This window comes from Pituophis catenifer, unplaced genomic scaffold (genome assembly GCF_029215685.1).
Source record: "Pituophis catenifer annectens isolate HBS135680 unplaced genomic scaffold, rPitCat1.0.hap2 SCAF_14, whole genome shotgun sequence".
In the NCBI taxonomy this organism is placed as follows: domain Eukaryota; kingdom Metazoa; phylum Chordata; class Lepidosauria; order Squamata; family Colubridae; genus Pituophis; species Pituophis catenifer.
This window is the reverse complement of record NW_027256894.1, coordinates 6,067,897-6,138,947: the sequence shown is the minus strand read 5'-3', so window position 1 is coordinate 6,138,947 and position 71,051 is coordinate 6,067,897. Positions and strand designations below refer to the sequence as shown.

The following is a 71,051-nucleotide window of genomic DNA, read 5'->3' as shown; positions in this document are numbered from 1 at the left end:
TCCTGAATATTGAATTTATTTGTCTCTTTCTTCCCCCTGTTGCATGCAAATACATTTCATCTTGCTGTATTTTCTTTCATCTTGTACAAGAATTGTTTTGGCTTCTGACACGCTTTCTCAGCTTTTCGACCAACCGGTCTTGGGTTTACTTTCCATTTCTTTTCTTATGGCAAGCTGCTGGGTTTCATTTACACACACACACACACACCCAAAAAATCTGAAAAGGATTAGAAATATGAGCTTTTTATATATCATTTCTGCCAGGAGGCGCATGTTTGAAGTCGCTAGGATGGGAATTCCACTTGATGATGGAAAACATGGTTTTGTCTTATGAATCGCAGGTTGGACATTTCTCAACCTGTAGGGTCTCAAATGTCCTTAGAATAGAATTACAGAGTTGGAAGGGACTTTGGAGGTCTTCTAGTCCAACCCCCTGCTTAGGCAGGAAACCCTACACCACTTCAGACAAATGGTTATCCAGTATCTTCTTTAAAAATTCCAACATTCACAACATTCTGGAGGCAAGTTGTTCCACTGTTCTTAGCCAACACTGAGCTTGCTTGTTTTCTTGCAGATGTTTCATTAGTCAAACTAGATGTCATCAGTGCTAGAAGGGAATGGGGATTGTGGGGGGGGGGAGGAGGAGGAGGAGGAGGAGGAGGAGGAGGAGGAGGAGGAGGAGGAGGAGGAGGAGGAGGAGGAAGAGGAGGAGGAGGAGGAGGAGGAGGAGGAGGAAGAAGAAGAGGAGGAGGAGGAGGAGGAGGAGGAGGAGGAGGAGGAGGAGGAGGAGGAAGAAGAAGAAGAAGAAGAAGAGGAAGAGGAAGAGGAAGAGGAAGAGGAAGAGGAAGAGGAAGAGGAAGAGGAAGAAGAAGAAGAGGAGGAGGAGGAGGAGGAGGAAGAAGAAGAAGAAGAAGAAGAAGAAGAAGAAGAAGAAGAAGAAGAAGAAGAAGAAGAAGAAGAAGAAGAAGAAGAAGAGGAAGAGGAAGAAGGGGAGGAGGAGGAAGAATAAGAATAAGAATAAGAATGAGAAGGAGAAGGAGAAGGAGAAGGAGAAGGAGAAGGAGAAGGAGAAGGAGAAGAAGAAGAAGAAGAAGAAGAAGAAGAAGAAGAAGAAGAAGAAGAAGAAGAAGAAGAAGAAGAAGAAGAAGAAGAAGAAGAAGAAGAAGAAGAAGAGGTGCTAGTGAGGAGTGTGGTTTGGTGTCAGTTTATTTTCGAGTGGCTTGCCTCTCGGTGTTGGTGGAGGTGGTCTTAGAGACTCTTTGGTTGGGCTATTGGCTGTTGGCTTCTTTGGCAGTTTCTTGACTGGGGGATTCTTTCCTTGCACACAGAGATGGAACCTAGCCCAGCATTGGGCACCTGGCCATTAAACAATCTTTCTTGAAACTGGCAACTTCCTGTGCCCTTCATCCATGTTCCTTGCAGTGCTTGGGGGTGGGGGGGAGGTCTGCATCTTTAAAAGACCCCGCATTACCATGCCATCACTCTCCCCAGTGGCTATAGATGGAGATTTATCCCTGACTTAGCGAGGGTGAATGTCGACTGTGCTGTTTTAAGCTGTAATGGTGATTAAATCATAGAACATTCGCTATTCTATGTCCCTCTGATTTTTATCTCCATCCTTTTCCCATTTCTATTCACTAAGCGAAGGCATGAGGCATAATGCTGTATTTCTGAAAGGTCCCTGGACAGATTTAGTGCTGGAAAGGAATATATATAGACAGCTGGAATGAGGTACCCTGTTTTTTTACTACAGCAAATGACTTGTATTTTAATATGCTCTTCCAGCCAACGCTAAAATGACTTCATGACATGTTCCTTGGTAAGGTCATTGGTGTTATTCGGAGATTTCAGGCTCCTTCAATTGGGCAGATAATTTTTTTTTTTCAGGATTGGGTAGGGGAGCCCCAGAAAGCACAATGTTGAATTTGCAGCTGATTCCGCCGTGGAGCTTGCGGTGCGTTTGTGAATCTGCATGCCCAACTTTCCTGCAAAAAAAAATCAGGAGGAAAATTGCATCTCCCAACTTCCTCCACGCGCAAAAACAATAGTCAAGTTCTTGTTGTGGAAAATAATGGGCTGAAAGGAATAGGCTGCCTCCTTTAAATCAGGTCTAGGCGCACCAATGGACCCAAGAGGTGGAGAAGGAAAGATCTCTCTTGTCAGACATGTTTTTCCTTTTCCTTTGAGGAAATGGGCGATAGAGACAGAAGGATGTCCTGGATCCAGGAAGTAAGCAGGATGTGGCCAGAAGGGTTATATGGAAAGTCAGCTAAAATATCTGTGAAATGTAATACTTCTCAAGTATCACATTTTTAAGTCCCTAGAATTCCTAAAGGTGCTTTTTCAAGAGGCAACTGGATTTTCTTGTATTTCTTGGAAGACGTTTCACTTCTCATCCAAGAAGCTTCTTCAGCTCTGATTGGATGGTGGGGAATGGGAGGATTGATATTCCTTGCAGACAGCTGATCATTTGCATCCTTTTAGAGGGTCCTTGAAGCCCTTGGAGGTTTATCTGTGTCCTCGGGGTCACCTGTGTAGTGCAAATGGTTCCTGTAGTCTGCAATTTTTCAGGAAATCCATTCCTACTCTCATACCATTCAAAGGGTCTTCATCCCAAAGTGCATAGCTAAAAGTCTGTAGAGATTCTCAGCTATCTAGGTCACGGTTGTCCCAAAGGTGTTTTTTTTTCAAGAGGCAACTTTCTTGTTTTTCCTTGAAGATGTTTCGTTTCTCATCCAAGAAGCTTCTTCAACTCTGACGGGAGGGTGGGGAATGGAAGGATTTATATTCCTTGCAGACAGCTGGTCATTTGCATCCTTTTAGAGGGTCATTGAGGCCACTCGGAGGTTTCTCTGTGTCCTCAGGGTCACCTGAGTAACCGTGAGGTGACAAGGGCATGAGTGACTGTGAGGAGAGCCTCCCGATCCAAGTAGGGTCGCAATTGGTGCACCAGGCGAACCTGTGCAAAGGTCCCCCTAGCCACAGCTGTCAGATGTTGCTCTAATCTTAGCTGTGAGTCTAGAAGGACACCCAAATTGTGAGCCCGTTCTGAGGGGGACAATTTCTCCCCCCCCCCCCAGAACCAAGGATGGACAGTCAACATAGTCTTTAGGAGGCAATACCCACAGCCATTCAGTCTTGTCTGGGTTAAGTCTGAGCCTGTTGACTCCCATCCAGACCCTCACAGCCTCCAGGCACCAGCACATCACATCCACCGCATCACTGAATTGACACGGGGTAAAGATATACAGCTGGGTATCATCAGCGTATTGCTGATACCTCACCCCGTATTGTCAGATGATCTCACCCAGCAGCTTCATGTAGATGTTAAATAGGAGGGGAGAGAGGACCGAGCCCTGAGGCACCCCGCAAACGAGGGGCCTAGGGGTCGACCTCTGTCCTCCTACCAACACCGACTGTAACCGACCAGAGAGATAGTAGGAGAACCACCATAACAAGGTGCCTCCCACTCCCACTCCCAGCTCCCTTAATCGTCCCAGAAGGATACCATGTTCAATGGTATCGAAAGCCGCTGAGAGGTCAAGTAGCACCAAGATGGAGGAATTTCACCCCCTGCACCCAGCCAGAGGGTACACACTTACACGTGATTGCAAATTTCTGAGATTGCAAGTAGACAAATATATTTCAGTTGTTTTTAACCACCTTAATTTTCATATACCTTAGTCCACTGGGATCAGATGCATATGTTATCCAAGTATATTGCTGTCAAGACTTGGTCACTATCTTGGATTCCCTATCCACTAACACACATATCAATTGTTCGTGGGAGAACAATGAAACAATGAAATATTCTAAACTTGAAGTTCTCTCTATCAAATCAACGTTACAGGCCGATAATGCACTCCTTAATTAGACATTGCTATTAACTGGACTGCTATGCGATTTAAATCTTGCTGTTAATCTTTGTCATTCTATCCAGACATAGTTTTTATGACATCCAGCGAGTGATTCCTTTATGCAGTAATCTATCTAAAAACCACCTTTTTCGTCTTTCCCTTTTTTTTTTAGAAGAATAAAGGACATGAGATTGAAATAAAAGCTTTTTTTCCCCTTTTTTTCGGTCTGTCCATTAGTAATTTTCTGCTTAGTATTTGAAAAATGGTCCGTTTTAATTGCTTTACAGAGGAGAAAGCTATCAAAGCTAATGCTCCCTTTTTTTTCTCCTCCCCCCCCCCCCAAACTTTTGTAATTATTTCTCGTGGACTCTTATTTGAAATGGCTTGAAAATATGTTCATTAAAATGTAGATTTCCCTCTCTCTTTTTTCCCCCCTTTTTCTGCAGCTCTCTTTCAAATGGATTTCCATTTCCCAGTGTTTAGCCTCCCCCCCCCCACCACCATATTTTCTTTTCTTTGTTTGGCCACTAGCTTTATGCCATAAAACATTTAAAAATAAAAGTAAGTCAGACTAGCATTACCATTGCTAATCTTCAGCGGGATTTTATTGTGTAATCAAACCATAAACCTCCAAGGGAAATATGTCTTTATGAGAATACTTGCACAAAACTCATGCCCCACCCTCCCCAAGATTTTGAAGGCTCGGTGAAATAGCTTGACCCCACTTTTGTCCTTCTTTGGATACCCGGCGTAAGCACCTCACACAGAAGGATTGCAACAGCCCTTAGCACTTAGAATGATCTATCGCTCCGTAGAGCTTTACAGCATTCTCTGAGCAGTTTAAAATGTCAGCGTATTGCCCCCCCCCCCCAGCAATCTGGGTCCTCATTTTACGCAGCTCGGAAGGATGGAAGGGCTGAGTCAATCTTGAGCCCGTCAGGATCGAACTCCTGGCGGTAGGCAGAGTTAGCCTGCGATGCTGCATTCTAACCACTGCGCCGCACAGGGCCCCTGGGACAGGGATGGGGATGAAATAGAGAAAGATCTGAATACAAACCATCTTGAATTCCCAGAGGGAAGGCAGGATAGAAATCTAAGAATAAAGAAATAAATAAATTTTAAAAAAATCCCAGGCTTTTGTTGTCATTGTTCAATCGCTAAATCGTATTCAACTCTTTTTTTTTTTTAATTTGATTTATACGCCACCCTTCTCCAGAGACTCAGGGCGGCTTACAATGCGTTAAGCAATAGCCTTCATTCTTTTGTATATTTTATACAAAGTCAGCTTATTGCCCCCACAAACTGGGTCCTCATTTCACCTACCTTAGAAAGGATGGAAGGCTGAGTCAACCTTGAGCCTTGGAGAGATTCGAACCAGCAGAAATTGCAGGCAGCTGTGTTAATGACAGGGTGCACTAAACCACTGTACTATCAAGGCTCTTTGTGAACCCATGGACCATAGCATACCAAACCCCCGGTCCTCCCTTGTCTGTCCTATCTGTCCAAACTCCTGTGTTGATGACACTATCTAACCATCTCATCTTCTGCAGTCCCCTTCTCCCTTTAGCCTTGTGTGGCCTAGAATCTTGGAATATTTATTTATTTATTTATTTATTTATTTATTTATTTATTTATTTATTTATTTATTTATTTATTTATTTATCCATTCATTCATTCATTCATTCATTCATTCATTCATTCATTTGTTATATTTCTATGCCGCCCACTCTCTGAGGACTCTGGGTGGCTTACACCAAAGACAGTATACTAAATAGCATTTTACCCACCTCAGAAGGATGGAAGGCTGAGTCAACCTTGAGCCGGTGAGATTTGATCCGCTGATCTGCTGAACTAGCAGTCAGCTGAAGTAGCTGCAGTACTGCACTCTAAGCACTGCACCAGGATGTTGAGGGGACTGGAGGCCAAAACATACGATGAACAGTTGCAGGAACTGGGCATGGCTAGTCTAGTGAAGAGAAGGACCAGGGGAGACATGAGAGCAGTCTTCCAATACTTGAGGGGCTGCCCCAGAGAGGAGAAAGGGGGTCAAGCTATTCTCCAAAGCACCTCAAGGCCAGACAAGGAAAAATGGATGAAAACTGACCAAGGAGAGATTCAACCTAGAAATGAGGAGGAACTTTCTGACAATGAGAACAATCAACCCATGGAACAGAAGTTGCCTATGGAAGTTGTGGGAGCTTCATCACTGGAGGCTTTCAAGAAGAGACTGGACTGCCACTTGTCTGAAATGGTATAGGGTCCATCAATCAGAATAGAGCTGGAAGGGACCTTGGAGAGCTTCTAGTCCAGGGGTGTCAAACTCGCGGCCCGCAAGCCAGATGCATCACATGCTGGCCACGCTCACCTGTTTTAGCAAAGGGGGGGAAAGTTGCAATACGTCATGTGATGACAACGTGTCATCGTGAGTTTGACCTCCCCGTTCTAGTCCAATCCCCTGCTCAAGCAGGAAACCCTATACCCAGGGGTGGGTTCTAAATTTTTTTACTACCGGTTCTGTGGGTGTGGCTTATTTTGTGGGTGTGGCTTGGAGGACATGTGACTAGGTGGGCGTGGCTAGCTGGTCAGAGTCATTTCTGGAAGGTCCTCGCACTTACGAACAGTCCTCGCACTTACGACCCGACTCATTTGTTTGCTTTTAACACCGATCAGCTGTAGGGCGGCCCTTTGAAGCCCCGCGGCAAGAGTTTAAACAGTTTTTTTCCCTCTAGTCATCGGCTGGGACTCAGAAGGAAGCAATAGATTGGGGGTGAGACCAAATAAAAGGTAAGAATAACATGGGGGGTGGGGGGGGTGGGAGGGCGGGGGGGGAGAACCGGTTCAGTGACGTCATATCGTCACCGCTACCGGCTCGGCCGAACCGGACTGAACCGGGAGGAACCCACCACTGCCTATACCATTTCAGACAGGCAACTATCCAATCCAAGGTGTGAAACAAAAACCAAAAACAACAAAACCAGAAGTTATGAAAGGGATACATGGAGTCAAATCCTTCATGGTAGAGCCCAATTAGCAGGGGTGGGCTGGTGGGGGTTCGCAGGGGTTCGGGAGAACCTCTAGCTAAGATTCTGTGCAGTTCGGAGAACCCCCAAATCCCACTCCTGGCTGGCCCCACCCACCCTGCTCCGCCCCTCCCAGGAGTCTCCATGCAGCCCATTTTGGATGCAGGTAAATGCAGGGCACACACAGTGGCTCAGGGAGGGTGAAAAACGGGCCTACCAGAAGTTCAGGAAGTCCAGAAACGGGCCCGTTTCTGGCCTCCAGAAGGCCTCTGGAACCTGGGGAGGCCATTTTCACCCTCCCGGAGGCTCAACAAAAGCCTCTGGAGCCCAAGGAGAGCACCTGGTGGTGCAGTGGACTAAACTACTGTTAAAGTAGTATTTAGCTGCCAGCTGCCTGCAATTACTGCGAGTTCAAATCTCACCAGGCTCAAGGTTGACTCAGCCTTCCATCCTTTCGAGGTAGGTAAAATGAGGACCCGGATTGTGGGGGCAATAAGCTGACTTTGTATAAAAAAAGAACACCGCTTGGGGGGGGGCGAAAGCCCTACTAAGCAGGTATATACAAAAGTATGAAGGCTATTGCTTAATGCAGTGTAAGCCGCCCTGAGTCTCCAGAGAAGGGCGGCATATATAAATCGAACTAATAAATAAATAAATAAAATAAAATGCCCCCCTGCCAGGGTGCAGGAGGCCGACTAGGCCACGCCCATCATGGCCACGCCCACCCAGCAACCGGGCAGGGAACCCCTTGCTAAAATTTTTGAAGCCCGCCCCTGCCTATTAGGCTTTAGTTTTTGTGTTTTAAATCTATCGGTAAGATTGAGATTAGGATTAGATTGTCCGCTCCATATTGAAAAGTTACGATGGTTTGCAGGTTTGACAGGTTTTTAAAAAGAAACCAAAATAAACTCCTCTTCCCAATTCAGAGCATTAATTAGCTGTTCACCTCGTCTGGCAAGCAAACTTTTCCAGACCCGCAAAACTAAAAAAAAAAAAAAAGAAAGAAAGAAAAAGAAAAGGTGCCTCTAACTGAATAAAAGAGCTGTGTTTCCTGGCTAATATTTGTACAAGCTGGTTCTTGCCCTCCAAAGACATAGTCATTCGAATGGTTTTTTTCCAGTTATTCTTTGACACCCTTCTGGCAACATTTCTTTTGTCAATCTCGAGTTGCTGTTTAAGTTGTCGTTGGCAACTTAATAATTGGAATTCAATTAGGATACCTGGTTAATTAAACGAAAAATAGCACGGACAGTTTCCCTCCTTCGCCGATTTCTTTCAAAAGCATCATTGTTGGTGGCTGGTGTTCTCCTCGTAATCATCATCAACGAAATGGGCAAAACAACAAACAAAGAATGGAGCAAGCAAGGAAGAATCAGAGGGTTTTATGAGTTTAAAGGAAAAATCAGGTCTGGTTAATAATGCAATCAAATAAAGTTTTCAAAGATTCCACATCTCTGAATTTATGCAGAAGCTGTATTTTTCTTGCATTTACAAGTCAACATTACTTTTCCAGCTCCACGATAGTATTAACAGAATAACAGAGATGGAAGGGACCTTGGAAATCTTCTAGTCCAACCCCCTGTTTCAAGAAGGAGACCCTAGACGGAATGGACAAATGGTTTTCCATTCTTTCCTTCAAAATCTCCAGTGATGGAGCACCCACAACTTCTGAAGGCAAGCCGTTCCATGGTTTAATAGTTCTCACTGTTGTGAGAAAATTGCCTGTGAAAATATTCACTTTGCTTTTCCAGGTGGGGTTGAAACACAGGAAGCTCCATGCGCTCTCTAAGCGGTTTACAGAGTCAGCCTATTGCCCCCAACAATCTGGGTCCTCATTTTATCGACCTCGGAAGGATGGAAGGCTTGAGCCGATCAGGATCGAACTCCTGGCAGTTGGCAGAATTGGCCTGCAATACTGCAATCTCACCACTGCATCACCACAGTCCTTCCTTCCTTCCTTCCTTCCTTCCTTCCTTCCTTCCTTCCTTCCTTCCTTCCTTCCTTCCTTCTTTCCCACTTAGCAATAGCACTTAGACTTATATACCACTTTATAGTGCTTTACAGCCCTCCCTAAGCAGTTTACAGAGTCAGCATCTTCCCCCCAACAATCTGGGTCCTCATTATACCGACCTCGGAAGGATGGAAGGTTGAGTCAACCTTGAGCCGGTGAGATTTGAACTGCTGAACTGCAGCTAGTAGTCAGCTGATGTAGCCTGCAGTGCTGCACTCTAACCACGGCGCCACTTCGGCTCAAGTAACGAAAGATTTGTGAAATGAAGACCCAACGTGTCATGGATTGTCTACTATATACTATTTTTATTAGTCCCAGACTTGTGGCAACTCATGGCATGTCCGCAGCACAATGATTTTGGTTCTTTTTCCCCATTCCACATTTTCCATTGGCCCTTGCAGGATTAGGAAGTGAAAAAAGGTGATGAAAGGGTCTTTAGTTTTCTGCTTGTAAGAAGTTTCTTTTGCTTTTAAGATGGGAAATCATTCAAATTATCCAATCATCAGTCTGAAGCCAAAAAAAAATGGTTTAACCCAGTGGTGAAATCCAAATTTTTTTACTACTGGTTCCGTGGGCGTGGCTTGGTGGGCATGGCTTGGTGGGCATGGCAGGGGAAGGATACTACAAAATCTCCATTCCCACCCCACTCCAGGGGAAGGATACTGCAAAATCTCCATTCCCACCCCACTCCAGGGGAAGGATACTGCAAAATCTCCATTCCCACCCCACTCTGGGACCAGCTAGAGGTGGCATTTGCCAGTTCTCCGAACTGCTCAAAATTTCCGCTACCAGTTCTCCAGAACCTGTCAGAACCTGCTGGATTTCACCCCTGATTTTACCCATTCCACCACGTCATCTTTCAAAAATAGCACAGTCCATTCCACTTATACCTGTTAGACCAGACCACTAAATCAATAAAGGGAGATCCGGGTTAGCATTCCTTGCAACTTTCTCTCTGTTCCTCTCTTGCTGCAGCCCCAGATATTTCAGTTTCTGTAGGTTTAGATGGCCACATGTTCAACTTCCTAGAAGTCTTTCCAGCCTTTCACACACACTGTTACTATTCTTCTTTATGGCTTTGTTGTTCTTTGCCTCATTTTTATAAGTTGACAAATACCCTCACTACTTCCAAAAGAGGTATAAAGATATACATCCTTCTTCCCAAGGTTTGATTTGTTGCTAATTTTGACACATCTGGTCAACAGGTCTGGAAAATTCAACCAAGAGAGTTTTAAAATTAGGGAAGGATCCCGGGATATTTGGAGAACTATCATGTGAAGCAGTGGTGGGTTCCAATTTTTTTTTTACCAGTTCTGTGGGTGTGGCTTGGTGGGCGTGGCATGGCTTGGTGGGCGTGGCTTGGTGGGCATGGCAGGGGAAAGATACTGTAAATTCTCCATTCCCACCCCACTCCAGGGGAAGGATACTGCAAAATCCCCATTTCCTCCCCATCAGCTGGGACTCAGGAGGCAGAGAATAGTTGGGTCCAGAGCCAATCAGAGGTGGTATTTACTGGTTCTCCAAACAACTCAAAATTTCCGCTACCAGTTCTCCGAACTACACATAATTTCCGCTACCGGTTCTCCAGAACTGGTCAGAACCTGCTGAAACCCACCTCTGATGTGAAGTTTTCCCACTGGTCATCTTTAAAAGCACAGTTCCTTTCTTCATAGTCTTCTTCTTCTTTTCCTTTCTCTCTCTTTCTCTCTCTCTTTTTTTTAACCTCCAGTTGGAATGAATGAGGCTAATTAATTTCAGACCATACTTGATGAAGTCAGCACCATACGAGGGGCTGCGTGCGAGACATGGCTGATTTCTTTCAGCTGAGGGTGATGAATTAAAGATGAAGCTTTGCTTTCACAACTCTAATTTAAAATGTATATGTATATATATTTTTTTTAAAAAAGCTATAGCAAATAACGCTTATATCCTCCATAGCACAAAAAAAAAACACTTGTTCTGGCATGCTCCCATCATTTGTTGAGCTTTGATGAAATCTTTGATTCTTGTTCGCAACTCATTTGTGAATGGGTATGATCTGTTTTTTTTTTTCCCCTGCCTGTTTTGCTTAAGAGTGTGTTTGTATGCATTCATGTTTGATTGCATACTGCTTTAACTCAGGGCCCCTTGCTAAGGCCTATTAAATATTGTTTAAGGGTGCAGATGAGGCAATTTAAAGATGGTGTCTTAAAAATGTAAATTGCTGATAAATATCTGGTGAAGGGGGGCAGGGAGACAGGATTGGCCAATCCCTAAACAAAACTAGCTGAAGTTAAAAAAAAAAACTACCATATTTCCCCGAAAATAAGACCCGGTCTTATATATTTTTTGAACCCCGAAATAAGCGCTTGGCCTTATTTTCGGGGAGATCTTATTATTTTGGGGCGTGTGGAGCAAGACGGTGTGGAGCTGATTTCCAGCTCTGTCTCCCTAACCCTAACCAGAAGAAATGGCAGGGACCAGCTGCGCATGTGTTTAAATATTTTCAGGGAGGGGTTATTTTAGCGCATGTGCTCAAAAGCCCAATTGGACTTATTATCCGGGGAGGTCTTATTTTCGGGAAAACACGGTAGCAAACTGAGATTTGTACATTGATTGTGCATTTCTTCAACCAACTTTCAGAAGATAGGAGGAAGGTTGGAGAAACAGTAATTCGTTCTATAACAGCGATGTATTTTTTGGGTGGAATTTTATGTGACATCAAAATGTCCAAAATTCCTCAGCCTGGATTTTCACATTTCCTAATTCCATCTTGATGTCTCACCTTGAGGAACTCACCAAGAACAATTTTTAAATATGTCTCGTTATACCTGGAGACAACCCAGAAGAATATCTAGTCTTGCCGACCATGTGATAGACTCTTTCTCACATCAATGAATCCCAGGTGCTTTTTCTGGACTGCAAAAACCATGATCCAGAGCTGAGGTGATTTATGATGCTAGAATAAATAGTCCAACGATATCTGGAGAACTGAAGTTGCATCTGGAGAGTGAGGAAGTACATGGAAAGTAGTAGATGAATGCTGGCCTTTAAAATACAGGTCATTCTGAAATTACAAACATTCATTCAGTAACCATTTGAAGTTACAAAGGCACTGACTTAAAACTGGTCCTCATATTTACAACCATTGCAGAATTCCTAAGGTCATGTGATCAAAATTTGGGCATGTAGTGTCCAACATGTATTTAAAATGGATGCAGCATGCCAGGGTCACGTAATTGCCACTCAGCGTCCAACCAGCAAAGTCAATGGAAAATCCAGATGGGTTTTACAATTGCATAATGCATTTAACTGCAGTGATTCAATAACAACCACGGGGGGGGGGGATAAGGGCATAAAATCAGGCATAATTCATTTAACAACTGCCTTGCTTAGGAATAAACATTCTGGCCCCAAATGAGGTCATAAATCAAGGACTACCTGTAATTCAACCTTCTTTGGAAGTATTTTTTTTCTCAGTGTATTTCTTTACCTTTATATCCACTATGCTTGTAATGGTGAACCTATGGCATGCGTGCCACAGGTGGCACATGGAGCCATATCTGTGGGCATGCAAGCGTTGCCCTAGCTCAGCTCCAGCGTGCAGGCACATGCCAGCCAGCTGACTTTGGGGCCTTCTGGTCCCACCGGAAATCAGGAAATGGGCCGTTTCCAGCCACCAGGGGGGTAGGGAAGGCTGTTTTTGCCCTCCCCAGGCTCCAAGAAAGCCTCTGGAGCCTGGGGAGGGCGAAAAACGAGCCTACCGGGCATACTGGTAGCCTTTTTGAGCGCAGAGGGGTCACACATGCATGTGTGGGGGGAGGGATGGGTGGGCATTGAATTGTGGGTGTGGGCACCACATGCGCGAACCCCCCTCCTGCATTCCCCCCGCTTTTGGCAAGCGACAGCAAAAAGGTTAGCCATCACTGCACTATGCGCTTACTGAAAGCAGTTAGATTTTTTTTAGTAGATATGGACGTATAGGATTGTTCTTTTTAAATGGCCATCAAAGCCCCATAAAAGATATCTCACACAAAGGTTTTAGAAATGTGCAATTTTATTTCAGAATATTCAGTCAATTAAAAGGCTGAAATATAAACAACTAACAGGTCTTCGGATCAAGCGAACCCCAGAAAAAACCTTCAATACATTTTGGACGTCACCAGATGAACTGTATCTATTTTGTACCTTGTTTTCAGGTAGATTTCTACTGCCCTCATCCCAGTGGTGAAATGTAAAATTTGTTACTACTGGTTCTGTGGGCGTGGCTTGCTGGGGGGTAATGTGACTGAGTGGGCGTAGCCAACTTTTTTTAAAAAAACTTGTAAAACCATTTTTTCTACAACCTCCTCAGCCGAAGAGGTTGTAAAAAAATGCTTTTAAAAGCCTCTGACAATCAGGCAACTCAGCTGGGATCGTCAGAGGCTTTTAAAAGCATTTTTTCTACAACCTCCTCAGCCAAAGAGGTTGTAGAAAAAATGCTTTTAAAAGCCTCTGACGATCCCAGCTGAGCTGCGCGATCATCAGAGGCTTTTTTTTTTTTTTTTACTTTTAAAAGCATTTTTTCGGACGAAGAGGTTGTAGAAAAAATGCTTTTAAAATTTTTTTAAAAGCCTCTGATGATCGCGCAGCTCAGCTGGGCATGGGGGGAGAAACAGGGATTTTTGCTACCAGTTCTCCGAACCACCCACCGCCATCGCTACCAGTTCAGGTGATCTGGTCCAAACAAGGAGCATTTCACTCCTGCCTCATCCCAAACTTGGAAAAAGCCAACTACAAGTAGAAGCCTTCTTAATTCCTTTGTTTATTAATATCATGTGTAGATCCATGGGCTAAGTCTTCCATAGAATCCTAGCAGGTATCCATGGTGTAAATAATACGATAGCTTTTATCATCTCTGTTGATAATAAAAGACCATCTAAGATCTGGCAGATAAAATGAAGCATGAGGAGCTCACATTTATTTTCACCTGAGATGTAAAAAGAGTCATTCTTGAGCTTTTCTTGGGACATCTTATGCTAACCTGCTGAAACGGAATGATGGATAAGAAAGTGAATTATATTATAAGCAATGCGCATAATGTGAACGCAGCATTCGTTTCATATATAAAACTGCTTCAACATAGACACATGGCTACTACCGTGAGATTTGGGGATTTAATCCCCTCACCAACGAAGCCTGCTGAATGTCTGGAGGCATCTCACTAGCTTTCAACCCAGCTTTGCTCACAAGTTTTATTATTCTCAGCATAAGAGAAGAGAAAGGAATATAGCATACACCATGTTGAGCTCCCGGAAGTGAGACATGACAGAAATGGAATAAATGAATAAAACATTGGTTTTGATTTAGAAGATCTTAAGCAATATGGGTCCCCGACTATGTCTTAGTATGCTTTGTGATCTGTAATTGTAGTAACAAGGGTCAGCAATATGTCTGATTGTGGTTCCTTATGTCATAGCTTTCTCAGAGGTTTGTACGTGTTTGAAACTGTGGTCTGAGCTATGCTAGTCATCTATCAACAGTTCTTTGAGCCTGGTTCAAAAAAGACCCTATATATTTCCATAAACAAAGACATTTACTAAATAAATAAACCTTTTAAAAGTCTCAGGACCTTGATTCTGGAGTGAAGAACATCATCACTTCTTCACTACCCTAGTTAATGGAGATTTGAACACAATCTACTGTACTTTGCCTGAAGATGGTTATAATTCTTCAGGCAACCAGAAGCGGGACAACTCAGGTCTCCAAACTGGGGAAAAGACCATAAAGTCAAGATTTTACTTTTCACACTTAGATAAGTGTGTTCACTCCAGGTGTCCTACTTTAAGATCAGAATGGAAACTTGTATTGTATGTTGAAAGAAATAACTTTTCAATACATTTATATATTAAGGCAGAATTGATAGACCCATGTGATTCAATCAATGTTTACCAAAATCTGCCTTGTGATTGTCTGAATTTTCATATCTTGAAAAAGCAGCTCCTGTTTTTTCAGTCATCTTCTCAGAATGCCGGAGAAATTCTTTTCAATTCTTGGTAGTGTTATCGTAGATTTATCGTATTCTCAGTTGTGATAAAATTGTCTATGGAGATTCTCAATCATCCAGGTCATCGTTGTTCCAAAGATGTTTGTTTTCCAAAAGGCAACTAGACATTCTTGGGGGTTTTTTTTTTCTTCTTTGATAAGGTTTTGCTTCTCATCCAAGAAGTTTCTTCAGGTCTGACAGAATTATTACTGGTGGAATTTTATGTGACATCACTGTCCAAAATTCTACAGCCTGGCTTTTCACATTTCCTAATTCCATCCTGATGTCTCACTTTGAGGAACTCACCAAGAACATTTTTTTTAAAAAAATGTCTCCTTATATCTGGAGACAACCCAGATGAATATCTAACCTTACGGACCATGTGACAGACTTTGAATCTTTCTCACATCAATGAAACCCAGGTGCTTTTTTGGACGGCAAAGACTATGATCCAGAGCTGAGGTGATTTATGATGCTAGAATAAATAGTCCAACGATATCTGGAGAAGTGAAGTTGTATCTGGAGAGTGAGAAAGTACACAGAAAGTAAATGAATGCTGGCCTGTAAAATAGCAAATTTTAGAGATATTGGCTCTTGTTCTATAAATCTAATCTGAGATACCCCAAAACATATACAATGGTTGAGTTTGCATATATACTAAGGCCTATTTTAGTCAATCATGATTTATCTTTGATGGCTTTCCTCACACACTAAATGATAAAACATGATTTCATGCCAGTGAATTCTGCTGTGAAGTTGGGGGGGCGGGGGTGAAAGAAGGAAATACTATTAAATACTATTCCATTATTCCACAAACCATTCTGAGTTATAATCATAATTGTTCTGACATTTTCAACTGGTGCTTCTACGCAGCTGCCTAGCTTTGTATCTCAGTAGTCCTCATTTGAAGAAACCTGTTTTGCATTATGGCTGATTTACACACTGAATCAATCATCTGATCCATTGATTGCTTCTGAAATTATTTTGATTCTTTAATAATACACTTTTCCTCCCCTACCTTCAGACTCTGATTAAAACCAGGCAAAGCCCATCATTGTCTGACAAATATGTTGGGGGGGGGGGGTTTCCTTGGGACAGGAAAGGACAAATAAGATCCCAGCTTTTTCTTATTGTGGAACCATTAGAGCATATAAATCTAGTCAGGGTTGTGATAAATGCAGATTGATGCATTATGCTAGCCAAATGGAGTTTATGGATTGTGTCTTGTGGTTCGCAGTTCTCTGAAGTTGGGCTTCTGAACCAGATTCTTGCTATAGTTTAGAAGACAACATTCTGAAGGAACTGTTATTATTCCTCTTCCAGAATGTAATCCTTGACCCTATCAAGGGACAATTCTTTGAGGCAAGGTGGGCAGTCGATAAATTTTTTAAATCAATAAAATGATTTGGGGTTCCCTTTTTTTTTTTTGAATCAAGTTTTATTGATTTTTTTTCCCCCACATTCACTTGCATATTTTATGAACAGATTATTGGTCATATCATATCTTCTACAACTTATCATATCTAAATACATTTTACTTAGTTACAGTTTCTGCCAAAATCTTCTTTTTCCATGTTTTTTAATCATATCTTCATATTTCTATCCTTATTTATATAAACAACATCTTCATTCGCCCTCAAGTTCTAATTTCTCTATTTTTACTCATATTTATTCTCTTTTATTTTTTTTAATAATTCATTCTTTATCCTGATACATTTACACATGTTCGGGGTTGCCTTTCTTCCATTTCATCTTTTTTATTATACAGCAATCTTTCTTCTCATTGTCTTCCGTCTCCCTCCCTTCTTTTATCCTTCCTACTTTCTTCCTTCCTCCTCTCCTACTCACATTTCTCTTGAGGCTGGGCTTCTGAACCAGAATCTTGCTATAGTTTAGAAGACAACATTCTGAAGGAACTGTTATTATTCCTCTTCCAGAAAGTAATCCTTGACCCTATCAAGGGACAATTCTTTGAGGCAAGGTGGGCAGTCTATAAATTTTATAAATCAATAAATAAAATGATTTGGGGCTTCCCTTTTAAGGGGATGCAAAATCTTATCGGCGAGTTCATTCCATCACACAAAAACAGTGAGGATTGACTTCTGACTGTAGGTCCTGATATGTGGTATAGTTTGGAAGGATCATCCATAAACAAAGAAAAACAAACCAGGTACAGATGGATACGTTTAGCTGAAGAAATTCAGGGCCAAATGTCAAGCTATTAGGGGCATTAAACCAGCCAGATGTCTCGAGAAATACTAGCCAATTTTCGGTGCATTTGCTAGACCTGGTCCCTGAAGCACTTAGTTGTTTGTTTTGAACATTGGATCCCAACATCTTGATTCAATATGAATACATTCACCAATTTAGCATTTTAAAGAAAGTTTAGAACCAGTCAAGGGTAGGCCACCTGGTGTCCTCCAGATGCTGCAGATTTCAACTTACGGCCATAGCAAACAATGGGGAAGGGCTGTATCTAATCCAAACATCTGAAAAACACCAGGATATCTGAAGGATAACTCTGTGGGCATAAGAAACTGGCCTCTATTCAAGTATGCCTTTCAATTTATCTAGTTAAGGTATGGACCGGCCATAGTTCTACCACAAGGACTGGAAATCTGCAGCCACAGGTCATCATTCCATTTCTAAACTCACATTCTGCAGCCTTCAGGGTCCCTTTAACCATAAGAGCTGAACACATGCCATGTTGACATGAGAAACAAATGAAAATTGTAATATAAGCAGTAAAATAAGCGAAGCACGGGTAAATAACGAAGGAACACCTTAACATAACCTGAAGAACCTGATCCACTACCTATGTGATGTGATTCCATCGCTACAAAATATTCAGTGCTTCACTATTGAAACTTGTTGTCCACAACCTTTTTCTTACGCTAACTGGAGATTCTGAAGATTGAATCTGAGACTTGGAGCATAAGAAGTACTGTGTTTCCCGGAAAATAAGACCCTGTCTTAAATTTTTTTGAACCCTGAAATAAGCACTTGGCCTTATTTTCAGGGAGGTCTTATTATTTTGGGGTCCATGGAGGAAACCAAAGGAAATGGCAGGGACCAGCTGCGCATGTGTTTAAATATTTTCAGGGAGGGCTTATTTTCAGAGGAGGGCTTATTTTAGTGCATGCACTCAAAAGCCCGATTGGGCTTATAATCAGGAGATGTCTTATTTTAGGGGAAACTAGGTATGTAGTCTTCTATTGAATTGCAGCTCCGTGACCAGGTTTTCCCAGTCTGATGCCTTCTAGATATACAATTGGGAGGTTGGAAAGTTTGGAGAAGACTAATGTAGTCTATACAGTAGTGGGCAAAATTGTGGAAACTTTTTGGGGAAAGTGTATTTTTGAGGTTTGATGGCTAATAACACTACTTTTATTTTCTTTCTTTCTTTCTTTCTTTTTTTTTTTTTTTGGAGTTTCAAGATAATCCTATTCCACTCCTGGAATGGCCTGGAAATAGCCCAGACCTTAACCCAATTGAAAATCTATGGAGCCGACTAAAGAAACTTGCTAGTCAGAAGCGACCCAGCAATAAAACCCAGTTAATAGAAGCCATCATTCAATCTTGGTTTCACATGATAACAGCTGCAGAACTAAAAGACTTGGTTCACTCCATGGAAAGATGTTGTAAGGCCGTCATTCATGCTAAAGGTTACTCAACTAAGTATTAAATGACATGGGGATCATTTTTGTATATCTCGTTTTTTCTATGGTGATAATTTTTGTATATCTCATTTTTTCTATGTGTTTCACTTTTCTTCTTTATGCTGTAGCTGCTATTCTAATAGCAAATCCTTCATAAAAGTTATTGCATTACATTCTTGCTTAAATTATCTTTCCATTGATATATAATTTTATGGTACTACTCCCAAAAAAGTGATGTTATTAGCTAGTTTTAGAAAATACACTTTTCCCAAAAGGTTTCCACAATTTTGGCCACTACTGTAGACATTCAAAGAAGGTCATACTGGAGATCCAGCATGGCATAATGTTGAAAATATTGGACTAGGCAAAAGAAGAATCAAGTTCTAAGTCCTCCTTTGACCCGGTTGTCCTGGATGACTTGAGGGGCTAGTCTCTTCTTCTCAGCCCAATAGTTAATGGAGAGTAGTTGAAAAGGTGCTTGAACAGAAATGGGAGACTTGGGTTCTAATCCACCCTCATTTTGGAAGTTCACTGATTGACTTTAGCCTCATCTTTCTGTCTTAGCCCCATCTACTCTCTTCAGATGTTGGGGAGAAAAGTATAAAAGGGAATGCTTTACCCATGTTTCCCTGAAAATAAGACCCTGTCTTATATTTTTTTGAACCCTGAAATAAGTGCTTGGCCTTATTGCCATGCGCTCAAAAGCCCGATTGGGCTTATTATCAGGGGATGTCTTATTTTTGGAGAAACAGGGTAGTGTTTTGGCCAGTCAATGGCCTGTGCAGATTGTAGCTGACTCTAACAGTGAGGAGGCTGGTGTGGTGTTGCGCCAGCAGCCTGTGCAGCTGGCACTCGAGTCGGACAATGAGGAGACTGGAGAAGATGTGGTGCCAGAGGTGGGGATTCAGCCAGGGCCTTCAGAACCTCCAGAAGCTCCTTTAAGTGAAGAGGACGGAGCCTCTTCTCGATGCACGGGCATGCAGAGCGGCCAAAAGGCAGGAGTGGCTCCTCAGGAGGAGGTCTCCTCGAGAGTAAGGCTTGGGGCTAATTGGCCACTCCCTTAGCCTATTTAAGGAGGAACGCCGACTGAAGCAATTTGTAGGGAACAACTTTAGTTCACTCTACTTCACGTCTGGATTGCAAATTGCTTCTGGGCTTTCTGCCAACCTTAGTAAGATTGTGACTTTATCTTTGGTTTCTTGTAGGCTGTTAAGAAAGTTTCTTAACAGCCTTTGCTTTGAAAAAGACTGAGTTATTTTAGTAAATTAAGTTTTGTACAAACTTTGTGTATGCTGTATTCTTTGGGGTCCGTAGCTGGGGCAGAACAGGTAGGTATAAATTTAATAAATAAATATTTGGCCACGGTGATCATGTCCATATCTTCACTAATGCTAGTATGAGAAACCATTTTCAAAGGGGAGACACCAGTGGTGGGTTGCCCCCGGTTCGGACCGGTTCTATAGAACCGGTAGTAAAACCGTCGGGAGGCTCCGCCCACTGACCCTGACCATGAGAAGCGATCTGCGCATGCGCAGAAGCAAGGCGTGTGTGCAAGCAAAGTGAGCGTGTGTGCACAATTCAGTTGAGAACCGGTAGTAAAGGTAAGTAGAACCCACCCCTGGGAGACACTGATTTTCATAACTTCTTTCCAGGCAAAGAGGCCATCAGATCTTCTGGTCCCGCATTGTGAGAAAAATTGAAAAGGGAGAAAAAAGGGAACAGCCAGATGAAACAAGAGAGAAAAGGTATGATGGTTTGTTGCACAGTCAATCAGATGTTTAGACTGGATCTGGCATTTTTAATCTACCTATTGAGTCCATAGCAAGGACCTGGGAGAGGCAGATATGGTTGTTCGATGGTGTTAAAGGTTTTGTTGCAGGATGTAAGCTGTTCCAAGCAAAATTGCCCTTTGAAATTGACTGATGGTGATTTTGTCAATGCCGATGGGTGTTCAAATGGTGCTCCAGAAGGTTTGTCAGTTATTATTATTACACACAACAATGTGAAATCGCAGCTACTAGTTCTTTAGCTGGTATTAGTTTTCAAACATGTTGAATTCTTCCAAGAACCTAAGATGTTGTATTGTATCGACATTGTATATTTGCATATCCAAGCCTTTTGTAATTGACAGATGGAAATTGACAGATGGCAAAGGTTTTCTAAGTGCCATCCAAAAATTTTAGATATGGCAACCCAAAGTGTAGATACGGTAACCCCTGAGATCACCACAGATGACTTATGTTATAATATTATTTTATAATATTTTAATTCCCACTAGTTACTATGCATATCTCCCACTAATGGCTAGAAAAGGCATGGAAGATGGTAGAAAAAATAAATAAATTAAGCAAAATACTACTCTCTTCTTGCTTTGACCCTTCCTTGTTCTCCACCGTAGTTGCCTCTGGATGGCAACCTGCCAAATTTTATCTATTTGGGAACACTTTCAAAGCCAACCGGCAAACATGTGAATGTTTAAAAGTACACAAAATCAACGGCATGGATTGTTTTATTATTAAAAAGAAATTAAATAAATTATCTCCACTGTTATACAGCCTCAGCCTCACTTGGAATTAAGCCTAATTTGAATCCACCACAGGCAAATTCAAAGCACTGCTCCTGTTCAAATAAGCAGATGATTCTGCTTGGAGGTTTTGAAGGAAAATTTGAAGCTGGTTGACTCACTTGATCGAAGCTGGTTGGCCACCATTTCTACATGATTGTGTGCACCCAAGATTGTTTGTTGCTGGATCAAAGTGGCACGGTTTCTCCAGTCCTTCAATCAGGGAGGAGAGGGAGAGGGGGGAGGGAGAGAGAGTGGGGGAGAGAGTGGAAGGGGGATGGGGAGAGAGAGGGGAGAGGGAGAGGGAAAGGGAGAGAGACCTTCAGGAACTCAAGGTGAGGAACAGAATTTCCTGCTACCATTTACACTCATAACAGTAACCCTTGGTGAGAGAGAAAGAGAGAGAGAGGGAGGGAAGGAAGGAAGGAGGGAGGGAGGGAGGGAGGGAGAGAGAGAGAGAGAGAGAGAGAGAGAGAGAGAGAGAGAGAAGAGAAACTGACTCTCTTTCTCAAAGTCATTCAGTGAGCCTTCAAGATGACGTTCCCCAGTTCTAGTCCAACATCTAAACTACAATGCCATGCTGGAAAACTCTCTTTCTCTCTTCTGCATGCTAAACGTTGAAATAAGGAACCAGAAATTCCACAACACTTCAGAAGTTAATGTTACGCAAAATTAACTCCTAATTCTTACATGTACGCCATCGTGGATCATCCTCCTTCGTCAACTTCTTTGTTTGTGACCTTCTTTTCTTTTCAAATAACCAGCCCTAGCGTCATGCAGCGGCTTCCATCTGAAGGTTCATTTTTTAAGACCATTTGATGGAATCGCCCATTTGAATCCCAGGCGTTCGCTGATTGAGTTGACTTGCTGAGTTAGATCAAGGAGCCTTCGAATCCCTCTGCTGATTTCAGTAGCCCTTTTTAAACATAGGCATCCACAAATGGTTGTGAATCAATTTATTCAGATGAAGCCTGATCTGATTATCGTATCTGTTCTGCAGATTTCTTTTGTGAGGCAAAGGAAGTTCCAGAATTCCAATGAAGTATTGAAAGAAGTCAAAAGCATCTCATGCGTACAGTTTGCCCACTCCTGATCTGGATTTTGGAGTTAAAATTAATTGGCGGTAGAGACAGGGTAGAGAAGATGATTCTTTCTTCTGGCTAATTGTCACTTCTTTAGGTATTTTAGGATATTTAGATAAATTAACAGAGATTAGGCATATTAACAACTAATGGCCATGTCAGTTAAACCTTCAGAGTTAGAAATTATATACCGTTTGATTGACTTGTGCTGATGGACAAGTCAATGTGTAAATTTTCATTCCCACCAATAGTCTTCTGAAACCTGGTGGCTCAGCAGACTAAAAGCATTGTGATTAACACCAGCTGTCTGCAATTACTGTAAGTTCGAATCTCACCAGGCTCAAGGTTGACTCAGCCTTCCATCCTTTCTAAGGTAGGTAAAATGGGGACTCAGTTTGTGGGGGCAATAAGCTGACTTTGTATAAAATATACAAAAGTATTAAGGCTATTGCTTAACGCATTGTAAGCCGCCCTGAGTCTCCGGAGAAGGGCAGCATATAAATCAAATTTTAAAAAAACCACATCTGGGTTAGACGCTGAAGGTTGGTCTTGGTGAATTTTTATTTCTTTTCCCAAAGAACATTATCTTAGCCAGTTCTCTGAAAAGGAAGGAAAGGCCATCAGAAAACAGGGAGAGATTTCTCACCGTTGTGCTGTGAGACAAATATTGCCCGGGGTACGTCATCTCCCAGAGCAGGGGTCTGCAACCTTAAACACTCAAAGAGCCATTTGGACCCGTTTCCCACAGAAAAGAAAACACCGGAAGCCACAAAACCTGGATGGGCGTGGCCAACTTGACATCACTCACTTCCACCAGTCACATAACCCCCTAGCCATGCCTACCCATTAGGGCAGAAAACCGATTGTTAAAAAACACCAGGAACCACAAAATCCTTTTAATCTCTCTCCCTCCCTCCCTCCCCTTCTCTCTGTATCTCTCTGTCTCTGCCCCACCCATCCCCTTCTCCATCCCCCATCATCGACCTTACCTTCTCAGGCCAGGCGAAGAGTGACTGGGAGGGGAGGGCGAGAGGCTGGGCCAGCCAGTGGTGGGATCACCCAACAGGGAGCTGTCAGATTTCGATGTCATCTCAAATAAATTGCACTCCCAAACAATTAATCTTTGCTGAAATATTCCATTTATTGAGTACGACAGATCTGGCCCCGATTTCATCGTAGCCGATACTAACCCTCTGACCCCCAAACCTTTCCCTTTCCGTTCCCCAATTCTCATCTTCTCATTGGCCATCTTCCAAGTCAGTCTCCCCAGCTTCTGACCTCACCCCACAAGAATGTTCCTCCTCCCATCCCATCTCCTAGGGGATATTATCTACAGAGAAAATAAGTAGGTGAAAAGTCAAGCCTCATCTTTTTATGGCAGCATCAGAATGCTGACAGGAGCCACAGCAGAGGTCCCAAAGAGCCACATGCGGCTCCGGAGCCACAGGTTGCTGACACCCATCCCAGAGACTCTCTTTCAGAATAACAGAGTTGGAAGGGACCTTAGAAGTCTTCTAATCCAACCCTCTATTCAAACAGGAGACCCTATATCCATGTTGACGAACCTATGGCATGCGTGCCGCAAGTGGCACACAGAGCCATCTCTCCGGGCATGCCAGCCATCACCTGTTGCTCTTCTGGGTTCCAGCGTGCACATGCCCACTGGCCAACTGGACTTCATGCATGTGGGAGTGCCGGAAACTGGAAGAGCAGCTCCCTGGCATGCATGCACGTGCCAGGAAGCTGAGTTTCCGGTTTCCAGTGTGCGCATGCGTGCCGGCCAGCTAGTCTTTGTGCACAATGCGTACCAGAAACTGGAAGACCAGGTGACTGGTGCACCAGGAAACTGCTCTTCTGGTTTCTGGCGCTCCACCCCGTGCATGCTCCCGTTTCGGCACTTGGTGCCAAAAAGGTTTGCCAACACTGCCCTATATCATTTAAAACAAATGGCTGTCAATCTCTTCTTAAAAACCTCCAGTGATGGAGCATTGGAGCACCCACAACTTCTGAAGACAAGCTGTTCCACTGGTTAATTGTTCTCACTGTCAGGATATTTCTCCCTTATTTCTAGGATGGTTGTTTTTCCCCTTGATTAGCTCCCATCCTTCTGCTTCTTAAAATAGGCCATGGAAAAGAATGATTCTGCCCTCCGCTTAAAATCAGTCCCCTTTCGCTCATGCTTAAGGCAGAGAAAGCATGGTCGCCTGCCATGTTTTTATAGATTAAAAAAAAAAAAAAGACTTAAGCCAAAACATGCACATTACCTTTCTTTTTTTAAAAAAAAAAAAAGAAGAAGAAGAAGAAGAAAAAGAAAAAGGAGGAGGAGGAGGATTTCTGATTGCAGATAACCGCTCAATTTGATTTAGTGTCGAATGATTGTGATGGGGTTGATAACTCGGCATTCATCTGTAATTCATCTTCTCTTGGTAGAAATTTACCGCAAAGCCAGAGCTTTCCCATCCCTGACAAGTCCTATTAATCTTCTTCAGACACATTTCAATAGGTGTCTCCATCTCAGCCCTTCATCTAAAGACTCTGAGTGTTGCCAGAGACTGAGAGATGCCTTTATTTCAGATTCCACAAGGAGAGAAGGAGGGAAGAGGGGACTTTCTTAGGATGGAGGGTTTTTTAATCCTCCCTGTCCGTTTAGTCTTTTGTCACTCCTGGATAACTCTCTTCAACCCAACCTGGAAAGGAAAATATTCCTTTTTCTGAAGGGGCAACCCATTGAGTTATATCAGCCCTTTTGTAAACTGCCACCCATAAATGCTTGGGATTCTATCCCTTGCCATACCCAGCTTACACATATTAAATGGCCATGGAGTAATACATGTTTTTTATTTACCCTAACGTTACCCTAAAGTTGCCAAGGTTGGAGACCCCAGTTTAGATTGTCCTACGGTCCTGACTGTAAAGCAAAGCTGGCTGTGGAATTCGGGGAGTCAAAGTCCGCCAGGCTTAAAGTTGCCAAGGTTGGAGACCCCTGATCTAAACCTAGTCATTCAATCCATTTTTCCTATTTAGTCATCCCAGAAGAAGATCTAGGGAAATGAAGACTCAGCCTTTCCTTCTTCCGAGGTCAGTAAAATTAGGAGCCAGATTGTTGGGAGCAAGACGCTGACTCTGTAAACCGCTTAGAGAGGGCTGCAAAGCACTGTGAAGCAGTTTATAAGTCCAAGTGCTATATCCCCATGACTTGAGTTGGAGACATCTCCAGTAGAGGTAGGATTCACTTACCTTCCCTACCGGTTTGCAAATGTGAGCATACATCCCAACAATCTGGCTCCTCAGCTTTGCGCATGCGCACGGCCTTCTGGGTATGTGCAGTAGTCGCGCATTACGTCCGGTCGGGTGGGCGGAGACTCCCACAATCGCCACTACCAGTTCGTGCGAACCGGACAGAACCAGCTGAATCCCACCACTGATCTCTAGGATCAACTTTTTCAACCATTCCAACTGAGATATGTGGAAAACCTGCTAGTGATCTTCTTTTGCAAGGAAAGGGGGAATGCGGTTCACATCGTGTTTTAGTATTGTTACACATGCTCTTCAGAACACCCTCCCTGTGAGAAATTTGACCATCTCTCTCTCTTGATCTCTGGAGGGCTCGGGACAGAGGTTGTTCCTCTGTTCTGGTCCTATTAGATCGCTCAGCGGCTTTTGATACTATCGACCATGGTATCATGCTGCAGCGGTTGAGGGGGTTAGGAATAGGAGGCACCGTGTTGCAGTGGTTCTCCTCCTTCCTCTCCGACCGCTGGCACTTTGTGTTGGCAGGGGGGCAGAGGTCGACCTCGAGGCGCCTTGCTTGGGGGGGTGCCACAAGGGTCGGTCCTCTCGCCCCTTCTGTTCAACATTTATGTGAAGCCATTGGGTGAGATCATCCGTGGTTTTGGGGTGAGGGTACATCAGTACGCTGATGACACTCAACTGTACATCTCTACCCCAGACCACACCAATGATGCCCTTGACGTGATGTCCCACTGCCTGGAGGCCATACAGGTCTGGATGGGGAGAAATAGGCTCAGACTCAGCCCTTCCAAGACCAAGTGGCTGTGGTTACTGGCATCCCGGTATAGTTCAGCTGATGCCATTGCTGTCTATAGGGGGTGAATCTCTACCCCCCACAGAGAGGGCTCGCAATCTGGGCGTCCTCCTGGATGCACGGCTGTCTTAGAAGAGCATATGACAGCCGTGGCCAGGGGGACTTTCTATCAGGTTTGCCTGATTCGCCAGTTGCGTCCCTTTCTGGACCGGGACGCCTTGCGCACAGTCACTCATGCCCTTGTTACCTCCCGGCTGGACTACTGTTATGCTCTATACATGGGGCTCCCCTTGAAGAGCACTTGGAGGCTCCAACTGGTCCAGAATGCAGCCGTGTGGGTAATTATGGGTGCAACTCATTGCGCCCAGGTAACACCTCTCCTGTGCGAGCTGCACTGGCTCCCAGTATTCTTCCGGGTGCGATTCAAGGTGTTGGTTACCACCTTTAAAGCGCTCCATGGCTCAGGACCTGGGTACTTACGAGACCGCCTTCTACCACCGATAGCCTCCCATCGACCAGTTCGCTCCCACAGAGAGGGACTCCTCAGGATGCCATCAGCCAAATTATGTTGGCTGGCGACACCCAGGGGGAGAGCCTTCTCTGTGGGAGCCCCTGCCCTTTGGAATGAACTGCCCCCGGACATACGCAAGATCTCTGATCTCCGAGTTTTCCGCTGTGCTCTTAAAACCCTGCTCTTCTGACAGGCAGGGCTAGCTTCATAATTGAGTTTTAAATTCGGAGTTCTTAAATTTTTTGGGTTTTTTAGCTAATTTTGGCCTTAAATGTAATATTTTTAAGAATTTTTAAATTTAAATTATGATATTTGTATTGTGTTTTACCTGGCTGTACACCACCCCGAGTCCCTCGGGAGAGGGGCGGTATAGAAATAAAATTATCCTTATCCTTATTTTCACTGGATTTTCATTTGAAAATGGGGTGGGGGATGGCCTTTTTTTTTTTTTTTAAATAAGCTGGAATCATGATCAGGGAGACATTAAGCAGGAAGACAGCAATGCTAATGTGCAAACACCATTTAATATCTTGTGAGTGACCTCCTCTACTACCATGGTGTTTGATGGCGCAGTGGTTAGAATGTAGTATTGCAGTCTAACTCTGCCCACTGCCAGCATTTCAATCCTGACCAGCTCAGGGTTGATCCAGCTTTCTATTCTTCTGAGGCTGGTAAAATGAGGACCTTGATTGTTAGGGGGCACTATGCTGACCCTGTAAACTGTTTAGAGAGGGCTGTAAAGCATTGTGAAGCGGTATATAAGTCTATTGCTATAAATAGCAAGCCACTCTATTATAAGAACTCACTGCCAAAACTGCAGTGCTCTCTCTCTCACACACACACAAGCACACACACACACAAAATACACATACACATTATATATATAACGGACTGGACTGGATATATAATTCTGAACCATTCAATTAAACTGTAGGTTTCAACTTTTAACTTGCAAAATTTGCAAACAGGATGACTCCAAAATAAACTTAATCTATCCAGATTTGGCCCAATTCTCCTGCCCAAATCCAGGTTCCCTCCCTTAGGTAATTCTTCATGTAGCTTTGGTGGGGGAGGTATGGGAGAAGATCGGGCACACGCCATGATTGTGTGTCATTGTGCAATGGCAACGACAGCGTGGAGCAATCAAAACCTTCTCTTCCAGCTTGATCCATCTTGAATACACATCACCCAAACGGCATTTGAGACCCAAGGACCATGATATACCTCCTGGGACCCTCTTTGTCCCCCTATCACACATTAGCTACCAAAGCGTGAACAAATATTGCTCTGTCAAATTAGTTCTATGTAATATTTAAAGATGGATTAACTCTGGGATCCCTTGCAGCAGGCAAAGGAGATGGATGCAGTCTCTCTCTCTCTCTCTCTCTCTCTCTCTCTCTCTCTCTCTCTCTCTCTCTCTCTCTCTCTCTCTCTCTGTGTGTGTGTGTGTGTGTGTGTGTGTGTGTGTGTGTGTGTGTGTGTGTGGTGTGCCAAAGGGCTGCTTGGAATTTAAAAGCGATCATGAGTAGCTGAAGTACTTGGCTGGCAGAAGAGAAATATGGTATTATCCTGTTGAATGAAAATCCTCAGATTGGTTTTAATGCATCAGAATTGGCGCCTTTGAGTCAATTCACAGATTCGATGCGTTATTAGCATAAATCCTTTTTTTTTCCCCTGAATTGTTGCAACTCATGCAATCAGGTATTTGAATCTGCTAGACTTACCATATGGTAAATCCAAAGTGGATTTGGGGAGATTCACAGTGTTTCAGGCTAATTTCAATTTGTTATAGAATTTTATAGAACTAAGGAGAAAAGTTAGAACAATTTATCAGTGGAACAGCTTGCCTCCAGGAGTTGCTCCATCATTGTAATTTTTTTAAAGAAGAGACTGGACAGCCACTTGTCCAGAACAGATAGGGTTTCCTGACTGAAAAGGGGGTTAGACTAGAAGACCAAAGGTCCCTGCCTGCTCTGTTATTATGCTATTATGTTCTGTTATTCTAATGATCACTCAAACATAGACAGGAAAAAATACACAGGGAGCAGTGGCAACATTTTAAGCCACCCAGAATCGCTTGAAAGTGAGTTGGGCAGCACATAAATTTAATAAATATAGTAATGATTTTATGTCCGATCCTATAACTGTGCATGCATGATCATATTTTTTGTGGTTTTACCTCCATCTAGAAATTGAAACAAGTAATATCTAAATATCAGCTGATAAAATGCCACTTATCCAGGGGTGGGATTCAGACGGTTCAGACCGGTTCAGGCAAGCCGGATGTTAATTTTAATCTGGTTCGCCGAACCGGTTCTTCCAAAGACTGGCTGACCCCGCCAACCCCACCCCTCCCAGGAGTCTCCACGCGGCCTGTTTTGGATGCTAGGTAAGTGCAGGGCACACGCAGAGGCTCTGGGAGGGCGAAAAATGGGCCTACCAGAAGTAGGCCCATTTCCGGCCTCCAGAGGATTTCCGGAGCCCTGGGGGAGGCCATTTTCACCCTCCTGGGGGCTCAAGGGAAACCTCTGGAGCCTGGGGAGGATGAAAAATGGGCCTACAGGAAGTAGGCCCATTTCCGGCCTCCGGACGATTTCCGGAGCCCCGGGGGAGGCCATTTTCGCTCTCCTGGGGGCTCAAGGAAAGCCTCTGGAGCCTGGGGAGGGTGAAAAATGGGCCTACCAGAAGTACCAGAAGTCCAGAAATGGACCCATTTCCGGCCTCTGGATGGCCTGCGGAGCCCAGGAGAGGCCATTTTCGCCCTCCTGGAGGCTCCAGGAAAGCCTCCAGAGCGCCTACCCAGCAACTGGGCAGCGAACCAGTTGCTGAAATTTTTCAATCCCACCCCTGCACTTATCTAGTTCCCTATGGTGAGTCAAACTCACATCCAGGTATCTAAGCAGATTGGCTATTATTAATAGATGCAGAGATATTTTTATTCTCCCCATGATTACATTTTTTCCCCCTTTCCAGAATCTGCATTCCATAAATCGCAGATATAGGAATGTGTTCGCCCTGGTCTTCATTGCACAAGTGATGAAGTTGTTGTTTTTTGTATTTTTGCACTTCTTAGGCATTTCTGACTGGAACGCATGTGGCATTTCATGCTTTAGTAATGACATTCGCAGGTGCCTGAGAAAGAGGGAGACAGGGAGAGTTCAAAAGTCCATTTTATAGGCCACATGGCAATGTCCTTTAAGGACCACCCAGGTTCTCACGAGTAGCAGGCAACTCATTGTGGGTGGGTCAGTGGAATGAATATGTGGAAATCATATGTGCCCTGCCTAATCCTAGATGACATTTAGCCCTTGATTCATGGAAACAATTGCAAGACTTACCTTTTATTTATGGAGCTGGCCAGTGTTCCACCATCATCTTGAGAAGTTTTTCAGCTGTTCTTTATCCTGTTTCCAGAATGTAGGTGTGTTCATCACTGAGTACTTCCATCCAAACCACTATGAGGAATTCCTACAATAAAAAGACAGGGCTTCAGTAGCATCCCTCTTGTCTCAATGCATTAAATCTAAGAAGGAATGGACAAACTTCAGATTTATTGTAATTTCTTCTTGTTTTGAGTGGAAAATTTCACCTGCACTTTTTTTTCCTCTTGTCATTCTATTGGATCAAAGGGAAATTGTTTCTGAAATTTCTTTCAAAGAACATAAAACCAGAGAAAATATTTACAGATGAAATGTGATCTACCTAGTTATATTCCAAATGCAGATTAAAAATAAATAGGAAAGGAAGGAAGGAAGGAAGGAAGGAAGGAAGGAAGGAAGGAAGGAAGGAAGGAAGGAAGGAAGGAAGAAAGAAAGAAAGAAAGAAAGAAAGAAAGAAAGAAAGAAAGAAAGAAAGAAAGAAAGAAAGAAAGAAAGAAAGAAAGAAAGAAAGAAAGAAAGAATATTCTCCAAAGCATCAGAGGCCAGGACAAGAAATAATGATTGGAAACTAATCAAAGAGAGAAGCAACATGGAATTAAGGAGAAACTTCCTAACAGTGAGGACAATTAACCAGTGGAACAGCTTGCCTCCAGAAATTGTGGGCAATTGCTCCATCACTGGAGGTTTTTAAGAAGAGACTGGACAGTCACTTGTCTGAGATGGTATAGGTCAGTGATGACTAAAAGCAGGGGGAGTTTCCTTCCTTCCTTCCTTCCTTCCTTCCTTCCTTCCTTCCTTCCTTCTTTCCTTAAATGAATTCAATGCTACTTTTTTCCTATGGTAATGTTGCATCTTTCAATACTTTGAATGGCCATGTTCACAAAATACCTTGAAACGGACTATGCCAAACCCTAGCAGATATATCTACAAGCTTTATTAGCCTAGACATTGATCAAATCCAGCCTTCTGAGTTTGTTTATGGTTCAATGTATCACACACACCCCAAAAGAGGTTAATTCAGTAATCAGGTGAAGTGTGCTGTTGAAGGCAGTTACAAAGAACTCTGCCTGAGTGAACTCAGCAGGATTGCCTTCCCACTGTGCATGAGATAGAAGGGTGAACCAAGAAGGTATTTTTCATGCCTGACCTCTAGTACGAATTCAGAAATTTATCTCTGAAGCAGGTCTACCGTTCTTCAACCCCTCTGACCAACATACAGTAGCCCCAGAAACACTCGCTAATCTTACGGGGCCATGGTCAAAATATCCGAGCATGAATATTAAGGGTTTCAGCCAGTGGTGGAATTCCATTTTTTTTACTACCAGTTCTGTGAGTGTGGCTTGGTGGGCATGGCTTGGTGGGCATGGCAGGGGAAGGATACTGCAAAATCTCCATTCCCTTCCCACTACAGGGGAAGGATACTGCAAAATCCCCATTCCCTTCCCACTACAGGGGAAGGATACTGCAAAATCCCCATTCCCTTCCCACTACAGGGGAAGGATACTGCAAAATCCCCATTCCCTCCCCACTCTGGGGCCAGTCAGAGGTGGTATTTGCTGGTTCGTTGAACTACTCAAAATTTCCGCTACTGGTTCCCCAGAACCTGTCAGAACCTGCTGAATAGCATCCCTGATTTCAGCTATCATTTATACAGATAATCCTCAACGTACAACCACAACTGAGCCCAAAAAAGTTATGTGGCTAAGTGAGACAGTTGTTCAGTGCATTTTTGCCCCATTTTACAACCTTTCTCACCAAGGTTGTTCAGCAAATCACTGCAGTTGTTAAGCTAGTCACATGGTTGTTAAATGAATCTGGATTCCCCATTGACTTGGCTTGTCAGAAGGTCGCAAACGGGGATCACACAACCCAGGGATACATGACACTGCTGCCATGTCACTCCTAGCCCTTCTTTTCACTAGACTAGCCAGAACTCAATGCCTGCAACCGTTCTTCATATGTTGTAATCACCAGGCCCTTAATCATCTTAGTTGCTTTTTTCTGAACTTTTTTCCAAAGTCTCAGCGCCTTTATATAATGTTTAAATAGTTATCATGTTTAAAATCCACATTATAATAATTCAAAAATCATTGCTATTCTTCTCAATCATTGCTGTTCTTCATTGCCAGTTTCCCAATGGAAAACTGAGATACCACCAAGCCACGGTTTGTTGAAAGAATTCCAGAATTTTGAATAGTCAAGCAGCAGTTATAGATAGAGATAAATATCTCAGAGAGGATAGTGGGAGGCAATTTTTTAAAAAAGCATAGCAACTGAAGTGTTGAAGCGGGCAAGAGTCGATGGATAGATGATCTCTCTTCTTTGTTGTTGTTCTGATTTGCTTTTTCTTTTCTCTCTCTCTTTTCTTTTCTTTTTTTTCTTTTAGTTAGGTGACACTAGAAGTTAAGTAGGATAGAAAAAAAATGTTTTGCAGTAAAAGGTGACATGATCAAAAGTTAGAATAAGTGATAGAAATAAAAGAAGGGGGAATGTTAGTGTAAACACTTTTATGTAATAAAATAAAGTAACAATAAGAAAATATGGAACAATTGAATAATGTCATCTTATTATAATTGTGTATCATTATTAGAAATATATAAGTTGATTGAATGTAATAACTATGATTAATTTCACTACTTTTATTTGCATTAGAATGTATGATACTCAAGTGCCACACTGTTCACACATTGATTTGATATGTTTGTAAAAAAAGAAAAAAAATATATATAAAAAAAAGAAAAAATTCCAGCTAAAGCTTTAAAATCCAGGGGGTTTTTAGCCCAGGAAAACGATGTTTCCATCGGATGAATTGCTGTTCCCACCCCACGTCCTCTCCTTTGAATGCCATCTCAGACTTTGCTTCATATTTCCTTCAAGCACCCTCAAATCCATTCTCCAAATCATGTAAAGATCTCAATGACCTTATTGTAGGTGGCAAGTTTAAATGTGCCATATTAATAACTTCTTATCCAAGACAAATTAAGTCCTTATGTGTCAAAAGCTCTCGGTGCTGGATTACCTACAAGAGAAGTATTTATTGAATAAATGTTAGATCCAATTTCATTTTAATGTGACTGACAGCAGACTTCGGCCTTTGCAAATGAGATTTAAAAAAACACTCGGATTTGAGCCTGCATTGCAACTTTACACCGAACTTGTCTTTTCTTATTATGGTCTTTTCAAAAAGGAGATATCAAAAGCGGTTTGGTGATGAGGAGAGGGTATTTTTTTCTCTCCCCCTTTCATTCTTATTCTTATTCTGAAGAGCAAGGAGAGAGATAGAAAGCACAGGGAAGAAGGGGGGAAAAAAGGCCTGGCATTCAGCCTAAAGAGAAATCATTGAAACAAATTAATCCTATGCCGTTTAAATTGACATGGTAATCCATCATCAGCAAACTAAACTCTGAAAGCAATCTAGAATCGGCAGTCTTCTTTCACTGCCCCTGAAGGCACAAAGGCAGATAGTTTTTTTAAAAAAAGAGGAGGAATAGAAGGGAAGAAATATTATAAAAGTAAGCAATGCCTTGAAAAGAAGGGAATTATAGATGGATATATGAAAGAAAGAGAGGGGGGAGAGAGAAAGACAGATGACAGATGATAGATAGGATAGATAGATAGATAGATAGATAGATAGATAGATAGATAGATAGATAGATAGATAGATAGATAGATAGATAGATATGATGGGTGGATGGATGGATGGATGGATGGATGGATGGATGGATGGATAGATAGATAGATAGATAGATAGATAGATAGATAGATAGATAGATAGATAGATATGGATGGGTAGATAGATAGATAGATAGATAGATAGATAGATAGATAGATATGGATGGGTAAATAGATGATAGATAGATAGATAGATAGATAGATAGATAGATAGATAGATAGATAGATAGATAGATAGAAAGAAGATGGGTGGGTGGATGAATGGATAGATAGATAGATAGATAGATAGATAGATAGATAGATAGATATGCATGGGTAGATATATAGATATATAGATATGGATCGGTAGATAGATAGATATGGATGGATAGATAGATAGATAGATAGATAGATAGATAGATAGATAGATATGGATGGGTAAATAGATGATAGATAGATAGATAGATAGATAGATAGATAGATAGATAGATAGATAGATAGATAGATAGATAGATGATAGATAGATATGGATGGGTAAATAGATGATAGATAGATAGATAGATAGATAGATAGATAGATAGATAGATAGATAGATAGATAGATGATAGATAGACGGACAGACAGAGAGACGATAGATGGATGGATGGAGAGAGAGAGAAATAGAGAGAGAGTGGGAGAGAGAGAGATAGGAGAGAGCAGGAGAGATAATAGAAAGATGGGCAGATAGACAGACAGAGTCTTTTGTGCTTCTGAGCTTATTGTTTGCAGATGTTTCATTACTGAACTAGGTAAGATCAGTGCCCTGATGATGAACTGATGGGCAGTGATGATATTACCTGGTTGCGTAATGAAATGTCTTCAAACCAACAAGCTCAGAGAGCATCAAGTACTCCATAATTCAAGAGAGAGACAACTATTTGAGAGTCTTCTGCCCCCAACTAAGGTTGTTTACCTCTCCAAATAGAAACGAAATAGATCAACCAGGCAAGTAATGCTCCATCATCTTTCATAAGTCCTCTTCTTCTCTTTAACCTCTTCTGGAGGGAGGGAAATCTCAGTGTTTTTATCTTTGGATGGTCAAGACTTGCTACAGCATCTGTTTCTCTCTTTCCTACAAATTCAGGCACGTATACAGACAGGGCCATCCACAGGGCGGTCAAAAAAGTCAGGATGGCGGTCACGAGTGGGTGATTAAAACCCCTCCTCCTTTTCACATGAGTCGTAAGGCATGTTAGAAAACCAGTTTAGTTTACCGATCAAAACACAAGGCTAGGAACGAGGAGGCTATGAGCCCTAGTTCGTGCTGTAGGAATGGCCAGCCAGGTGACCAACCTTGGGCCAATCATTTTCTGTCAGCCCAAGGAAAGAGACAATGGCAAACCACTTCTGAAAAACTTTGTCAGGAAAACTACTGGGGTCAACACTGACTTGAAGGCATGCAGGTAACCCTTGACTTACAAACATTGGTTTAGTGGACATTCCAAGTTGCACTGAACAGTGACTTATGGCTGTTTGTTACACTTACGACCATTGCAGCATCCCCCATGGTCACATGATCAAAATTTTGAACACCTGGCAACTGGTATAGCAATAGCCCGTAGACTTATATACCGCTTTAAAGGGCTTTACAGCCCTCTCTAAGTGGTTTTACAAAGTCAGCCTCTTGCCCCCAACAATCTGGGTCCTCATTTTACCCACCTCGGAAGGATGGAAGGCTGAGTCAACTTTGTGCCAGTCAGGATCGAACTCCTGGCAGTGGGCAGAGTTAGCCTGCAATACTGCATTCTAACTACTGTGGTACCAGGAAGGAGAAGGAGAAAAGGAATAAGAGAAGAAGGGAGGGAGGGAGGGAGGGAGGGGGAAGGGAGGAAGGAAGGAAGGAAGGGAGGGAGGGAGGGAGGAAGGAAGGAAGGAAGGAAGGAAGGAAGGAAGGAAGGAAGGAAGGAAGGAAGGAAGGAAGGAAGGAAGGAAGGAATAGCAATAGCACTTAGACTTATATATCACTTCACAGTGCTTTACAGCCCTCTCTAAGCGGTTTACAAAGTCAGCCTCTTGCCCCCAACAATCCTCATTTTACCCACCTCGGAAGGATGGAAGGCTGAGTCAACTTTGAGCCAGTCAGGATCGAACTCCTAGCAGTGGGCAGAGTTAGCCTGCAATACTGCATTCTAACCACTGTGGTATCAGGAAGGAAAAGGAGAAAAGGAATAAGAGAGGGAGGGAGGGAGGGAGGGAGGGAGGGAGGGAGGGAGGGAAGAAAGAAGGAAGGAAGGAAGGAAGGAAGGAAGGAAGGAAGGAAGGAAGGAAGGAAGGAAGGAAGGAAGGAAGGAAGGAATAGCAATAGCACTTAGACTTATATATCACTTCATAATGCTTTTACAGCCCTCTCTAAGCGGTTTACAGAATCAGCCTCTTGCCCCCAATAATCTGGGTCCTCATTTTACCCACCTCGGAAGGATGGAAGGCTGAGTCAACCTTGAGCCTGGTGGGATTCGAACTGCCAAATTGCAGGCAGCCGGCAGGCGGCAGAAGTAGCCTGCAGTACTGCACTCTAACTACCGCACCGCCACGGCTCATAAATGGTATGCATTTGTTGCAGTGTCCAGGAGATCCTGTGCTCCCCATTTGTGACCTTCTGATAAGCAAAGTCCACGAGGAAGCCAGATTCGCTTTACAACCCTGTGACTAATTTAAGAATGGCAGTGATTCACTTAACAACGGCAGCAAGAAAGACATAAAATGGGGCAAAACACACTTGACAACTGTCTTGCTTAGCTTCAGGATGTTGGGGCTCCATTGTGGCCATAAGTCAACGGCGAGAGCCATCAATCAACGGAATAGCTTGCCCTCAGAAGTTGTGGGTACTCCATTGCTGGAAGCTCTCAAAAAGAGACTGGATAACCATTTATCTTGAATGGTATATGGTTTCCTGCTTGAAGCAGGGGGGTTGGACTAGAAGACCTCCAAGGTCCCTTCCGAGCTCTATTATTCGATGTCTATGTCTATGTCTACCTGTATACATCTAAACACGCAGTGCATATTTAAAGGATCAGGGCTTCCACTGCACAGTTGTTCTTGCCAGTTAGTTTTTTTTTTTAATTTGATTTATACACCGCCCTTCTCCGGAGACTCAGGGTGGCTTACAATGCATTAAGCAATAGCCTTCATACTTTTGTATATTTATACAAAGTCAGCTTATTGCCCCCACAAACTGGGTCCTCATTTAACCTACCTTAGAAAGGATGGAAGGCTGAGTCAACCTTGAGCCTGGTAAGATTCGAACCTGCAGTAATTGCAGGCAGCTGGATGTTAATCACAATGCTTTTAGTCTGCTGAGCCACCAGGCCCGGTTAAACTATTGGATTTTTCCTGCAGGTGCCCCCTTGCATTCGGATGCTGTATCCTTAAGGGCAGGGTTCCCCAACCTTTCGGCCCTCAGGGACCACTAAATTCATAATTTTAAATCCCACGGACCACTAATATGATCTGCCTAATGACTGGCTGGGGGGGGGGTGGCTAGGTGGTCATGTGACTGAGTGGGTGTGGCCAACTCAATGTCACTCACGTCAAGGGACGCCTCATCAGCCTCTACTCACCCCTCCGCTCCCAGCCACTCCTCACCTGCCCGCCCGGGCTCTTTAGGGCCCCAAAAGGAAGCAGTTGTTGGAGCTAAGCAGCCACCAGGAGAAAGAGTTGGCAAAACAGCTCAGTTCAAATTGGATCTGACCGAGAAGGAAGCTCAGCAGAAGCACCTCACTGAGGACTAGGAGCATAGGCTTTCCAAGCAGAGGGAAGACCTGCGGGAGTGCAAGGCCAGGTACCGGCGCCTGGAGGCTCAGCAGGATGAGATGGTCAGCCAGTTCCAGGCCATGAGGCAGTCCCACTGGAATGAGGCTCTCTGGCTCTTCGCCACCAGTGGCACTTCCCTCCATCCAGCCTTCACCCAAAGCCCCACACCAGGAGACTGAAACAGACCTCGAGTTGGAATTTCTGCCCCCCTCTGCCCCTCACAAGAAGACCTCAAAGGGGGAGACTCTCTGCAGCAACACAAACATTCATTGTACGTATCCGGCCCAGGGGGCATAGTTTGAGGACCCCTGAAGAGCCTTGGTAGTACAGTGGTCTAAGGCACCCTGTTATTAAGCTGGTTATTAAGACCAGCTGCCTGCAATTACTGCAGGTTCGAATCTCGCCAAGGCTCAAGGTTGACTCAGCCTTCCATCCTTTCTAAGGTAGGTGAAATGAGGACCCAGTTTGTGGGGGCAATAAGCTGACTTTGTATAAATATACAAAAGAATGAAGGCTATTGCTTAACGCATTGTAAGCCGCCCTGAGTCTCCGGAGAAGGGCGGCATATAAATCAAATTTAAAAAAAAAAAATTAGTGCAATATAAAAAATGCAAATAACTTTTCTGCAGACCACCAAATTTTTCTCATGGACCACCAGTGGTCTGAGGATCACCAGTCGGTGACCGCTGCTTAAGGGCCTACCTTCAGAAGGCAGGGTCATAGGGAAGCCAGTGCCACACAAACTTGACCAACTGATCCATCCATCAGACAGAAGAACAGGAGCCCTAATATTAGACATGGATACTGATTTTTAAGAGGCTCAACAAAGAGTTTGTTTATGGAGATTCTCAGTCATCCGGTCATCATGGTTGTCCCAAAGGTGCTTTTTCTCTAGAGGCCAGCTGGACTTTCTGGCTTTTATCTCTGAAGACGTTTCGCTTCTCATGCAAGAAGCTTCTTCAGGTTCAAAGAAAAACCAGAAGTCCACTTGCCACTTGAAAAAGCACCTTTGGACCAACTAAAGGTGCTTTTTGGGTCATAGCTCAGAGGATCACGGGTTGCCCTCTCCCCTCCTTGGAAGAGCTTTATAGCTCCTGCTGCCTTAAGAAAGTCCAAAACATTCTTAAAGATCCATCTCATCCTGGATTTCACCCTTTTTTTTTTTTTTTTTTTTTGAACTATTACCATCTGGCAGACGGTACAGGGCAATAAAAACAAGGACAAATAGGCTGAAAAACAGCTTCTATCCCAGGGCAATAACCATGTTGAATTCTACGGTATAGTGCAATATCGGGTTTTCAATTTCAATTATATAGAATGTAAAGGATGTATGTTTGTTTGTTTTTTTATTTTTATAGTTATAATGTACACTGAAGATGGCATTTAATTTCGTTGTACCATGTGCAATGACAATAAAGTAAACTCTCAACTATAAGAGTTGTTACAGAGTGGCTCTGAAGTGGGTTTCCCAGTGCTGACAACGTCTGGAAGTATGGACTTCAGCTCTCAATAATTCTCAACAAAGGCTGGGGAAAACCAGCATGAAAGATCGAATCATTGCTCTGAATCTCATTAAGGCTTTTTTATCGCTGAAAACCATAGCAATAATATCATTAGAGAGCAGTTACATGACTGCTTCTCTTTCTCTACAAGTGTAGTTAGGAAAAAAAAATGGGCCATCACGAAGCTGTACAGGAATTTGGTCATTCAGGATGATGTTAAAGTGTCAAATCCCCGATACAGTAAACAGATGACAGAACGTCCTTCCTGTTCTGTGTCTTCTCTATCCTGTGCATAGAAAAAAAGGGTATGAATCCTTTTGCTGAAAACAAAGAGCGATCCCATAAAAAAAAATAAAAATCAGACTCCACTCAGTGCCAACAGCAAGGGCCATTCAATTACAGCCTGGCAAATTAAATATCTTCTATGTTTAAATCCCAGTTCTCATTCCATTAGAGGAGATAAAAACTTGTTCCTGGAATGTCTTTCCAAAGAAATGTTTTTAAAAATCTGAGCTGTTCTCGTGATGGAGTCCAGGGTTTTGAGATTTAACAGAATAACAGTCGGAAGGGAGCTTGGAAGTCTTCTAGTCCAACCACCTATACAAGCAATAGATCCTACACCAGGGCAGTGGTGGGTTTCAAAAAATTTTACTATCGGTTCTGTGGGCATGGCTTGGTGGGTGTGGCTTGGTGGGCGTGGCAGGGGAAAGATGCTGTAAAATCTCCATTCCCAACCCACTCCAGCAGTAGGGTACTGCAAAATCCCCATTTCCTCCCAATCAGCTGGGACTCGGGAGGCAGAGAATAGATGGGGGTGGGGCCAGTCAGAATTTTTACTACCGGTTCTCCGAACTACTCAACATTTCTCCTACCGGTTCTCCAGAACTGGTCAGAACCTGCTGAAACCCACCTCTGCACCAGGGGTGTCAAACTCCAAATTTCATTGAGGGCCGCATCAAGACTGTGGTTGACCTCGGGGTGGGGATGGAGCATCACCGACTGCGTGGGTGGGGCCGACTGAGTGGGCATGGTCAGATTGATACCACTCACTGAGCGTGGCTGACTGGGTGGGCATGGCCAACTTGACACCACTGCGCAAACTGCTGGTATGTTTCCTCTTTGCATTGGGTAAACTGGGCTGAAGCCATGCTGGCTGGCCCCTTACATTTTCCAGGACGGCCCTGTGGGCCAGATCTGACCACATCACAGGCCACATCTGGCTTGCGGGCCTTGTGTTTGACAATACCATTGTGGACAAATGGTTGTTCAGTCTCTTCTTAAAATCTTCCAGTGATGGAGCACCTACAACTTCTGGAAGCAAGTCGTTCCACTCGTTAATTGTTCTCACTGTCAAGAAATGTCTCCTTAGTTCTAGGTTGGTTCTCTCCTGTATTAGTTTCTTTTAGAACAGAAGTAGCCAAAGATATACAAGAATGTCTTGTTTTACATTGTCATCCATTTGAACTGAACATTTATCTTTACTTATGAAATCTCAGCATCGCATGTAGATATGAACCATAATTATGACATCATTATTTTGCTACTGAAGCCTCTAATCCATGTTGGGATAGACTACTCAGAAGATTTGAGTCTGTTGCAATGACGTTCACAATGGTTTAACTTGATATTTCTTCAGATGGACCTACAGTTGATGACCCAAAAAGAGAAATGTTATTTTGGATGCACTTTCAAAATCTCAAAGAAGAGAAGAAATCATGTTTCTTTCTTTCTTTTCTTTTCTTCTCCTGTGATTGGATGCTTCTCCTATGTTCGTTTGTTTTTGTGCCTGGTTTGTTGTTAGTTTTTATTGTTTGTTCTTGTTGCTGGGTTGCTGAGATATTGAAACATTAATGTACCTTATCTTCTATGATTTATAATGGGGAACTTTCAGAAGGAAGGGAGATTATATGCAGCCTGGAAGTGAACAGAAAGTTAAAAGATAAAATCCTTGTTCTAGCCACGTTCAAGCATTAGCTGGATTTGCACAATTAATAGTCAGCTGAACCATGGTTTAAATCAATGTTCTGGTTTTGCACAATCAGTTTTTTTCTCCCTCCCTCCCTCTCCCTCCCAAATTTGAAACAAAAACTTGTGACAAACATTTTTGATTATTTTGCAGAGCTAGTGTTAGCCTCTTAGTAACCTTATCAATATCAAGGTTTTTTAGTATAATAACAGACCATACAACTGCCTAAAAATACAGATCTTGCTTTTGATGTTATGTGTTCAGGAAATAATTCTTACCATACCATCAATGACAACAGAATTATAAATCCATAATTCAAATCATATTTAAAATAAGAGGGTTTTTTTTTTAATTCAGAAGTATGAAACAAAAACATACAATCTCTCATCGCCTAACATTATTACAATTGCTACTGAGTATGTATGAATAACATATATTTTTGTTTGGAAAAATAATGTCTAGGATGAATATGCCTTTTGGTCCCCTTTGTTTATTTCAATAACAACGATCGTCTTCAAAACTATGAACTAGCAATTGGCTAATAAGCATGAGAAACAGTGCAAAATTCTGTTAAAACAATTGTAACAACTTTTTTAAAAAAAATGACATCAACCTCAAAGTTTTTTGCAGCACAAGGCAAAACTGTAGATTTTCCAAAGTGTAAATTATAGACTCAAACCCCACAGTATGCTATAATAGAAAGAGAGGAGGAGGAGGAAGGAGTGGAAGAATAAGAAGAAAAGGAAGAGGAGGAAGAGAAACAAGAAGAGGAAGAAGAATTAAATAATAGAATCGTACAAATTATTCTCACAGGCTTAAAGCAAATCAAGATTTGAAAATAAGAAGATACCGATGAAAGAAGAAAAATATATGGGTGGGGGGGCCAAGTCCACCCTTGAGTTAATGAAACATAAAATGCTAGTCTTTAATTGTGAAGTTTATAATCATATGTCTGTTCACTCAGGACTAAACCTTATCGAACTCAAAAGTTATTTCAAGTCCATATGAGTAAAATGCCCAATTTCTAGAGTCCTCCCCCCACACTCACTCACCCACCCACTCAAATAGCTCTCTTTCCAAACTGAGCAGTTGGCATCCCTTGCCCCTTCCTCCAAAAAATACTTCCTCACGAATCGCATTTGAATGAACAACAATAATAAAAAAAAAACTGTTTGGAAGATCATATCAGTGGAAGGGGAAAATGGGTACAAAAACAATGAAGGATGCTATAACAAAGTGGCTTGGGTTACATCAGTAAGGTTCCCCCCCCTGGATTATTTTACTAGACCGTGTGCATGCTTTAATTGGAATATTGGTTTAATTGCTTAATTAATTAACTAAAGGAAGGATCACTTTTAATCAACAGGACTGCAAGTTCAGGACACCCATGTTTCTCAAAAAATGAAGCGTTTGGGGTTTTTTCCCCCTTTCCTTTTGAATTTTGGAAAATTATGCTGGATGGAAAGACAGCTGATTAGCAGATTCCGGATTCTGCAACTGCTCGATAGCATGCATGAAGTTTATCTAGTTGATCTAAACTGGTGAATATAACAAGAAAGAGACTGGCAGAATGCCTGTGAAGCAAAATCCTCAAATTATGAGCGAAAGGAATATCAGAAATGTTTAAAACTTTTTCGCCCCTCTCAAAATATGGATCATTATAAACTTTTCAATGCATTTTCCCTCTTCATTACTTGTGGCTGACATTCTTAAATATATTTCTCTTTACTGGATACCAACAGGCAAATACTGTTCCGGATTAAGCTTTGAAAGCAAGAGGGCGAGAAAGAACAGACATATCAATAAGAAAATGATATGAAAGTGAGCTTTAGCAGAAGACTAGGAATAGAGGAGAAGACAAATAAGGAGAGGGGGAAGGAATTAGAGATAAGTGACTTCTTAACTTCCTCTTCGAATCAGTGTTTATGGCTACTGATCTTCATTCATTTGAAGGAGTCCCAGTCTCAAAAGAGCCACTTAAAATGTTTGTAAGGATGTGCCAAACCCTTTCAGGAAAAAAGAAATAAGGATGTAGTAATCATTACAGGAGTACATAATGTAGTATGGGTTACTGTTGATTGTTTTTCTTTTTTTAAAAAAAAACCGTCCTTTGCAGTCCTGCAAACTCAGAGTGGGTTTTTCTTAGACCTTTTTTTTTAAGGTTCTCTTTTGAATCCCCCCCCCCCCCTCTCTCTCTCTCTCTCTCTCTCTCTCTCTCTCTCTCTCTCTCTCTCTCTCTTAAGTAGATAATACTTAACAGAAGTCATCGGAAACAATGGAGCGGCCTGTTTAATTAATGTGGGCTCCTATTTGTTTAATATTACCTAGGAATGATAATATGTGCAGAAGAGCTAAAGGCAATTTGGAGTTCCAAAATAATTTTCTAAAAGAAGCATGGTCCTCATGTTTCTTTTAATGCTTTTTTATCTTTCATTTGGGATCTGACAAAAAGAAGGGGAGGGTGGAAATGAGGAGAAAGAGAAAAATGCCATCACTAAAAGAGACTGTAATTGCACTCCTTAATTATTGTCAGATTACTGGGGGAAATATGTGTGTGTGTGTTTTTTTTAAAAAAAAACAGTCATTGTAATTATTCGGGGTTTTGTTTTCCAAACTGCTTTTTTTTTTCAAGTCATGTTTTCTTGACATGTTTCTCTCCAAAATAGGAAACCTGAATATATCTATCTATTTATCGTATAGGTGATATGCATACGCACAAATACATGCACACACATTTTATTTATACACACAACGGCATGCAATTCTACGTTGATCTCTGTCTGCCTTCTCAGTTGGGAAACAAACCTATTAAAATATGCAAATGAGAGGGTGTTTTTTTTCTCCTCTGGAGTTTGTTTTTTAGGGGCCATGTTTTTAAATTGATTTTTTTGGTAGCATAGAACTGCTGCTGGATTAAAATATGTCTCCTGCTCGTTTAATGAAATGGCAATCCAGCAATTAATTCTGGAATTAGAATAGTTAAACTACTCTACAAATATTATTCAAAGCAGGTAAATGTTTACATACTCTTACAATGGGGGTTGGATATTTTACATCCATACACACCGTTCAAAAATGGGGAAACTGCAACCACACGGAATAATAATCCCTATCCAGCTTTTATTTAAACACACAGAGAGAGGGGGGGAGGGAGGGAGGGAGGGAGAGAGAGAGAGTCCTGTCCTGTCCTCTTCTTGCATTCACACCTCCATCTTTTAGCTTTCTGTTCAATGTAGTTCTGCTCAGGACTGCAAGAGTTAATAAAATTTGTTGCTTCTGTCCTTTTGCAGGGTCCAAAGAATTATTTTTTCCACGGCCCCAAAAAAATTAAGCAAAAAAGTTATTAGATTACAGGAGAAATTAACAACATGCCTTTTCTTCCTCACCCCCCTTTTAAAAAAAAAAATGTTGGTCTGATCACACTGCAATATTCCTAGGAAGAAAGTTGCCCGCTTCATTGAGTAAGTTGCTTGAATTAGAGTTACCAGGAAATATGAGTAACTTAGATGAACTGGGGAATCTGTGGCTTATTTTAGCTTAACAAATGCATCTTCCATCCAATGCTAAACTGAGTTTCAAGGAGAAACAGCAGTTTAACTCAAAAGGCTGATGGGAAGGTTGTTATTATTATTTTTTAAGGAATCTGGTATCTAGTATCCTTCTGGTTCCAAATTCCAAACGTTTGCTTGTTTGTTTGTTTGTTTGTTTGTCCAAAGAAAGGGAGAAATAGAGAGACTTAGCTCTTAAAAACCTCTCAGCTAACCTGCCCACTCTTGAGGAGAGATTTTGCCTCTAATCAGTGGCGATTGTTGTACCTTCTGTTTTGTCCCCTTCTACAATGAGTGAATAATGGAGAGGACAAACCTGTATGATCAGGGCACCCCTTGTTTTATCTTTAAGATGAAATTTTGTGCATTTCAAGATGCAGGGATAAGACCCTTCTCCCACCCCCCACCTCCCACTCCATTTCCTAAACTGAAATGAAAACACAAGTGAGGATGAAACTTCTTAGATAATTGAGGGGTTTACTAAGTGGATGGGTGTATGTTTTTTTAACGTGTCTCTCATTTACTTTTCTTAGATCTTTCTTTCTTTCTCTTCTTTCTCTTTCTTTCTCTTTCTCTTTCTTTCTCTTCTTTCTTTCTTTCTTTCTTTCTTTCTTTCTTTCTTTCTTTCTTTCTTTCTTTCTTTCTTTCTTTCTTTCTTTCTTTCTTCTTTCCAGGAGTTTCTTGGGAAATCCCAAAACATTAGAACAGTGTCACTTTTGTTTCATTTTATCTCTTTCACTCTTCCTTTCGGGAAGGAGGGGGAAAAGAAACCCCTGGTCGAGTGTGTTTGGAAAAGGAGAACTCACCCCTAATCGCATCGGAGATCAGAAGGAAAGGGGGGAGTGGGGGCGGAAAAGTTTATTCCAGCAAAATTTTCAAACGTTGCCTCTCCCCCGCCCGGCTGCTTTGCTCCCTATATTGAAGAAGCTTCGGGAATTGAAGAGGGCCTTGGTCGACGGCGGGTATCAACGCTTCCCTAAAGATTTTCATAACCTCGGATCAATGGACGCAGATTGAGACAGTCGCTCAAAAGAGGCCTCCCTCGGAGTTCGCGCAAATGGAGCAAAGGATCCCGGGCCGCTGCAGGAATCTCTCACCTCCCCGTGTTTCTCAATCTCTCTCTCTCTCTCTCTCTCTCTCTCTCTCTCTCTCTCTCTCTCTCTCTCTCTCTCTCTCTCTCTCTCTCCCCACCTACCCAGGCACTTCCACGACCCGTGGGCGGAAACAAGAATTAAAGAGACGTTGGAACTACGTATGGCAGTTTCCAGCCTTGGATTCCGCGCAGTCTGCTGCGTTCTCTCACCTTCCTCCGAAGAGAGAAAAAGGCGCTGGCAATCTCAGAGGATGGGGGGGGGAGTATTCCCCCTTCCCCTCCATTCACCCCTGTGGATTTTTAATTCTTCTCTGCCAAAGGAAGAGAGAAATGGGCACCTTCCCTCGAAAATCTCGGCCCGGATAGTTCCAGGCGTAAGAGGACGCGAGTCTCTTTAACCCTGGCACGATAACCAAAGGCAAGAAAATCCCGAACTTTCCCGCCTGCCGGCCTGGCCGCCGCCGCCGCCACCCCCCCTTTCCTCTCGTTTTCCACCCCAGGAAGCGGCTAATAATCGTTCCGCATCGATTTCGCGAACCTCTTTTCCATCCCGCAAAAGACGCGTCTGAAAACATTCCTCCTTGTGATCGGTTTCTTTTGTTTGTTTTTTGTGTTTTTTTAGAAGCACGAATAAAAACGGTTTTCCCCTTCCTTCTGTCGGAAGAAAGGGAAGGATCTTTAGGAATAACATGCCAATGGGGGGGGGGGGGGGCGATAGGTAAATCTTTAAGCCTTCTGGATAGCTCCAAGCGCCTCCTCTGGAATCGATAGATCTCTGCCCAAGCGGAGCAAAGACCGGCCGGGGGTGGCGGGGGGGCGAGATTATATTGTTATCCAGAAGTGGCCGAGAGAAGGAACCCACAGGGAGGGGGGAGGAAAAGAGAGGAAGGGAGTAGCTTATAGCATAGGAGTTCAAACTTCTCCATCAATTTAGTCTCTCCCAGGAACTCGGCGCGCGGAAAATGCGCGGCGCGAGAAAAGCACGCGCGTGGAAAGAAAAAAAAAGCGCTCCCTGGAGCTGGGAGGTTACTGCTAATCGCTTTTCTCCCTCCTACTCATTCCCCCTCTCCTGTTTTTAAACTTCTCATTTGTATCTCCTCCCCACCACACACACCTCATCCCGTGGTCCCCATCCTCCCCATAGCGCCCTTTCCTCTCCTCTCCGCTTTAACTTCCGACCTAAATTTGCAAGTTTGTTCTCCCGCCGCAGGAAACCTCTCTGACGCCTTTCAAGCGACCCAGGGGCAGCCGGAGGAAGATGGATTAATTTGCTCGAATAATTCTCTCCCTCTCTTCTCTCCCTCCTCTCTCTCTCTCTCTCCCTCCCTCTCCCCCCCCCACCCGGTGTCCCAGTCAAACACCGTCGTCCATTCCTCATTAATCAGGCGTTTCCTAAATTTCGGCGCCCAGGTGGGGATTCTGCGTGCAGCGGCCAGTTTTAAGCACCCGCGCGTTTCAAGCAGAGCATTTCCGCCCCGGGCGGTTAAAAGCTAGAGAAAGCTTCCCGAGAAATCAAAAGAGCTCTTCAATTTTAGACTGAAGGGATGGAAGGGGGGTGCCAAAATGACCGCCCCCACACACCCTCTTGGACGTAGGATGGTTCTCTAGAAGATGGGGAAAGAGGGGGGGGTGGAAAGGGAGAAAGGAGCTTCCCGAGAAATCCAAAGAACACCTCAATTTAAATGGAAGAGGTGGAGGTGCCAAAATGACCCCCAATGGCGTTGGTTGGATCGTAGGATGGTTCTCTAGAAGAAGAAGGGAAGAAAAGGAAAGAGGGAGAAAGAGGGAGCAGGGGAGCAGCGCGGAGGAAGACTCTGCTCTTCCGGTTGCTATTGGTTCCCTGCTACATCGGTCCCACCGGGTTAAAAGTCTGCAGAGAACACATACAATACACACGTTAGGAAAGATATGCAAGTAAGGCGATGCGGGCCTTCTGCTGTGGGACCCCAACAAAATCAGCTCCAGAGAAGCGCAGGTTTCCCCGTTGGCTTAGGATTCCTCTCTTCGAACCCATCTTGACACCTGCTCCTCCGTCCATCACCCATTCCCACGCTTCCAATTAGCTGGAGGCGTAAATAGCCGGGTAGACAGATAAGCCTGGACCAAAGTTGGTGCGATGGATAAGGCCATTTCATTCACCCAGCTGGACAGCCGGACCCGTGTTGGCTTAGAAAAGTGTTGGGAAGCACAGAAGGAGTCGAACCCATAGCCGGCATTGGCCAGCCTCGATTCCCGTTTCCGAAAATAAAGGGGTTTTCTCCCCATCCCACCCCACCCCCTTTGGGGTCTCTGGAGATCAAACAGGTCGTGTGAATGGAGTCAGATTCGAACATTTGCGTGTTCATCTGTCTCCCTAGCCACGGAGCGAGGGGATCCAGGCTAAGAGCAGGCAATTTTCCGGTCTGCTAGAATTCTGGATGGAGGGATTATTTTTAAAAAAAAAAAAAAGTTTTAAGAGCGTTGAAGATTGGCTGGCAGAAAATTTCCTGCCAGCAGATCCGTCGGAAATCAGGAAGGCTTACTCTCTGAAAGCATCTGGATCTTGCCCACCCAGCAGATGTTTCCACACCCTGGTATTTCTTCTCCACACACACACCCCGCATCCTGATGTTTCTCCCCCTCCCCACCCGTGTGTTTCTTCCTTCCCCTTCTCCTCCCCCCCCCCCTCAGACTGGCAGACAGCAAGCGTCTAATCTGCCCTGCAGCTGTGTTGCACCGCGATTCCTACCAGCCCCACCCAATTCGGAGACCGGGGTTGCAGGGCGAGGAAAAGTTGGAAAAGAGCAGACATCTGGAGGGCGCCCGGTTGGGGAACGTTACCAGGCGCAGTTCTCCCCCCCCTCTCTCTATCTGCCTCCGGTGTAGGGACGAACGCGCGTTCTCCCAGCTGACAGATGTGCGTCTGGAATAACAGAAGGGCGCGAGCGTCTCTAAAACAAACATAAATAAACCTCGCGGTGGCTACGATTCCTGGATCCCTCCCATCATTCACACGGAGGAATAACTCTCGGGTGCAATTAGAGGCATCTCTTCCTCCCCCCCACTTCCCCTTCTCAGAACGAGGTCATTTCGAGACGTACCACCACCCAGAAAGAAGGAGAAAGACCCTCACAAATGAACCGTCCAGAAGAGGGGAGGGGGCAACCGCAGCAGCCCTACCCCAAATTTGCAACTCGGGGAGGCCTTTTCCGCTGCGACACAGGCGCTCCGGTTTTCTCCGGACTGCACGGGAGAAAACCCCAGAGTTTTCCCACAGAGAGCGCCCGGCCTCGCGCGCCCGCAGCCCTTGGGTGCTATATTTAAAAAAAAAAAAACAAAAAAAAAAACATTAAGACGCCTTTTTAGAAAGAGAAGACAAACTTTGCCTCGGCTTGGTCCAGGTGAAATCGGCCTGGGGGTGTCCGGGAGGGAGGAAGAGGCAACCCGACACCTTTCCTTCCCCCCCCCGCTGTTTTATTGGGGGGGGGCTTTTTCCGTCTCCCTCCCATCTTCATCCCTTGGCCCAAGCAACCTTCTCTTTCAAAGCCAGCTCTCCCGAATCGTCCCGCTCGCTCGGACCGTAGCAAACAATTTAATTAGAGGCCTTTTTTTTTTCCCGTGGCCGGAGAAGAAAGCAGGGTGGGGAAGCCTTGGTGTTGGGGCAGAGGGAGCACCTCTCCGCCCATTGAAAGGCGCTGATCCGAAAAGACAGAAGAGCGGGGGTGGGGTGTGGGGCAGAAAAAGCGATTTGCTGGGGACCTTCTCTCCTCCGACCCTTTCACGCTATTCACCCTCATTCACGCACACTTTCTTGGAGACAAAACCCTTGGAAAAATGCGAAGGGAGACACCAACTAAGGAAAGGAGAGAGAGGGGGGGGCGGGAGAGAGAGAGAGAGAGAGAGAGAGGGTCCTCCTTCATATTCCTCCCAAATTCCTTGAGTTCAAAGGGTCCGTTTGGAGAGGAGGGGGCGTCAAAATCCAACCCACCCTTTGTTCAGCTTGGTATGTCAGGGGAATTTATCTCCAAGGCCCCGCCAGCCAACCAGCTCGAGTTGGTGGGCAGGCGAAGGCCTGCCAGGCTCCTTCCTCGCGTTTAGGGTTAATGTAACTCTCACCTCTGACCCCTTTCATCCCAACGCCTCTAGGCTAACCTCCCAACTGCAGGCCAGCTTTGTAAAAAGAGAAGGGAAGAGACAGAGAAAGAGAGAGAAAGAGAAAAAGAGAGACAGACAGACAGACAGACAGACAGACAGACAGACAGAAAGAAAGAAAGAAAGAAAGAAAGAAAGAAAGAAAGAAAGAAAGAAAGAGAAAGAAAAAGAAAGAAAGATAGATAGATAGATGATAGAAAGGAAGGAAGAAAAAGAAAGAATGAATGAAAGAAAGAAAGAAAAATAGATAGATAGATAGATAGATAGATAGATAGATAGATAGAAAGAAAAAGAAAGAAAGAAAGAAAGAAAGAAAGAAAGAAAGAAAGAAAGAAAGAAAGAAAGAAAGAAAGAAAGAAAAAAAGAAAGAAAGAAAGGTAGGTAGGTAGATAGGTAGGTAGGTAGATGATAGAAAGGAAGGAAGAAAAAGAAAGAAAGAAAAATAAATAAATAGATAGATAGATAGATAGATAGATAGATAGATAGATAGGAAGAAAGAAAGAAGAAAGAAAGAAAGAAAGAAAGAAAGAAAGAAAGAAAGAAAGAAAGTGTGAGAGAAAGAGAGAACATCCAAGTTTGAGACTGAAACCATTCCTAAATGGATTTTTTTTTAGTGCCACTAACACCCTCCAAATAATTTCCTAGGTCTTTTTCTGCCTTTGGCTTCTCTTTCTGCCAACAGAGAACCTGCCTATGGATTCTTAGGGCTACGATTTTCAAAGTATTAATCTTTCTAAAAGATGCAAAGCTGAATTCTCAAGCTGGCTGTTTTCCTTCTTGCCCCATTACTCACAGAGACAAATACAAACAAATCCTAACACCTCCCCCCCCCACTTCAAGGAAATCTCTGGAAGTGGAGGGGAAGGAAGAAAGTGGCCCACGGATAGGGGTGGGAGGGGAAGAGAGAAGTAGGGGTGTGTGGATTATTTGGTGGGTTTTGCGGGGGGGGGAAGGGGCTCTAGGTTGAAGTCCTTTACCTCCCACCCCCCTTCACCGGCCATAAAACCATCCGAAGGCAAGGCATCCTTCTAGGCCATTTTTTTAAAAATCTTGTACAGCAGTTCCAAGGTTGAAGGTTTTTACCAGGCCTGTAACGTGGACGTTGGATGACCCACGAAAGAAAGACCCCAGCCCCTTTTTCCCTTCCCCCCTTCAAATACACCCGCGTTATCCCACCATCCAAAAGCCACCCCCTTTTTTTTAGATGAACGTAATTAAGTGTGATGTGATGTGATGTGCGCGCAATTATTGGGGCAAATCCATTTGTAAATTTCATTTGCCTTGTAAAAGCTCAATTAACGCTGGGGAAGACGGTGGGATCTCGTGCTTTCCTTTTCAAGATCTGGGGTGGGAATACCGGAAAACGAATCTTAACAAGAATTAAGGGGGGAACCTTTTGCCAATTGGGGACAAATTGTTTTCACCAACTACTGCGACTGATTACCCCCATATCTCCCCCCCCCCGCCTCTCTCTCTCTCTCTCTCTCTCTCTCTCTCTCCCTCCTCTCTCTCTCTCTCTCTCTCTCTCTCTCTCTCCCCCCCCCATCAATTATTGCCTTAAAATTATCTTTTCAAACAACCCTTTTTCTGCAAAAGGGGGAAACGCCGGGGTGGGGGGGGGGAGGTGTAGAGAAAGCGACTCTGTAGTCATTGGAAATCTTAGCGCGAACTAACAAAAAAAAAAACCCTGGCCCATCACTTTCCAGCCACCGGCCGTTCCGAAGGCAGCAGGACAAGCCAGGGGTTTCCCACCGAACATTCGCGCCCCCCCACCCCCGGCCCTCTCCCTTCCCCGCTTCCAGGCACCAACCCCTCGCTTACAGAGTGGGTGGGGGGGTGAAGGAGAGCTGCTAGTCTGCCTTGCTTTCAGCCCGAAGAACCGAGGGAGGCAAATGTTGTTGGGAGTGGGTGTCAATTTGGACGATCCTGCAGCGGGGAGCAAGCGGCCATGCTGGCGAGGCCCCGCCGAACCCCGCTCCTCTAAAAGCCTTGCCTGCATTCCTAGGACAAGTTAAGCTTGATCGGTTCTTGTCTTCGCTTAAAGCTTTTCTCGGGAGGGGGGGCGGCTTTTGAGCTACCTTAGCCTTTGAAGTCCATCCGAACCCGGAGAGCAGTAACCCGGGTTGTGGGGAGAGGGGGGGGCTCGAAGAGCGTGTTGTGTGAATGCAGCCGAAGAGGGGAGGACTAGGGGAGGAAAGGAAGCCCCCCAAAATAATAATAATAATAATAATAATAATAAGACCTAGAATTTGGAGCTTCGGACTTTCCCACCCCCACCCCCCACCCCCCCCAGACAGCTGCAATTCAGGTCTTGAATGTGGTTTGTTGTTGCTGTGATTTTGGTTGTTGTTGTTTTTTTCCTACCCTACTCTCGTTTTCACCCAAACGCCTAAGCATCTGTTTTTCCACCTTTCTACAATACACATTTAATTTGGAAGCCTCTTTTTTTTTTCCCTCCTCTTTCTCCTTTTCCATTGGGGGAGGGGTGTGTGCATGCGTGTCTGTCGGGGTGTGTGTGTGTGTGTGTGTGTGTTCCCAAAGTCTCGTCTTTCCAGCCTCAAACACGGTGTAACCAGACGTTCTTCCTTCTAAGGAGTGAGAAGAGCCATAGATCTTTTAACATTTGGGTGGGGGGGCTCTTTCCTCTCTCTCTATCCCATTCTCTATTTTTTTTAAAAGCTTATTACATTCCTCCACTACCGTGGAGAAGCTCACCTCCCCCCCCCTTAAACTTAGATTGTGTTTGTATATATTTATATAATTCCACCACAACCCCCCTTTTTTAAAAAAAAAATTTTTAACGAGAAGAATACAGGGCGGGGGGGGACAGGTTTCTTACTAGACTTAGAAACATCTCAGCCTTTCGTCTTTCCTCCCTTGTAATTTTTTCCCCCTTCTCTTCCTTTTCTCTCTCTCTCCCCCCCCACACCTCCCCTCGCTTAAAAAAAAACACCAAAAAAAAAAAAACAGTTTGCACAACCGCCTAGATAAACACCAAGAAGATACGTCTTCGCAGCCTAAGGGAGGGAGGGGCAAAACAATAATCATAATAATAACAATTAAAAGCAATTTTGCCAACCGCTGCCCAACTAAAGAAGAAGATGCAAGCGATTTGGGATCTTGAACAAAGCAAATATACTTTGGGTATGTTTAATTCTCGTTTTAAATCTTTCTCTCTTTCTGTCTCTCTCTCTCTCTCTTCCCCCCCATCCCCTTCCTTGCGAACGCGTTTTGGGGGGGGCGGCGGGAGTGCTTCTCTCTTTCTCTACTTTTCTATATTATTATTATTATTATTATTATTATTATTATTATTATTATTATTATTATTATTATTATTATTATTATTATTATTATGGCGTGTGATCGTGTTGAGCTTTTTGTGTTGCACTCTCAAGCTTACTGCCTGCTTATGGGCTACTTTCCCAACCGGGGCTTTGCCTTCCTAAGTCAACGCCGCCCCCACCCACCCACCCACCCCCGGAGCAGAGCAGAGGAAAGCTGGCAACCTTTTTGCAAAAGGTTTACGCGGGATAGGGCGAGCTGGACGGGCTTCTGGTCCCGACGTTACCCCGAGAAAGAAGCCGGTGCACGGGGCGAGCTGTCGTGAGAAGGCTCCTTAAAGACAAGTAGCGGCACCGCACCTCTCCGCTCCCCGAGCCCCACCGCCAATCGTGCGAGAGAGTTCGGAGGGGAGCTGAATCCAAGCAACCATCGGGGAGATGGATAATGGGGGGTTTGAGCGAAGATTTGAACGAAGAGGAGCGCCTGGGGCGGGGGTGGGATGGGGTGGGGTGGAGGGAATCCGAAGGCAAGAATTCGTCTCCCAGATTGTAACCACGTGCAGGCTGAGTTGGGGATTGTTGTTGTTGTTTTCCTTTTTTTTTTTTACAGGAATAGCTTTGGTTTTATTTTATTCCGCCCCGCACCCCCCAACAAGTTCCTTTCCCCAAACCCCAGCCGACACCCCTCCCTCGCTTAGAGTTTCTGATAATATCACGAATAGGGGGTACTCACCGTCGCCAGCAGGAATCCGTGCTCGGGTCCAAGATTCGGGCGCAAAGTTTTGTTTGGCCCCTTCCAACTCTGGGTGTGCGCGTGTGCGCGCGTGTGAATCTTGGGCGCGCGTCTGCGTGCTGCGTGGAACTCGGGGAGGGGGGGGAGAGGAATTAAAAATCACCATCACGCCGGTGTCATTTTAAACAAACAAACAAAAAAAATAGGGCTTGGAAAAGAGACACCCTGCCCTGCAGCCAAGAAATACACACTCATCCTCCCCTTCTGCCTGTAAAAGGAACGGGGGAGGTGGGGGGGGGATATCCCCGCACTCATCCCTTCTCACCCCTCGCCCCTCCCTTTAAAAGAAAAGGCTTTTTTTCCCAGAAGCTTCAAGAAAGCTCGATCGAAGTCCGGAGGGTCAACGCAACCTGTCCTGGATAAATTCAAGGTCCGGCGGGGGTGGGGGTGGGGTGGCGAAGGGATGGGATGAGCAGAGAAACCAAGGAGAGGTTTAAAAACTCGACAAGTTTCTCTGCCGCGGTTCCTCTGCTCCTCTCACTCTGCCCCCCCTCCCCCACGTCCGTCCGTCTGTCTAGTTAGCCTGGCTCCGCGTGCAAATTCACCCCCACCCCCCCACCCCAACAAGCACCTTTCACTTTAAGAGCCGCGTATTTCTTTGAAAGTTGAGGGTTGTTTTTTTTTTTTTTTAATGCCAGAGATAGACTTTCGCTAGGGGGCAGGCGCATACTGTACTTCTGGTGTCTCTCAGCCAGCTTCTTTGCCCCCCCTCCCCAATATCTATCCTTTCTCTTTCCCTCTTTTCTCTCCCCCTCCATCTCTCTCTCTTTCTCTCTCCCTCCCTCCCTCCCTCTCTCCCTCCCTCTCTCCCCTTCTCTGGTGCGTCCTTTCTCCCTCGCCGTCCCTTCTCGCTCTCTTGCCAGCATATGTTCTAATTTCGCACTGTAATTTTTTTCCAAAAAGTCCCGCTTTGGCAGTCCTTGGGGGGTTTCACCCCCCCCCCCAAAAGTGCCACTAGCTAGCCCAACGGTTTTAAAAATAATTACATAGACTTGAAAGATCAGAGCTACGCAGGGTGGGCCACTTTCACACTCACATACTCTTCGAGGGTCTTTCGGGTGAAGCTGGGAGGGAAAGGGAAACGGCCAGAGGGCCAAGGAGGAAGCAGCCTTCTTCCAGCTAGAGCTGCCCCCAAAAAAAGAACGGCCGAGAAGGACGGGACCGCTCCGAATTACCACCCACATACAGGCCCGGCAGGGGAGAGAAAGAAGGAGAGAAAAGGCCCGAAACAAAGAGAAAGAGATTTCCCCCTTCTCAACTTTTTCTTCTTCTTCTTTTTTGGCTTTGCTTTAGTTTGGCTTTGTTCCTTTCTCCTGTCTCTGCCCCTCTCTCTCCCCTATTTCGTCTTGGTTCAGTTTGTTATCATACACCCCCCCCCCTTCCATTTCTCCGGCCCCGAACTCCAGTTTTTCAAACGGGCAGATGAACGTACTTCTTCTTTACTCCAACTGCCGGCGTTCGTCGCCTGTCACCACCACCCAAAGTTAGTACTAATAGTCCGCCTTCTAGAACATCCTCAGGGTGGAACGTAAAAGCGGGGGTCCCGGCCACGAACTTAGTTTCCTTCCTTGCAACGGTCAGCCTTCGAGGACCCGGGTTCAGCCGGTTCCTCGAGGATCCCAGATAACTGAGTTATCCCTGATTTCTGCGCGCTCGGACGAGTCTCCTTTCACATGCCACGCGGGCTACCTGCGGCTAGCCCTAACTCTCCCCCGCCTGCCCGCCGGCTAGGTATTCCAGCCGCCGCTGCGCCCGGCCAACATCCTCGGCCGGTGGCAACACCGACAGCGCTTTGGAAGAGAAGGGAAAGGGATCGGCGCTCCGTCGCTGGATCTGCTTGGCAGCTCCCTTTTTCTCCGCGCGTCCCCTTTCCGTGGTAAATGCGTTTCTCTTCCGCGCGGGTCCAGAAAAACTCCACACGGGACAAAGCCGCACGCCGCCCTTCTCCCTAGCCCGTCTCTCTCGTTCGCTCTCTCCCCCCCCTTCTTTCTCTCGTCCCCTTTGTGCTGGGGGAAAAAGATACCCGGCTCTCGGTGTGCTGTTCATTTCCCCCCTGCTGGCTTCTTCGGGCCGATCCTGCCTGCAAGAAGTCGCGCGAGGGAAATCCAGACCCTTCCTCGCAGAGGTTGCGAGAGACCGGGGACCTTCCCCAGCTCGGTTACTGCGGCTTCTCGCTGGCCGGGTTCACCGGCAACAGGTCCACCTGGCGACTGAAGTTAACCCGCTGGAGGAATCGGCCCTGGGTATTCCCTAACCCAGCGGTCTGGGTTCGCCCCGGCCGTGCCCCCCCTCCCCCTCCCCGCGCATACAAGGTTAGCACAAGTTAGCCCCTCATATGCCCCAGCCCAGCCGCTAATCTCTCTCTGACCTGCTTTAAGCTTGTTGTGTGAACGCAACCTGTGTGCGCGCATAGAAGCAGCCGTGTTTCTTATGTGCGCTGAGAGGTCGGGAAAGAGGGCCCAGGCGCTAAGCGCCACCCGACGGCTCGGCGATTTTGCACCGGGGAGAAAGAGGGGGGGGGGGCTTTTCACCCTCGCCTCGAAATTGATCAGAGGAAAGGGCCAAGCATGGCGGAATTTCCAACTGGGCCGGAAAGCGAACACAGGTTCATATTTCCATTTTTCCTGACTTCCCTCCACACACCTGCCAGCTCTTTAACAGCAGCCTTTCTTTCTGCTGTCCCCTCTCCATCACCCCCCAAATACAAAAAAAAAAGGTGTATTATGAAGAGAGGAAATGAGGTCGTAAGATTGCATTAGGGACAACTGCGGAGTGTCGTTGCGGGACCCCGAACTCTCGAGATTTTGTTGCTCCCTTCGAACGCGTGTAACTTACCTCCGTTTCTCCAAATACACAGACATTTATATAGTATATTCAGCAGACACACAAACACACAAATATGTTCGTACAGATTGCTCTCCGTGTGTTTGTATGTGTGTACGTATCCATCACGTCCGCCCGCATCCCTATGCACCGCATTGCACAGGTTATATATTTATACGGGGGTCTATCCTCTTTTTTCCGGTCCAATGCTAACCCTACATAGACTTTTTTATTTACTTATTGGTTTGTTTGCCTTCTCGGAAAAAGGGGTTTCTTTGCCGAGATTGGTAAACTGGATCCATGTCCCTTCTTAGGTCTGGATTTCTACGGATCGCTTGGAGGTTGGAGTGGTTCCCTTCAACTCAGACTATAAAATTTAATTTAATTTAATTTTAAAAAAAACTAATTGAGTTGTTCTGGACATCCCTCGTAACACTGAGGTGTTTCCTTTCGGTGCGGCGATTTTGTTTGCTCTGGGTTTTTGTGGCGACTTAAAAGTAAAGGCGACTTGGTTAAGAGGCAGAAATGGAATCGTGTGAACAGGAGGCAAGGGACGCATCTCTGAAATTTTTGCCCCTTCTGTGGTTTTTAAGCGTGTTTTCTTGGGAGTAAAATCCTGCTTGGTCCTATTTTTTTCCCCCTTCTGTTCTCCTTGCCTTGGCCCAGGACAGGTATCTGGGTATGAAGCCTCTTTTTGGGGGAGACATAGCAGCACCCTGAAATGGGTGCCGGCATTTTTGTTACTTAGGCGTTCTCATGTGTGTGTGAGAGAGAAAGAAACGTGGAGCAAAAGTCATAAAAGTTAGAGATCATCATCATCATCATCATCATCATCATCATCATCATCGGTGTGGCAGAGAAGAATGGCAGGGATCTCACGAGAACCCTGAAGTTTAAGGTCACTGTTCTAAAGTTGGCCGCCACCATCGCCTCCCTCCGATTCTCTCTGTGTTGAGTTAATTGGTCCTGCAGAAGAAGAAAAACTAGGCTGGGTTTGTCTACCTTTAGGGAAGGATCAATCTTGTCCCAGAGTTTAAAAAGAAAGCAGAGCTTTAACCTAAGAGAGGAAGAATTTCGTAAAATGTTCAAGCTTGGAAATCCAGTTTTAAACTGCTTGGCTCAGACAGTGAGATCAAGTTAGACTTTTTTTTTTAAAGTCTGGGCAAACCGCAAGATCAGCGGTGAGAATATTAAAGAGACTTATAAGTGTTTCGACTTATTAAAGAGGTCGGGCCGTGTTATTATCACTATGGTTGGTTGCATTATGATTATTATCCTTACCCTGGGAGGTGTCAGGTGATTCAAAAGTTCACCCTCTTGTTACCTGTAGAACTGTAATCCGCAATGGATCTAAATGGGGGATTTCAGCATTGAAGTGATTCTTAGTGGTGCAAAATGTTGATTCAAATCTTTTTTCCCAGGTATAATTAAATTCCCACTGTAGCCCAAATGGGATTCTCATCCCCCCCCTCCAATATTCCCAAAATTCCCCATCTTTCCCCCTCTGTTCAGCCTCAAGGCGTGAGGACCGCAACCCCTGATCTAACAACAACATTATCTTCCAAAGAGGGCTGCAAATTTGCCTTAAGGCACACGCACCTGTGTTCAAATCCCAGCTTCAAAAACCAAGTTCAGTGTCTCCACAAAAACAATCCACGTGACCATAAAAGGGGGATCATGTCCTACTGTGATACTACTACTACTACTACCACTAATAATAATGATGATGATGCACTCTCCTCATCTTAACTGTTGTTCCAATATCTCACTTTAAAAAATTGGGAAGAAGGAGTTGGAAGGGATGGAAAAAGGAAGGAAAGGGAAGGGGGGGAAAATTAAAAGAAAAAGAAAGAAAAAACAAAGTCAGACAAACAGACAAACAGACGGAGACAGACGGTTCAGAGCGATGGATGGAAAAGCGGGGGGGGGAGAGAGAGGGAAGGGAGGCGGGAGAGAGTGAGAGTGTCGAGGGATGGAGCCGAAAAGGACTCGCTTTAGGACCGCGCGGACTTTTGCCGGGGCCTTCCCAAGCCATTCCCCCCCACCCCACCCCCCCCAGCCCCGCACAAGGCTAAACTGCCCAATGAGGGGCGAGGGGAGGTCCGCGAGCTTTTGACCAGTCAAAGGCAGCCTCTTGCCTTATAAGGCGAGCGGTCGCCATGGCAACGTGTGCTAAGTTGCAGCCGCGGTGTCAAAGTTCACTATATAGAGAGCTGGGTGAGCTGAGCGCGGAGAAAAGCCTCCGCCGCTCGCCCCAGCCGGTCTCCTATCAATCGCATTCACTCCTTTAGCTCCCCCCCCTTCCTCCTCTCCTCCTCCTCCTCCTCCCTTCTTCCTCCTCTCCCGCATATTGCATCCCTGGGATTCTGGCCTCCCCCTCCTCTTTTTTCTCTTTCTTTCTTTCTTTCTCTCTTTCTTTTTTTGTTCTTCTCCCTCTTTCCTCTTTCCTCCCCTCCCTCTTTTATTAGTATTATTATTATTATTATTTTTTATTAAAAATCGCCTCTGGCGCTGGTATTGCTCGGAGGGGCTGTGCAATCGCCCCCCTCCTCCCTCTCTCTCTCTCTCTCTTTCCCCTCCCCGCTTTTGCAATCTCTTGTCTTCCTGCTCTCTTTCTCTCCGCCCCCCACCCCCCCCCACTCACCCCAACCCGGCCACCTTCCCCACCCCGCGATTCCTACTTTCACATGCATGCCAAACCCCGGTGCATAGAGAGCTATACATATTGCCCCTTGCTATTTATTATTAACCCCCCCCTCCCTTTCTGCCTCTTTTCTCCTCCCTTCCTCCTCTCTGGGGTGCTTTCCCCCCCCCCCCCGCCCTCGGCACCCGAGTCCAGCCCCCTCGCCTCTTCCTCCTGCCGTCTTTTTATCGGTCTCTCTCTCCCCGGCTGGGGGGTTTCTAAGCCTGGGAGAGAGTTCACGCCGGTTTGCCCCCCTTAGCCGGCTGGCTCGGTCGCTCGAGCTCCCTCCCTCCCCCGATCCTCTCTCCTCCTCCTCCTCCTCCTCCTCCTCCGCCTCCAGCCCCGCCGCCTCCCGCCCTCCCGCCCTCCCCCCTTCCCTCTCCTCCTCCTCCTCCCCTTATCGCCCCATGTGTTGTGCGAGGAAGCAGATTTGCTAAAGAGACCCACTTGCGAAAGAAACGGGAGTAGCATAAGGCGCGGGCAAAGCGGCGGCGGCGGCGGCGGCGACGACAGCAGCGGCGGCCGCGGCAGCAGGGAAAAGAGGAGGAGGAGGAGGAGGAGGAGGAGGAGGAGAAAAAGAAGGAGGAGGAAGGAGGAGGAGGAGGAAAAGGGAACGAGAGCCGGAGTAGCCGCAGCCGCGGAGGAAAAGGAGGAGGAGGAGGAGGAAAGGAAAGAGGCGAGGAAAAAGGAAAGAAAGAAGAACCGGGAGGAGGAGAAAGAAAAGAGAAGAAGAAGGGGAAGCAGCCGACGGCAAAAAAAAAAAAAAAAAAAAAAAAGGAGCGAAGCCGAGCGCAGGAGAGAGAGAAAGAGAAGACGCCGGGAGAGACTTCCGATTTTTGGGGAAGGGAAGAGAGGGAGGAAGAGGGGATGCGTGTCTGTGTGAGTGTGTGGGGGGGGGCTGAGAGCGCGCGCGGGTGCGTGAGCGCGTGGAGGGTGCGTGTGTGAGTGGGAGCGCGCGCGCGTGTGGTTTTTGTTTGGTTCCTTTCAGTCCCCCCCACCCCCCCCCACCCCACCCCCCCGCCCGCCCCGTCTCCCTCTCGCTCCCTCTCTCTCTCTCTCTCTCTCCTCCTCCTCCTCCTCCTCCTTCTCTTCCCCGGTTGATGTTTCTACAGCTTCGCCAAACTCCGAGCGGGGCATCTGATCGAAACCCCGCCAGGAGCAGGGCCGGCGTGCCGAGCGTGGGATTTCTTTCTGGGCTCGCCTGCGCCTCCTGCGAGCTGCTGCTGCTGGCTTTCGCCTGGCTTTGCTTTCCATGGCTTTTCTGAATGGCTGACTGCGGGCTTCGCTGGATCTGGCCCCCAGACCCCCGCCTCTGTTCTTGCAACTCGGGTCGGCTTCAAGAGAGAGAGGGAGGGAGAGATCTTTGAAGGGAACCGCTCTCTCTCTCTCTCTCTCTCTCTCTCTCTTCTCTCTCTCTCTCCCCAGCCGTTCCCCTTTTGTAATTTTTTTTTTTACTTTTCTTCCCCTTTTGCTAAGAGACAATCGCCTCGCGCTTTCCTCCTCTTCCTCCTCCTCCTCGCCTCTTTTTTCTTCTTTTTCTTTTTTCTTTTCCCCCCTCTGGTCCACTCGTCCGCGTTCCCCCTTTCCTTTTCTCAACCCCACTTTTCGGGTGCCTGCCTTGCCTGCCTGCTGCGTGCGTGAGTGCGTGTCTGCTTCCCGCATTTTATTTACTATTTTTGCAATTGTACCGGGAAGGGGGGGGGGCGGAAGAGCCGTCCGAGATTTTTTTTTCCTACCATCCCCCCCTTCTCCTTCCATCCAAAGCATTAAATTAAACTGAACGAAAGGACCGGCAAAAGGAAGGGAGAAAGAACCCAACCAGAGAGCGAGAGGGGGGAAAATTTAAAAGAAAACCAGCACCATCGCCGATTGACTACGCGCTGCCTTCTCCTCCAGAGCAACTTCCCAAGCCAAGAAAAATCAAGAACAACTTGCCAACGTGAACTGCGAGAGAGAGGGGAAAAAAGGCTGGAGGGGGAGAGCAAATAAACTAATATAAAAGTGGACAACACCCCCTCCCACTTTTTCTTTTTAGACCGCCACAGCTCGCTCCGGCTCCAACGGCAGGCGCAACCGGCCGGAGGAGCGGATCCGGCGGCCACAGGAAGCGACGGGGGGGCGCGCGATTTGGCCACGGTGTCCCTTAGATATGGCAATGGTAGTGGGCGCCTGGCGAGACCCGCAGGACGATGTGACCGGCCCGCAAGGAACGCAGCCTTCGCAAGCTCCCCCTGTGCCGGGAGCCCCCACGGGCGCCCCACACACCCCACAGACGCCGGGCCAAGGTGGGCCCCCCAGCACCCCGGCTCAAACCACCCCGGGCAGCCAGCAAAACCAAGGAGAGAAACAACAGCAGCAACAGCACATCGAATGCGTGGTGTGCGGGGACAAATCCAGCGGCAAACACTACGGGCAATTTACGTGTGAAGGCTGCAAGAGTTTCTTCAAGCGGAGCGTCCGGAGGAACCTCAGCTACACGTGCCGCGCGAACCGGAACTGCCCCATTGACCAGCATCACCGCAACCAATGCCAATATTGTCGCCTCAAGAAATGCCTGAAGGTTGGCATGAGACGGGAAGGTATTGGAATTTCATTTGTTTTCCATTTCTCACCCGTCGGCGGGGAGGGCAGTCGAGGCAGGGATAGTAGCCCCTCCCGGTATGAAGGGTCCCCTAAAAACTGAAATCCAGCCTGCGGAGGGAGGTCTGGAGGCTTGATTTTTTTTTTAAAAGAAAACTATATTTTGTTTTGGCGGACAAAGTGGAGGTGCTGGTAGTTCTTTCTTTCTTTCTTTCTTTTTTTCTTTCTTTCTTTCTTTCTTTCTTTCTTTCTTTCTTTCTTTCTTTCTTTCTTTCTTTCTTTCCTTCCTTCCTTCCTTCCTTCCTTCCTTCCTTCCTCCCTTCTTTCTTTCCTTCTTTTTTTTAAAAAAGCCCTGGCCTGGGCTTCATTTGTTCTCCTGAGTGGGAGGAAATGAGGCGAGGGGTGAGAAAACCGCCTTGAGTTTCTGGGTTCGGGGTTAGGAGGGGGGTGTTGGAAGGACTAAAATGGCTTTCCTTAGACTGCCGACCCTAAACCAAAACAACTTTCCTCTCTCCGCTCTCTCTTCCCGCTTCCCATCCTCCTGGAAATGGGTCGGGGGTCTCCCGTAGCTGGGATAAATCCCGGGAAAGGAAACCAGTTTTTTTTTAAAAAAAAGAAAGGCTGAGAAAGTGGGGGGGGCTCAGTCTCCCCAACACAGGGAGCTCCGGAAAATCTCAGCTACGTAAACTTCTTTCCCTTGTTCTCTCTCTCTCTCTCACACACACACACACACACAACACCCCGTCCCTCCTTCCCTTGCCCCTCAGCCTTCTTCCTTTCGGTTCCTGCTCTGTAAATAACCCTAACCCATAAATAAAATCCCGGGATCGATCGATCCACTAGCCGGAGAGCTTTCCGATCGGGGCTTCTTCCGTTCGGAATTCCGGCAGGTTCCACTCGCTTTTCCTCGGCTCTCTCCCTGGAGTTCCGGAGGAGGTCTCGCTTTGCTTCCACGAGGTCCTTTTTTCGGCCTTGGGAAGATGACCCTTAAAAAGGTTTCCCCCCACCCCCACCCCGTTTCTCTTGCTTAAGAAATAGCGCTTTTTTTTTTTTTCCTGTCTCTGGTTCGGAAGCGGAGGGGAGGCGTTGCAGGCGCCCAGACTGGGGGAAGCCGGGGTCGGAGTGTGTTTTGGGGGAGGTGGGAGTGAAAGACGCGAAGCTCTGGAAAGGAAACCGAGACCTCGGCAGCCTTGAAAAGCCTGAAAGGGGATCGAAGCATCGGGGGCGGGGATTTTTATTTTGATTTGTACGAGGCTGCTGATGCTGATCGTTATTTTCATTCTCGGTTTCTGTTTCTTTTTCGCAAGATGGAGCGCCGCGGCGAGAAAGCTCGGCGAGCGAAAGGCGAGCCGCGGGTTTCTTGTTTTAATGGCGTAGCGCGCCCTCTTCCACTCTTCTCAGGCGCCCGGGGTTGGGTGTTTCTTTTTTTGTTTTTTTGGGTGTGTGTGTGTGTGAAAGCAGCTTCGAAGAGGGTCTTGGCGGCTTTGGGAAACCTTCGGGGGTCAGGCTGCAGGCAAGCCCACCCCCCTCCCACCCCACGCTTAGCCTGCCTTGATTCGGCTTTCTTTGCCGTGAATCTCGGCTTTTTTTCATTTTTTTTCTCTCTCTCTGCCTCTGTCTCTCTGTCTCTGACACCACCATGTAAATTTATGAACAAAACCAAAGGCCCACTTTCTGTAGGGCTTCCCCGGGCTTTCCAGCAGGCAGCCCCCCTCGCTTCCTCTCGCCCCCGGCGGAGAAAAATGTACAACAATAAGATCTGGAGGACCTATATTTCTCCCCACTCCTCCCTTCCCCCCTCCCCCCCCCCCCGCGATCCGCGGGCAATTGTTTATTTGATTGTATTTATTTTGCTTTCTTTCTTTTCTTTTTTTCCCCCCCCCTCCCCTCCCTCCGGCCTGTTTTGAGAAAGAGAGAGTGCGAAAGCCGCGCTGGAGATGGCTCTCGCTTCTCTTCCCTTTCTTTCTTTCTTTTATCTCTCTCTCTCTCTCTCTCTCTTGGCCTGGCGAATCTTTCTCCTTCCCCTCCTTCCCTTTTTTTATTTTTGTTTTATTATGGTTATTTTTAAAATATATATTTTATATATAAGTGCAAGGAAAGGGCTGCTTAGGAAGGCCAAGGCCGAGAAAAGGTTTCAGGAGGAAAACTGGAGGTTGGAAACGTGGGACAATTTCACCCGAGGCCGTTTCCAAATAGCTGCTCTTAGATCTTGATGGTGGGGGGTCATCCTCGTAGCCTTGCACCCCCTCGGCTGAAATCCTAAAAATTCTTAGACCCCCTTCCACGGCCAGATATCTCTCCTCCCCCCCCTCCCAGCTATCACACAAATATGTGAAGGTTTCTACTTCCAGTCGGTGGAAGAAGGGGTTGTCTCGTGTCTTGACCTTTCCTTTTTGATTCCCCCTCCCCTCCATCTCCCCCCTGCTGCCCCCTCCCCAGAAAACCAGCCAGCTGTAGTTCTGATAACACCACCACCATCATCATCCTCACCCTCAGCCTTCCTTAGCAATGCAGGTATTAATTGCTGTAGTTTCTTTTTTATTTACTGCAGCCGTCCAGCGGGGCAGAATGCCGCCTACACAGCCGACCCACGGCCAGTTCGCCTTAACCAACGGGGACCCCCTGAACTGTCACTCGTACCTCTCCGGATATATTTCTCTCTTGCTGCGGGCAGAGCCTTACCCGACCTCTCGCTTCGGCAGCCAGTGCATGCAGCCGAACAACATTATGGGCATCGAGAACATTTGTGAGTTGGCCGCTCGGATGCTTTTCAGCGCCGTGGAATGGGCTCGGAACATTCCTTTCTTCCCCGACCTCCAGATCACCGACCAGGTGGCTCTCCTGAGGCTCACCTGGAGTGAGTTGTTTGTCCTCAACGCCGCCCAGTGCTCCATGCCTCTCCACGTCGCCCCGCTCTTGGCAGCCGCCGGCCTCCACGCGTCGCCCATGTCCGCCGACCGCGTGGTCGCCTTTATGGACCACATACGCATTTTCCAAGAGCAGGTGGAGAAGCTGAAAGCCCTACACGTGGATTCGGCGGAATACAGCTGCTTGAAGGCGATTGTCCTCTTCACCTCAGGTAGGGGGCGGCCTCTGCTGGGGGCTGGGGGTGTGTGTGATTGTCTCTGTCTTGGTTGTTTGTGTGTGTGGGGGGGTTCTTCCAGCGCTGGTGGGCAGTGGGATTCGGGCCTCAGAAACCAGCCTTCTTTCCCCACTCACCCCACCCCCTTCCTCTTTCCCCCTTCTTCTCCATTTTCCTGGAAGAAATGGAAAAGGGGAGAGGGAGGGGGAGAGAGAGGGGGAGCACTCTGGGGCGTTTTGTTGTGGGTTGGGGGAGAGAGACAGGGGGATTAGAGCTATGGCTTGACGGGGAGACACGTCCTGCTGTATCTGTGTCAGCTGTGCAGGCCTAAGGTTAAAGTTTGGAAAGTTATCTTCTCTTTCATTAGAAGAGAATTTTTTTTTAAAAAAAAAAAAAAAGAAGAAGAAGAGCAGGAAGAAGTCGAGAAAGTATATATTGCGAAGAGTGGGAGAAGGGGATAAATTGTAGGGACGTGGGGTCTACTCCAGGGCCCTGGTTTTTTTTGTTTTTGTTTTAATGGAGCCCCTCTGAATGGCTGGCTGTTGAATGGGAAGTGTGTCTGTCATGGAGGTGTGGACATTTACTCGCTAGAGTTGTCTCACTGAGCTCAGAGAAAACTGCCTTTTGTGCCAGTAGGCAGAACATCCCAGCTTCATATTTTGAGACCATTGAAAAGACGGCAAGCTGCTAAACGGCACCGGTCAGCCAATGCAAAAAAAAAAGGGACAATGATACAAACTTGTTTCAATTTTTTAAAAATCAAAAACAAAATAAGATCGCCAAGCCAGGAGATAGACCGCTGAGCTTAATAATAATAACAACAACCGCCATCATCGACTGCCATAAGCAAACCTGATCCGATCCTAGATGTGGTTAAGAGTAGATAATCTCCACTATAACAACGGTTGGCCTACTAACCGTGTCTAAACAATGAGACAGGTTTTGTCCTTAATTTAGAAAATATGATACGTTCAAAATGTAACGTGTGAGCCTATGTGACACACGTCTTGAAATGGCTGTTTTCCCAAACCGCAGCTCGCTATGAATCGAATCTTCCTAATCATATTTTTTTTCATCAATATCTGCAATATATAATAATAAGGCCACTGTAATTCAGAAATGGCAGGGCTTCCCTCTCTCCGTTTCAGCAAGTCATAAAAACAGAAAAATAGGCCATTTGAACCATCAAAGATGGGGCTCGGGGTGGAAATTCTAACTAGGGAGTGAATATATTTCTGTGTCAACTTTCTCCTGTATAAAAATAGTGTTACAGTTATAAAACAACAATGGGAGATATGATGAAATCTAATAAGCCCTATGGTTCGACCTGGTTGAGTAAGACATCTCAAATATTTCAAATCATCCCTGTCTTTTATACTACACGGAGTAATATAATAATAATAACAATAACAATTCACGAGATCAGGTCTGTAATGTTTGCCTGATAGTCAAGCGAAAGCAGTTGGAAGTCATATCTGAAAATGTCTTCTTTCCTAAATAGCAAATAATCCTAGGAAAAAATGTTCACTCCTGTATACATGCAGGCAAGGCTTGTGAAAATGCACACACACACATATATATAGAAATAACCATACTATCAGGAAACTGGCCTGGCTAAGCGCAGTTTATATGAGAAAATAAACTCTCACAATTCAGATTTTTGTTGTGTTAAGGGAGATCTGGGAGAAACCAAGTGCCTTTCTGGACTTTGTCCAAAATTTAGGTCATGACCTGAACTTCCTTTTATATATTATTGCTTTCCATAATTGCATTTTTTACCCCTGTTCAAATCTTGGTTCCCCACCCAAATCAGTTGAGCTCTAAACGTGGCTGGTTGTCAGAAACAATTCTAGAAACGAAGACTGTGTGTTGTGTTTGTGTGTCTGTGTGATGATGTGTTTGTGGAGTTAGTGTCTTTCTCTGTCTGTGGATCTCTCTGTGTCTTTTAAGAGAGGGAGAAGTATCTTAGGGCTTTCCCTTCAAACTCTACCTTTCTCCTTCTCCAAAAAAAAAAAAAAATGACTTCAAAGAAATTTATCTTCCGCATTTATGATTATGATTGCAATTAGTGCTATTAATATTGTTCCCCTTTCCGGGGAAACACTTCAAGGCAGGATTTGCTCTTAAAGTGCGAGATTTATGACTGTTTGCAAAATGCGGATCTGTATGTAAATTGCCTTTGCAAGGTAGATAAAAACTTCTGTTATCTGATTTTGTGGAGTTATAAAACGAGGAGGGGGCGGAAACGGATGCGGGACTGACCAATTCAGATGCCCTAATATACCGCAGGGCCTGGCATGTATTTGAAAGCCCGCAGAGAGGCATCTGATTTTTTCTTTCTTTCTTTCTTTTTTCTTTCTTTCTGTCCCTTTTTTTTTTCTCCCTTCCTGGGCCTTTTCTATAGATCTTGGACAGGGATTCTAATGTCTTTCAAAATATGCATGTGTTGGTACTTTACCCAGCCAGCTAAGGTCACAACCTGAGTCTCAAGGCAGCTTTTGATTAAAAGGGGGCTTTCCTTGTTTTTTAGCTTGTCAAATGTGGAACCGTATTTATTTTATTTTTATATATATTATATGTGGTGAGTATATTTGTGTGTGTGTGTGTGTGTGTGTGTGTGTTAAAGGCAGCAGAGGGGGAAGAGGGAGAAAACAGTTCTAATGAAGAGAGAGATCAGATTCTGCTTGGCTGCCCTTGAATAAGCTAAACTGACAAGATCAGTTTTAAAGGACCACTTAAATCACTTTCAAAGACTGAGGAGAAACTGCGGTATCTCTTTTACGGGGAATCGCTTCTTTCTTTCTTTCTTTCTTTCTTTCTTTCTTTCTTTCTTTCTTTCTTTCTTTCTTTCTTTCTTCTTCCTTCCTTCCTTCCTTCCTTCCTTCCTTCCTTCCTTCCTTCCTTCCTTCCTTCCTTCCTTTCTTTCTTTCTTTCGGCTCAGTTCTCTGAAGCTGAGCACAGCGAATTTCCGAACCTACCTTCTTTAAAACTCTCTCATATTCTGTCGGTCATCATTTATTTTTCTCAATAAGGTTGGGTTTTGTTTTGTTTTTTCATCTTCCCTTCTCCCAACACCATGCAAAAAATTTTTTTAAAAAAAATCTGTGCAGGTTCGGGGAGAGGGCGACGGACTCCCCGCCCTCCCTCCTCCCCCCCCCGAATTTCAGAATGGAGGGGGCAATTAAGACTTAGAAACCTCGGCAACCCTGCCGGGAGGGGGGCTTCAGCACGTGCTTAGCGTGCTGTCTTCCTCAATCAAGCACACACAGACAGACAGAGGGACGATTTTAAACACCAAAGAAAGCAAGCTGGCTTGCCTCAAAAACAGGTTTCCTCGGGAGAAAGTCCCGTGATTGTTCCCGCCGAGGGGGGGGGGGGGGCTAAGAGCATCTTCAATTGCAGGTGCAGCTGGAATGGATTGGGGCTGGATGGTGTGTGGAAGGGAGGAAGGGTGAGAGGGCCGGGGTGGGATGGGGGAAGCTCATCTGGGCCGGCCAGTGCAAGAGGACCTGGGGGCTGAAATGAGCCAGAGAAAATCTTCAGGCCTTTGGCCTAAGCCTCTTTTTAACCAGGGTGTAAGGTGGCCAATTTTGAACAGGGGCCTACAAGGATAGCAACTCGGCACTGCAGTCGATTCAGCACCGCTTGCATTGGTGGCAAAGATTTGGGGGGGGGGGTCTCTGTGTGTCCATTTGTTAAAAGAAAACCCGTGTCTTATTTAACACTGATGATGGCTTCCCTCCCCACTCTCTTTTTCTTTGAACTCCCGTTTCTTCTAGATGCGTGTGGTCTATCCGATGTTGCCCACGTTGAAAGTTTACAAGAGAAGTCCCAGTGCGCTCTGGAAGAGTACGTCAGGAGTCAGTATCCAAACCAGCCCACCCGTTTTGGGAAACTGTTGTTACGTCTCCCCTCTCTTCGCACCGTCTCTTCCTCGGTCATAGAGCAATTGTTTTTCGTCCGTTTGGTAGGTAAAACCCCCATAGAAACCCTTATCAGAGATATGCTACTATCCGGAAGCAGTTTTAACTGGCCGTATATGGCCATCCAATAAGAGGGGAGGAAAAAAGGGGGAAAAAATAATATGTTGGAGAGAGGAAAAATAAAAATAAATAGAACATGTAATTCCGCAAATCAGAGAATTTGGACAAAGCAAAACAAAAGCAAAAAGTAAAAAAAAAAATATGGAAAATTTGGAACAGAGGAATGGCGAGTGACATTGGGGTCTGGCGGTTGTGTAAACGTCCTTCGGTTAAGCAAGGATGTCACATCTTGGCTAAAAGAAGAGAGGAGAATAATTTGAATGGACTATGGATTTTTTTTAAAAAAAGAGAGACTTGTTCAATGGACTTTTTACACAATGCATTAAAATTCCCTTGTCTTTCACAAGTTACTATTTCTCTCTCTCTCTCTCTCTCTCTCTCTCTCTCTCTCTCTCTCTCTCTCTCTCTCTCTCTCTCTCTCTCTCTCTCTCTCTCTCTCTCTCTTTTGAAAAAAATCTATCTTTCTTTCTTTCTTTCTTTCTTTCTTTCTTTCTTTCTTTCTTTCTTTCTTTCTTTCTTTCTTTCTTTCTTTCTTTCTTTTGAGGGGGTGTTAAAACTTCGAAATGCAACCTCTCACTAAAAGTGCATTTTTTAAAAAGCAAACCTGTAGAAAATTAACATAATGGGAAAAATTCTCTTTCTTCCTCTCTGTTTCTCTCTGTCTCTCTCTCAAACACCCCCTCCCTCCCTCCTTCCCTCCCTCCCTCCCTCTTTCTCTCTCTCTCTCTCTCTCTCTCTCTCTCCAAATTATTGATTTGTCCAACATTGTCTGTGTACCTATAGGATTTTGTTTTGGTTTTTTTTAAAAAAAAAAGAAAAAAAAAAGAAATCCTGGTTCCAAACCAGTTTATTCTGTGGTTCTATAATAATTTTGATATAATCTTGGTTTCATTTTTCTTTTCTTTCTTTCTTTTTTTTTTTTTAAAGAACTGTGTATCCTTTAAAAAGTATATGTTCTGAAAGAATTAAAACTGTCTTGGAAAGGTTTCTGAGAAGATCATAAAATTGGGAATAAAGACACCCCCCACCCCCCCCAAAAAAATAATTCTAGAAAGATGGAAGCGCACTTAAATCCGGTCAGCCAAAAATTTAGCTTCAAGCTACAACAACTATAATTATAGCGGTTTTTTTTAAAGTGAACCACGATCAACCTGCTTGGAGATGTATGTGTCAATTGTGTGATGTGTATGTGTGGTATGTATATACAATGCACACACATATACACACAAAAACACATAAATGCATATATGGCAAAATATGATTTTTGGAAGGGAATTGGCTATTTTTTTTGGAGGGAGATTGTGTCCAAGACACAAGATGGTTTTGGTGAAGAAAAAAAAAACATGCATACATATATGTACACAGAAATTCCAGAGAGACTCATCACAAAGTTAACTTTTTTGTAATTTGAATGAAATCGGGTTCTGCCTAGTTGTCCGAGTTCCTCTATCTGTTTGTATATTTGCAAGCTCTTTGTATTATAATACTTGTTGATATTTTCCCTTTTTTTAAAGAAAAAGAAAAAAAAAACCATTGAATTCAGCATGACAAAAAAAAAATAACACTACTGTTGGCACTTATAGATAATGTGGTTGATTCAGTACCTTAGAGTTTACAGTTTTTTGTGTTTTAAAGAAAAAAAACGGAAGGTTTTTTTTTAAGTGCAACATTTCTGTATACTGTAAAAGTTATAATAACTGAAAACTGTTTGGTCCAGTCTTTGTGTGTTATATTCCAAGGAAAAAAATTGAAAGTATTCAGAAATTAAAATATTATTTGATATCTGACCATTTGTATGACTCTCCTAATTCTCCTGGTGGGGAATGGGTGATTTAAGTGTGCCACTGTTTTTACATCTCTTTATATACTTTGAATTACTTAGATCTTGTCAAAAATCAGTGTCAAAAGGGAGCTTGGATCGCAGTTCTATTTTAATTTGCAGAATGGAAGGAAA

At 44.9% G+C, this 71,051-nt stretch overlaps 1 protein-coding gene and 1 long non-coding RNA gene across 3 annotated transcripts; one reads left to right on the top strand and one right to left on the bottom strand.

Annotated features, from left to right (window-relative positions):
- Positions 1-15,166: 15,166 nt before the first annotated feature.
- On the bottom strand, positions 15,167-53,954 carry LOC139324181 (uncharacterized). The gene is made up of 3 exons (XR_011601050.1): positions 53,827-53,954; positions 30,091-30,220; positions 15,167-15,411 (listed from the first exon to the last, which is right to left on the bottom strand). It is a non-coding gene; the product is annotated as an uncharacterized lncRNA (long non-coding RNA).
- Positions 53,955-59,765: 5,811 nt separating this feature from the next.
- On the top strand, positions 59,766-69,492 carry NR2F2 (nuclear receptor subfamily 2 group F member 2). 2 transcript variants are annotated; one of them, XM_070953448.1, is made up of 3 exons: positions 59,766-61,971; positions 64,524-65,051; positions 68,834-69,492. In XM_070953448.1, exons 1-3 carry the CDS (start codon positions 61,542-61,544, stop codon positions 69,106-69,108), a joined length of 1,233 nt encoding a protein of 410 aa, XP_070809549.1. In that variant the 5' UTR covers positions 59,766-61,541; the 3' UTR covers positions 69,109-69,492. The 2 variants fall into 2 exon arrangements, with proteins under 2 accessions (XP_070809549.1, XP_070809548.1); XM_070953447.1 differs by having other exon boundaries at positions 64,503-65,051.
- The last annotated feature ends 1,559 nt before the right edge of the window (positions 69,493-71,051 follow it).

Bases quoted from the DNA above. Each gene is read 5' to 3' on its own strand.
- NR2F2 (XM_070953447.1), top strand. From the start codon at position 61,542: ATGGCAATGGTAGTGGGCGCCTGGCGAGACCCGCAGGACGATGTGACC. The intron at 61,972-64,502 runs GTATTGGAATTT...TAATTGCTGTAG, and splicing joins GGTTGGCATGAGACGGGAAG to TTTCTTTTTTATTTACTGCA. The intron at 65,052-68,833 runs GTAGGGGGCGGC...CGTTTCTTCTAG, and splicing joins GATTGTCCTCTTCACCTCAG to ATGCGTGTGGTCTATCCGAT.